This window comes from Osmerus eperlanus, chromosome 3, assembly GCF_963692335.1.
Source record: "Osmerus eperlanus chromosome 3, fOsmEpe2.1, whole genome shotgun sequence".
In the NCBI taxonomy this organism is placed as follows: Eukaryota; Metazoa; Chordata; class Actinopteri; order Osmeriformes; family Osmeridae; genus Osmerus; species Osmerus eperlanus.
In genome coordinates, this window is record NC_085020.1 from 6,903,848 (window position 1) to 6,972,421 (window position 68,574).

General features: G+C 45.8%; 1 protein-coding gene across 4 annotated transcripts; it reads left to right on the forward strand.

Annotated features, from left to right (window-relative positions):
- The first annotated feature begins 11,982 nt into the window (after nt 1-11,982).
- On the forward strand, nt 11,983-47,644 carry satb2 (SATB homeobox 2). Of its 4 annotated transcripts, XM_062456894.1 has the most exons (14): nt 11,983-12,118; nt 13,783-14,266; nt 22,360-22,572; nt 28,529-28,714; nt 34,267-34,393; nt 35,088-35,211; nt 35,741-35,843; nt 36,597-36,647; nt 36,738-37,321; nt 38,103-38,315; nt 38,930-39,016; nt 39,725-39,877; nt 40,465-40,659; nt 45,504-47,644. In XM_062456894.1, the coding sequence occupies exons 3-14, from the start codon at nt 22,404-22,406 to the stop codon at nt 46,170-46,172; spliced, it is 2,661 nt and encodes an 886-aa protein (XP_062312878.1). In that variant the 5' UTR covers nt 11,983-12,118; nt 13,783-14,266; nt 22,360-22,403; the 3' UTR covers nt 46,173-47,644. The 4 variants fall into 4 exon arrangements, with proteins under 4 accessions (XP_062312878.1, XP_062312876.1, XP_062312879.1 ...); XM_062456892.1 differs by lacking the exon at nt 11,983-12,118 and having other exon boundaries at nt 13,572-14,266; XM_062456895.1 differs by lacking the exon at nt 11,983-12,118 and having other exon boundaries at nt 13,572-14,266; nt 45,525-47,644.
- The last annotated feature ends 20,930 nt before the right edge of the window (nt 47,645-68,574 follow it).

The following is a 68,574-nucleotide window of genomic DNA, read 5'->3' on the forward strand; positions in this document are numbered from 1 at the left end:
GTCAACTACAAGGGTTGCATTTACTGTCAGCTGTAAGGGTTGCTGGCTCAGTTCCCACCAACACACACACACACCTTCCGAACTTCGTAGATGATTTTTGTTTGAGGCCAGTGTTTAACACCCACGTAGCAGGGCTGTGGTGCATGGCAGTCCTTTATATCCATCACTAGTCCCTTAGTCGTTATCATTCCTGCTTGATAAATTGTATCCAACCCATTAGCCTTCTGGTTGAATATTACTTTAAGCAGTTCTTTATTTTGGTGATGTTGCACATCCCACTAAGGTGACCTCTGAAAGCCTCTTCATTCCATTGGCATGAGATTCCCACCTAAAACCTGTGCACTTACCACCATAAACCACATGAGGGCAGCATTGTCTCTGATGTTGTTCACAGCACCTCGTCTGCGCTGTAGGTTTCCCACCTTGTCACAGTACCTTTTGGTCTACCTTGATCTCTGGTGACTGGGCGTTCTAAAACATCCAAGTGCTCCTCCTTCATGTGTTCTGCATTGTAGAGCCAGGATCCCACTTGACCTTGAGACTAATGAGTACTTTAGTGCTGCCCAGGGGTTAAGAGGCACAGGCCGAGGGGTCATTGAGCCGGAGGGAGGAGGAGGAAGAGGAGGAGGCGTATGGCGCCTGTGGGTGATGTGTTGTGACCAGCACTGACTTGGCAGTGGGCTTCCTTGATGAAGCCTAACCAGCTACAAGGCCGAGGGTGAGAAGTTGTGGTACAACAGACAGTAGAAAGGAGTGATATTTATGATTTGGAATGTACATTGATACTAAATTGTATTTACATCTATGATAAATAAAGTTATCTTGCAAACATTTACAACGACTAAGTCTGTCACATTTGTAAAAAATAAATAAACAATAACAGTATGTTGGAATGAATCCCAGAGACAGCCATCATCTGTAACCCTGTGTGGTTATCAATGTACACCATCAAGTATAAAAGGGAGAAGAAGAGGGGAAAAAAAATGTTATCCCAAAAAAGAAATGTTGATGGACAAAGCCTACAATTTGTGGGATCAGAGCATAAAGCAAACAAAAGGCAGCTTTTGTAAGGAGTAATGCCTGTCAGCCGTGTCCTCAGCCCACCACAGCTTTGAACACCGCTGGAGATGGACCTTCCTCGCCTGTGTATGTCGCACTGCTAAATAAAAGCCAGTGGCCTCAAAGAGAAAAGCCTCAACTATTCAACAGTGACTTGTGGGGCTCTAATTATGGGAAGTGCGGGCAGGAAAAGTGGCTTTGGGTTTTTCAATCCGGCGACTAAGCCCTTCTGTTATAAAGGACGAGCTGCTGTTTACGCTGAATGCCTTTGGGTACTAAACATAGTCAGTTGTATGTATCTTTGTCTCTCCCACCTCAAACATTTATTTATTTCTGACCCAATTTTGTCGTCTAATGAGGCATTTTGTTGTTTAAAAGGGACTGTTGCCTCGCTGTGCTTCCCACATCCTCAGGAAGGGGTGGCTGGAGGCCAGTGTGAGACAAACAGTGATGCAGACCACCTATCATGAGGAAAAACAGAGTCATGGACAGCATGTCAGGCAATGTCAAGTCAGCGAAGCTATCGTCTCTTACGATGACTTCCAATCCATGTATCCATATATACATAACATGGTTGTTCAGCTCTAATCAGTCATAAAAGATAAATCTGACTTTCACCGTTAATTTGCATATTGGACCTCAGCAAACACACGAACCCCTACCCATTTACTGTAAGTTGCCATCGTTGCCATGGTATTGGCAGCATCCCAGCCGGACACAGAAAATTCTCCAGCTGCCGGACCATATGAATGGGGCCATATTAGTACTGATTCAAAATTGTATGTGAATATGAAATGCTGTAAATATGTATTAGAGGCTCTGGATGTATGTATGTGTGTGTGTGTGTGGGGGGGGGGTACGATGCATATGAGTGGTGAAAGCAGTCTTTGTGTGTGAACGGAGCCCTCTGGCGGGCCCTCCCCTCCTGCCGACGTGGGTGCGGGCCGGGGCCCTGTAGAGGAGGATCACAGTTAATAACTGTGCGGTGGGCTGTCAGGAGCACTTAGACTGACGCTGGGCAGGAGGGGCCCATGAACAGAGCCTCCTCTGGCCACTCGAGCAGCCAGGCATGGAGAGGCACGGCACAGACTGACCTGGGACCTGGCTGGACTTTGGAGGGGCAGAGGGTAAAAGAACAAAGGTCAAAATGAGTTGATAGCTTTTTATAGATCTTTTTATAAATGTTATCTCCGGTATTGTGCCATTGTCGTTCATTAATTGACATCATTTCCGAATGCATTGAATATTTTATTGTCAGCTCAACTGTTGCCCTCTCCGCTCACCTGGATATGAATCAATGAATGTTCATACAAAGTATCCTTTAAACTTCCTCCACGGAATCACATCTGATGTGAGTGCAACAGGGAACTTCCCCACCATAACCGTCTCAGACCATCAGTTCCAGACCCTAATTGACCTTTTCCAAAGCACCCACAGGGCCTATAATTAACCCTTATCTGTACCTTCTCATAAAGCCTGGCCCTCAAGATGGAGGATTGTCAGTGGATCCAACCAATGAAGAAGTCTCATCTTGAGTGGAGTTTTATTTCCAGTTAAACAAGGCTGCATGTCCCATGGCATCAAGCTGATCTCCTGTGTCTCAAAGTCCATCTCGGCCCTGTTGACTAGATTAGATAACCCTGTTTAAAAGCAGGGATCAGTGTGTTGACTCAGGCCATGAGCTCCACCCTAATAGCATCTGATCTAATGGGAGATTGCAGGGTGGTGATCTCTGGGCCTTGTTGACACGAGTTGACCAATATAAAGTGCCATGGCAATGGCAGTGCTTTCAACAACAGTAGTAAACAAAGCCCAGGTCTACCGAGAGAGAGAAAGGAAGAGAGAATGAGTGTGTGTGTGTGTCGATGAGGGAGAGAGAGAGAGAAAGAGAGAGAGAGAGTGACAATGATTAATTGTTAACTGTGAGTGAATCTCTTTTTGTGTTGCACAAAATTGACAGACGGATGTCAGTCAAGCACTAATAGCAGAAAATTAGACACTAAGTGGATGGGAGACGCCTAAGTGGGATGACGCAAAGCTTACCTCTTCCCTTAAACCCACACAGCGCTTTATTGATGTTACGGTTTCAACCGTGAACGAGAGACCCCAGCTTGGCCAGTTCTGTTGCAGGCGTCTCTGGTGCTCTGTTTAAATCATCACTTCCTGCTCTCAATCCCCAAGTCTGCTTATCCCTCATTTCCACACTAGTGCACACATGCACACACACTCACCCCAACACACATACAGATACACACAAACTCCCTTGCCTGCCCCTGGCCAGGCTATGGAACTTCATCCAGAGAAGGGGTCTGTCTGCCGAGCGGGTGGGCGCCGTTCTGAGGGGGCCCCAAGCTCCTATTCCAGCCTCCCATGGGAAGTGGGTGGGTGAAAGGGGCTTCTCCCTTAAGACCCATGTCAAATTAGGCCTAATCAGTTAGCCCAAGAGCAGGGGCTTGCAGGCAGACCCCCAGGCCAGCAGCCACAAGCCACCTTTGCCTGGCTGCACCCCATCCCCCCTCCCCACCCCAGCCGCCCGGTCTGTAGCTGGGGCGGCTACAGACCGGGCGCACAAAGCAAACCTAGCTTGGCCTTGTCCTTGACAAGACCCCCGCTCCCCACCGCCAACCCAGTACACACACTCTCACAGACACACTGAAATAAACCAGGTGCAACTTTACTTAGAAAAAGTGTTGGCTGCTCTTATTCTTGCCTTCAGGGTCTCACGTTCCCACTACTCTGCCTCTCCATCCTCACTCTCTCTCTCTCTCTTTCTCTTCCTCCCCCTTTCCCTTCTTTTACTCAGCGTGGTTTCACCCAAAGCCACCCTCAGACTTCCCTGAGTGTTTGAGTTGCTAGGTTGGTTAGCCTCTCTGAGGAGTGAGGCTGTGGGATCAGACAGGCCAGCAGAGGAAGAGAAGTTGTGGTTTGGAGGATGATGTTCCCTGGGGCTTGTTCTCCACAGAGGTTCATTTTTTTACAAGTCTCAAATCAGACAGAAGAAGAAGAGAGGGTTTTTTGTTCTATAAAGTCTCACTTCCCTCTCAAACATATAATTTTGCAGAAATCATTGCTATCAAATTACATTTTATTTGGTTTCATCAATACTTTTGTAAGCTTGATCGCTCACCAATTTGTTGAGCTCATCAAACAGGTTGAAGGTCAGAAATACACACAGAATATCAATGGAAATCGTTGGCAGTCTTGCATACAAAAATGTCCAATTCACAAAAAGCCCTTACAATTTAAGCTGCCTGTCAGGAATATGAACATTTGTGCCTGGATCTCAAACCCTCCATGTGATGATCTGTCACCTCAATCATTGCATTGCAACCTAGTTACCCATGAGCACATGTAGATTTCTAGAACACCTATTCCCTCACCAGTTCTCTCCCATAATTTACCTTGTGCTTCCCTCCTCCCCTCCATTTCTCAATTTCTCCAGACCAGACCTTGCACGATCATACTAATGCTTCTGTTCCTCTCTAAGTAGCTTCATCGATCATGTAATTTTACTCAGTCAGGATTGCCATTTGTTTTCATTTTACAAACTTCTTTCGACTCCCTGCTCCTGTTTCTCTATCCATCCATATACATACATACATCTCTCTCATTCTCTCTCTCATTCTCTCTCTCCCTCTCTCTCATTCTCCCTCCTGCTCACTCACTAGTCATATACAGTCTGTTTCTCTGTTCTCTCTCTTTCTTCATTCATTATTTCTATCATTTTTGTCTCCATTCCACTTTCCCCATCACTGCTTCCTCAGGTGAGAACTATTGTTGATGTTTCATCATGTATTCCAAGTCAAGTCAAGTGAAATCAAATGGTTTTATTTGTCATTTCAATCATATTTTGTTGTGCACAATAATGTGTTGTTTGTTTTTGGTGTCTGGTGATGCTGAGAGGGACTAGGGGAAGCAAGGATGGAGACAGGAGAACAGAGGACCTGAGTAGTGAAGTGGGGAGGGTGGACAGAGGAAGACAAGATTGGGAGGGGTGAGAGCTCTGATGAATATATCTGTATGTGATTATTTTGACAGCAGTTATAAACCCATAAGGCCTGGCTCCAGTTCCTGCTCATGTTGATTTAAACCTTCCAGTCCCATAAATAATGGCTGATTAAGTGGCTGTGCTTGGCCTCTCAGCCCGATCTGATGCCTGCCTGGCTGGTCTGGGCACTGGACGCCAATGTGTTCCATATTAGCAGGACCATGGAGGGCTTTGAAGAATGAAAGGTCGGGTGGTGGTGGGGGTTAGACTATCAGCAGACTCAAAAGAGTCCCCATGGCTGGAAGGAACCTTTACGCCTGACGCACACATACTGATCCTCTGACACTTTTTGCATACCTCTGCTGGCATGCTACGCTGTCATTCATCTGACAGCTGCTCTAGATATCACAAGTATGCTTGGTGAGATGCAAGAGGTCCTCATATTTACTGAATTGTATATTTTAGAGGATATGTCAGTGGGTTGGCTGATCTGGAGTGCAGATCCACGTCATGATGTTCCTGTTCTGCATAAAATGGTCACTGATCCATAACAATGGCTTTCATATGTCTGGCAAGAAGGTATGGCACAGATACACACAACCTTATTGGCTGCTGGTATCAGCAAAGACGATGATGGAAATGTATCTGAATCTGTTGAACTCTGGTAAATCATTCTTTATTTGTAAGAAAACTCAATAGATTTACATCTGCTGTCCCAGTTATGTTACTGCTAGGATGGTTTCCTTTGCATAATACAAAGTCTTGAGAACAGTCGGAGGATCAGGTCAATGTGTGGCAGGGTGTTTTCCTCCCTGTACTGGGATAACATTTCATCAGTTTGGATAAACTGCCCTAGGTCCTATCAACAAAAATCTACTCCCCACTGTGTGTGAGAGAGTGTGTGTGTGTGTGTGTGTGTGTGTATGTGCTCTGTGAGCCACCAGGCAATGCTGTGTTAACCTGTCCAAGGGCAGCATAGCAATAACAAATACAAGATCACAGCGCTGCGGCCACCTCTGACCCTGGCTTCTCCACACAGCCAGATAGATTACTATCACAGTCGCACAGGGATCAGTCACAACACACACACACACTCTCTCTCTATCTCTGTCTCACACAGTTACGTCTACACATTCTCACATGTCAGAATGTGTGTTCAGGCTGTTTGTAACTACACTACGCTCTACTAATGACATAGTCTTGGCTGAAACTTGCAAGCTGAAATATTTTGATCAAAGGGGTTGTCTCTTTGTCAAGGTATTTATTGATACAACATTTCACAAAATAGGTTTCCTTCAGTATGCATTTAATGATTTACCCCTTTTAAACCAAATATAAGGGACAACAGCTTCTTCCATGGTATCTATTAGTCAATGATTGACGTGCTTCAAGTCGGCTCCACCCACTCACGGGGGATCCACAAAGTGAAACTTCTTCCTGTCGCCATTGTTTACTTTGAATCTCCCATTTGTCTTTTGAGAAGCGGGGCTACGAGACCCGAAGTTAAAGGACATGGGTACTGGAAACTTGGAGGACCACGCAATCACAGAAGCCTCCAGGGAGTGAGGTTGCTGATGGTAAGAAGACAAGTCAACTGAGTGTGTGAGTGTGGACCTTGACCCCTATCTGTCTCCCTCTGTTTAAATGCCAACAGCATCAGTAGCTACAGTAAAACCACATGCACTACTTTTCAAGCCCCCACCTCCATTCTCTGCTTCTCTTCTCTATCCACTGCACAGACATAGGGCTAACTTTGTAATGCAATTGAAACCTTGTTAAATTATTTTTTATTAGAAGATGAAGGGGAGTGGGGGTTACTTGCAGCACTGATGGAACTTAACATCCACCTCTGGTTTGTCTTCCAGGCATAATAAGCTATTATTTTAGATGCTTCAGAAACCAGTTGGTCTCATTTTGTCAGTGATTTGTTGCAAACCTGTATAAATGTAGGCTATTATTGGCAAGATTACTTGTCTTCTTAATTATTCAATTTAAAAACAATTCTATAGTTCAATCAATCAAAATATGTCCAAGGTTGCCAGCAAACTGTATTGAAACTGTAGTAGTAATAGTAGTTCACACTCTAGCCTCCCGCTTATATTTTCTAATTGTTGGAAGACGTTAGTGAGAATGTAGATGACTGAGCTCTAACTGATGAGGAGGACACGGAGCTGCTTTAGTAGGACAATCAGTGTGGCGGGTCAAGTAGGTTAGATTCTGGCCTTAACATTGGACATGCGCTCCAACCTCATTATGCTTTTAGTTGTTAAGTAGACCGATCAAATTCTTCAAGAAACCCCCGCCCTTTCAAACTCGAATTGAATTTCTTTTCCGTCTGTTTATGTTATCATTTGTAAATCTTACCAGAAGTGGACCATGAGGCACAAGGGGTAACTCATACACAGTTTAATGAAGTATTTACAGATAATTCCAACTGTCAAATACTTCTACCCTATGACATAGTGCAGAGTGCTGACGCTAACAACTCTTTTTCTCCCTCCAACTTTTCTCCCTCCACGTCTTAGGTCAGACGGATTTGATTTCAGGTAAATACTTATACTCGGGGAAAAGAGGCGGTGGGACTGCCAGGGGTGTGCCATTCACCCAATGGAAAACAATACTTTTTGTTTCATATCATATCTCTTAAAGAACTGCACTTCAAAACAAGCGTAAGAAGATTAGTGTTGGTTCTGATAACCTTAAAAGTGCAGGAAGTTGCCTAAATATCGAAATTGCTTGGCTACAAATCTTACCTATTCCATAGAGGTATAGATTTACAAAATGCGCTGTAAAGACAGTTTGCGGGATTTAAGAATTCAATTCAGCCTAGCCTACAGGGCTCAACAAAATCCTTGCTTTACGCCTTTTACTGAGTTTGATTTTTTTAATTAGAATGACTGATAGTATATTATTTGAACGAACTGTTAATACTACAATTACCAATACAATAATTTTCTAGTAATAACAGCAACGTTAATAATAACAGTATTGTACTATTAGAGATATTCTAGCATTTATTATAGTAGGCCTTACAATATAACAACAAATATGTAATAATGACAGGAAATAATACGTTTAGACCTAAATAGCCTAATAAAAACAACAACAACAACAATTCTAGCCTATATTATTATTGGTAGAAAAGTATTATTATTATTGTTATTGTATTCTAATTGTTTTATTAACATAATTTTTGTAATGCATATACAGCCTATATGTTTTGATTTTCACCAATGCGTTCCATGCATTTCAAGTGTGGAAATGCCATCCTGACAGGAACGCTAGCCTAAAGTAAAGCGATTAGTGAAAAATGGTGCAACGGAGCAATAATGAAGTCGTGACCTCTGTATGGAAGCAATTTAGAAATGGTTGAAGGTGCGCTCAAACTGCCACTGGCCTATTAGAATATCGTTTAAAAGACAAATTAATCATTACCCGCAACGAGATACATCTTTTAAAAACACATCATCTGACCGCACTCTTGGCAATGTTATTTTGAGTTTTCTTCGCGCTGTTTATTTCATGTAGCCTCCTACGTCAGACCACTGTCCTTTTTTACTAATTGTGTGCATGGTAGCCCATAGGCCGACTTATGACAGATAAATGAGTACTATTGTATGTTTCTATGATAGTGTTCATTTATCAATACATTTAAGGAACTGTGCCATTAATCCGAACCATTTTATTTATAGGCTAGCGAGAGTAAAGATGTCGTGGGTGCATACAACTTAAGCCATACAGCTAACAAACTAACAAACATGAATGTAGCCTATACCATTGACGTAAGTAAAAAATGTGGTGTAGGGAGTTTCTTCTTTTTGAAGAAAAAACAACAACAACATAGGCCTATTTCGTTTTATTTCATTTTATTGTCTGTTTTTTATTGTAAACGTCAAGCATTTGCTATGTGTTAGTCTCAATCCGATTCAATTAAATGTGATTATAGACATGCCTCATCGACCACAAGGTTTGTTGATCGACAATTAACAAATTACTTTTTCTTATTTCTGCATTTAAAATAGGCTATAGGCTACGATAGAATACATTATTATGAAGTTAATTATAATGGAAGTCTAAGAAGTAGGCTATAGATTAGTTAAATAAGGTTACAAACACAAATACCAACAACAATATTAATACAGAAATATTAACAGAGATCATAGTAATAACAGTAGCCAATAGCCTGTCTCTGTAAATGATTCCGTCTTCTTAAAGCAGTGCAATGCTTCTGATCGAAACTATAGCCCATTTGTGGCAATTTTTTTAGGGAATCGGTCTTTGTAAATGTGTCATTGGTTTATTTCTATACCCACTATTCTCAATTTATCCGCGAACCTTCCCTTTAGTTTGGTCAATAATTACTTTTGTTTTGTATTTATTTTTGGGAGGGTGGGGGATGATTGGGGAGGTTGTTTGTTTGCAATCGCAACAAACACATTGAATGGTAATATGCCAATACTCCCTAACGTCTAAACCGAGACAGCCAGGAACTCCTATCGTTAATGTATAGTGCATATATATAAAGTATTAAGATACATTTTTATTAAGCCACCTTCTATTTCTAAAAAGTTAAACCGTAAGTTGCGCACTTATTTCTAAACCATACAGGCACGCATTAAGGGCGCGTGCTGTCCCACCAAACGCCACATAGTTGTGCTATTTCCACATGAAGTGATCTCACCTGCCGAAGTGACAGCATCTGAATAAAACAACACCGTATTTCGGCCAGCCCCGTTGAGCGAGTAACACCCCACACTGCCAACTATTGAATTCACATCATAAAGTTAGTCTAATGTAGGACTACGTATGATCAGCAGTGTATTTGCAGTCTACGTTATTGTCCAAAGATATGTTGGTGCATGACTAAACAGTCATCACATGTAGGCCTATTAATTGGGCATTTAGTTGATGCATTATCTACTTGCTTCTTGAATTTAAACGAGTTAGTGACAAAAGTCTGCGTAAAATCACCGGTTGAAGTCTTATAAATTCTCAAGGTCCTGGATATAAATAAAAGCATGTTATTCTAATTTGACCGAGTGAGGCAGGAGCCTCAGAGGGACTAGCCATGACATGCGGCGACTATTTAGCCTCTTAAAGGTCTCCAACAGCCCTGTCCTTTTTATGTAGGATACGCAGGCCTCCCAGATTTCTCTCCTCTTATCACATTGCTTTGGCAACCCCCCAAAACGGCACAGACATGTTCCAACTTACCTGAGGATGTTGTGGGCTCAATATTCTTAACTTCTTCATAATTACTATCATGCTTTACAGGCTTTAGAGATATTCGTCATTTCAATTATTTACACGAGTCTTTCAATCTGTTTTCTATTGGGGCTATATTGTAAGGATAAATGTTTTATTGTTTCACGGCATTCTGAAGTTTCACGCTTGTACGAGCTCATGCGCAAGGTTCCTGCTACTTCCCTTCTTGCATTTAAGCAGTCCCATAATTTAGATTCCCAGATTCCCAAGAAATGGAAAATAAATACGGGACTGAGAGCGACAGAGATGCGAAGGCAAAAGAGTCCCTGGCCAGCCGTGAATTATTAAAACGTACCCGAATAGCTGAGGAATGCTTCCGCACGCTGAGGTGCAAAGCACATCAGTTAGCACATTGCCTTGAATAAATACACTGTTCTGATGTTCAAAATCCACAAGACGCATAGTTTGTTTAGGACTTTAGCATATTTATTTATTATTATAATAAAACGAAATGGCAAAATCATTAAAATCTGAATTACCTGCATGCATGATATAGGCTACCTATTTATTGTCCAACATGTGATACAATTATATTGTTTAGACCTATGGACATTTACATTTCTGAAATATCGGCCAATTATAAACTCCATTATTGGATTTCATAATAGGCCTATTGAAAAAGAGTAGGCCATTTGGTGAATTGCAATTTGAATAATAACGTCAAAAAGAATGCTCTCTCTCTCAACCGCACATTTGCTCAAATCATTATATTTGATGACATGAAAACCAGTAGCCTATATCAAGAAAGTATTTTCTTGAAAAGAGTCCAAAAAATCGAAGCAGTTATCTTCGCCTTCTGAGTCGGATGAAATATTTGTCCAATTGTTCTGATTCGTTGTGTTCTATGGCAATCAGTGTGGATAGATGGAAGCATGTCAGGCCAAACTTCTGTTTAGTTTGGTGCGAAAAATTACGCATTAGGCTACATTCAAGGTTGATTTATAAATATGCGTCAAAACAACCAAGTATCTTCTATACTTAATACTTACATACACATTTTGATATTGTTAATGTTAACCCCAAGAAATATGGAAATATGGCCCCAAGAAATCCGGTTTTGATTGCAATGTCTAGGCTACATAAAAAGGCATTTCGATTGCATTTGGCAAATTTAAAATGTCATATTGTTCAAATCTGTCATTTCTTTATAAATTCAAGAGTGGTTGCCGCGATAGCAGGTCTAAATATTTGACATAAGAAATATAGGCCTATTGATGCGACTTGGCACTATGATATGCTTCTTGTTCCCAAAAATCCATATGCCTGCACTACATCTAATAGATTCTGGATTTAACTTTTTCACACTGCTCACACAGCACACGATTTGTATTTCAACGCTGTCTTTATTGAAAAGGCAAGCACACTCTTTAGTGAGAATCGTGTTCTTACCGCTTACACTCAAAACGCACACATCCAAACACATGTGCACACAAGCAGGAGAGCACCCCCCCCCCCCATTAAGCGCGCGCACACACACACACACACACACACACACACACACGCATTCACACTCACGCTCACACACAATAATACATTTAAAACATCCCAGAATTGGACCATGCATAATGGCCATCATAGGGACCGTAATTGTCATAGCAGTCTGGTCGCCGACGTAGCCAACTGTAGCTGCACACCGTCATCATTATCATATCTAATATTATTGACGAATGAGGTGCCCGGAGCAGACAGCGCTCCGCCACTGTCTCCTTTAGCACGCACATCAGAGCGCTTCTCATGCAGTAATTCTGAACACTGAGAACCGTCAATCGCCGAGCGTCAATCCGTTATAAAAGAGCCTTGAACAGGGTAAGTGGCCTGAAGGCGAATACCCGCACTGTTGCTTCTGAATAGCGAAATATGTTCTCTAGAACGTCCTCGGTTTAACAAATGTTCTTAGTGAGAAGTCAAAATGTGTCATCTAAAGTCGTCTGATCTCCGGCATATATACAGCCTACAATCTGTCATAGTTCATTCATATTTCTTTCAATGTTGAAAAATGTATTCATGAGAACATTTAAGAACAGATTGCTTTTCAAAAGTAATCTAAAAAGAAGCTAATTAATTTTTACCGAACATACGCGTGTTCTATTCAAGAATAAGTTTGCTTCTTGCTGCGTGCGCCACAAAACGCATAGGCTACACATAGGCTAACCAGCACGCATCCTGACAATTTGCGCTAACACAGGCACATGGACCGAATTAGGGTTTTTCACAAATAATATTCCCTCCGTTATTTGGTCCGTAACAACATTACGACAGAAGCGTCTGTACTGGGAACTCGTAGTACATGCTTTACTTACTCCACTAGTGAGCACTGTGGCATTCGTGGTGTTTTGGGGGTGTTTTTCAAAACATATAACCCTTTCCACAGTCCCTTTCCAAATGTTACAAAACGTTGCATGACATAATTCTGTTTACTTCAACTATCATTTGACCCATGTTGCGCATGCTCAGGTCAGAAAAGGTGCATTTCAAAATGTCTTCGTTAGTTGTACTTTTTGAAAAGTTTTGGGTTTGAAGTACAGAGGCAGGCACATCTCGACATCTGGTATCCTCTATCAACTGAAAAGAAAGACGAACCAATAGATTTTGTTCAGTAAGTAAGACATCAAGAAATTGAAGAAGCTATCCTTGACAACTTTTTCAGATATTTACTTAGTGCTTTGTGTCCTTATTAGTCACATCAATGTAACACCATTTGACCTGTTAATTCAGACTTGGCTCTATTATTTATTAAAGGTCTGTGACATCTGTCTATCAAGAATGTAGTTTATCATTAACAGAATTCACCTGACAGTGCACTCCTGTTGTATTGACATAAGACATCTAGGCTAATAACAGGCAGAGTTGCCAGCTCAGAGACAGCAACCGTTTATTAGGCTACTGATAAACGAATCGCTCTACCGCCACTGTCGTTTTTGAGTTTAGAATCAACACTTGGTGCTCTTATGTATAACGGATACGTTTACCCAGCCATATCAATTCTTTGTCAATTATCGGGACATGCTTCTTAATAATCCCAATAGAGATTTGAGAAGACAATCATTTACTCCAAGCTTGGCATAATCAAGTTACTATCAGATCCAATCCATTGATTAGGAAATGCTACCCACCCATTCAAAATCGATCTGACCAGAAGCGGTCAATTACTTTTGAAGCCCCCACTCACCCCCCTCTTTTGCTTTCTTCTCTCTCCACCCCTATTTGCCTCTCGCCTCCCTCTCTTGTGAACTCACTGTCAGTCAACGCGCCCGTTGGCACGGGAGAGATTGAAAGTGACACACTCAGATTGTTCCCCGTGAGAATCTTACCGAAATATCATGATCACTCATGTTAGCATTGTCTAGTTGTCCAAGTCAGGCGTCGCCAATTCGGTCCACTCTTGTTTGAGGAACTAGATTTTTGTTCTTGGACATTTTCTTGGTAATGATGTGTAGGCTAATGCATTTTCTTTCTTTTCGCCGATGAAGCCCGGAGGACAGCGGAGGACAGATTTTCATGCCAGTATTTGAGCGAGACTACGGACCGAACGTACGACCAAAAGACTCCATCAGCTGGTCCGCTGTCAAGTTTTTATTTTGCGTTGGAGACGCTGCGTCTAGTGTTCCGGCAGGATCCCCAAGCAAGCAAGCCCCGGCTAACCAGTTCAGTGAAGACTCGATCTTTTCTTCTTCTCTCTCCATCTTACTTGCACAACTCACTCTCACAAAATCACCCTCTCCCTCACCTCAGCCTCCAACAAGAAGCAGGCGCACGTATTATCTTTTCTACCATCTCTGTCTTTCTCTGACTCTGCCTCATCAACGCTTTGGGCAACGAACTCCTGTCAAGAACCGACTCCAGACGATTTCAGACAGTCCCGGAGCAGACGCAGCCTAGCCCTGGATTCAATACTTTTGATCAATGGACAGAGCCTCCTCAACGGTCAGCAGAGGTACAGACACACCATAAGCAGTGAGTACAACAAGCCAGATATGTCACCCATTTAACCTCAAACTTTCAATGGAATTTCCAATGTCTACAGAATGAGGCATTGAAGCAGTTTTATAATTTCCACAAGTAGGCTACAACAGCAGCAAAGCAGTTAAGGTGTACAGAAATGACAATCCATACATCACGTGTAGCCCATAAAAGTGAATATGGTCAAAAGGCCCATATTGCTTAATTACTGTAAGTATGTAAGTCACTTAGTTGACGAAAACGCTGCGATTGTGGATCGTGAAACAACAATAGATTAATAAGGCAAACTAAACTGTGCTCAAGTTTGAGGTAAAGAAATATAAAACTTAACTAATTGAATGGACAATATATCTAATAAAGCATATTAATATCGATATTATTATTTTTGTTGTAGGCTAATGCTTGAGTATTTGTACATAATTATTAATTACGTAATTATTATTACTGTTATTTACATTAGTAGGCTACTATAAAATTAAAGGCTTATTCATCCTGTTAGCCTTCTTTTTGCCTGACTACTCAATCACATCTTAGTTATTTTAGCCTACTAATTATAGGATACTAATTATAGCCTAGTATTATTCTTGATAATTGAGTTGACCTTAACATGAATATACCTGTTATTTAAGAAATACATCCCAATGAGTAACCCTTGAGTTTAAAGGACAAATTATGTTTTATATTGGTTACTTTCTCCATCTTATTATGGCAAAACTAACGACGTTTTTTTTCTTCTAAATTAAGACTATTTAGCCCATACGTCGATGTTAATTTCAAGACTGACAAGTTTCATATAAGATAACTAATAAGAACAATTCCTGAAACATCAACACTCTAAACCTTTATTAGTTGTGAATATGATGTCTAAGAATTGAGTGGGCTCAAGTGGCCTTCTTTGGCGTCACGTCTTCTAGTTGCCTGTGGGCTATAGTCTACATTGTAACTTGTAAGTGTATGAAGACATTCAAATTTGCAAATATTATTTACAGATTGCTAGAGTCTGCTTGATTTTTAGATTATTGTTATTATGTATTATTAGAGTAGGCTTAGATCTCATGTCTGGATAGCTTGAACATTAGCAACAGTTAAACTTGCTGGTGCAGTCAATCGACTTTTAGATTGACAACTATAGTTCTAGTCCTTAGGAGATCGACCAAAAGCTTGTTTTCTTACATGACCTGAGCAGGTTAAGGTCATGTTGGGGTTTTTTTTTTTTTTATGAACAATTTGTTTTACAGGGGGAACATCCCATTCCCGCGTGCGTCCTTTTTCACGATCCCACTTCTTAGTCAATATGTGTATTTTTTATTGAATAATCTGGTTATGTTTAAATAACACAAGTAGTAATATAATTATATAATACTTTATTTTTGATTGGTTTAAAATTAGTCTGAAAAAAAATACTGTTTCAGCTGTTTACATTTACAATGAAAGTAACAGCCAGCCCTTGCCACAATTAATTATGCGAATGTACATTCAGTTATATTCATATTGTAGGCTACGTTTTTTGTTACAATACAACTTTCAAACGGTTTAATATAATATGGTGACATGACGTAACTTTTGGATTGAATTATTTTAAAGACTTAGGCCTACATTAATTACCAATAAAAACATATTGACACAATTGAAAACAACTTATGTAGGCTGCGCTTTCATGTTGACGTATTTGCATGAGGATTAGTTTTAATGCACACATTTGTTCATTATTTAGATCTTACATGCAGCCATGGAGGGTAATAGTGGGGGTTAGAGAAGTTTACAATAGGTTACTAAACTGAGTAATGATAATTTCAGACCTCGTTTTTCATGAACAAAGATTATAGGCTTATTCAAAGCATCTAGACGTCCTTTTGTATTACTTGACGGTTTAAGGTAGGACGAGAACTTAATTAGAGGTTTTGGTGGTGTGTATTAGATCAGTAGCGCATATAAATTGCAGAGTAAAAACTATATAGACTTCATGGAACTAAAGTTTTGAAGTAGGCCTATACATTACAATGATGACTTGGTCTATACTATAGGCACTCACATCTAGGCAGGTATCGGAGACATCGTTCTCAGTGTTCCGCTTTCTTCATAAAATATCAGGAGCGAATCTGGCAAAATTCGAGGCCTGTATGTAACCTATTGTAGGCTAAGTAATAGCTGTCTGCAACCATTATTTTATCGAAAATGCCATCAGCAACGTTACATAAACGCCTCTCTCTCTTTCTGTGTGTGTTTAAATAAACAGTGCCCCCCAAAGAATTCCGAGCAAGTTGTGGAAGTTGGGCTATGCCAAGCCTCGGAAAAATGAATTCGTTTCAGGTCGTGTGATGGAGCCTCGTTTATACCAGATCTTGTTATGATAAAATATTACCATGGTGCTGAGAGTTAGCACTTAGTGCTGTAGGGATTCACCTAACGGTTACATAAAAATAGTTATTTTTCAGGGTGATTATCTTTATTTGCCCAGTTGACTTACATTTTGCCCTCTGCAGTAGGCCTATTTGTAATCAGTATTCCCCTATAAAGAGTATGTTAGCTCCACATGACCATGTCTCTTCACAATCTCTGGATATTTTAAAGCAATGATAGATATTAGTTTTTTCTTTTTGGATTAATTTAAGTATAGCACTCACAGCAATCTCAGCACACACTATGCTCAGGGTAATTATTCAATAGGCTACTTTAAAATCGTGGGTATAACAGGCTTTCCAGTTTACACTGGTAAGTTCATTACAATTTTAATTGGTGCCACAGAGAGCCTGTGATGACACAATGAGTCACATGTGTCATAAGAAATGTTTAGCCTACAGGATTCTTGTGAAATTCATGAATCTGAGACATCTGGTAGTCAGTCGATTCTCTACTTCTGCTGAATATTTTCTGAGAGTTTTATTCCCCTTTTTCCCTTCACTCAAATGTTTTCTGTTGCTCTATCCTTATCACATTTGAATCAGAGATCAACATCATTTGTGAATGAGCTCTCCAGTTAATCTTTCCTCTCAGAACCCAAACATGCATCAATTTTCCCTCTCTTCGCTTTTCTCTGTATGTCTGTGTAGTCCCTTCACCTATCCTTTTTACTTGTGTGAAGCAACCTATCTGTGTACACACATCAAGGGTGTGGCTGCCTTATTAAACAGCAGATCAGCGGGGGGTTCTTGCTCCGGTCCAGCTGGTGCTCATGGTTGGTCTATCAGTACCACAGGTTCACAGTCTGGTAAGGCTGGTGTGAGCTGTTGCAGACTGACTTGGCTAAAGATTTGGCATTGGTATGTGCCAGCCGGGGTTGATGTGGCAAACTTGTAACAGTATCGTTTATCTAGTGGCTGTTCCCATGTCTGAACTGCCAGGACGCGTTTGTGTGTTTTTTGTAAGACTTGAACGCATGGCTCAGAGTGCTTGCCTCTCATGTGTGTGACCAGGCTGTGAGTCAGTGTGTGGTCCCTGCCAGTGTCAGAGAAGCTAGTCTGAGAAGTTAGCTGGCTGTGGCTTTTGTGGTTGTGTGTGTGTGTGTGTGTATGCCTGTTTGCATGCATGTGTGCCCAAGCTTCAGGGGTGGGGTTACAAAGCACTGTTGTTAACTCTTTATCTTTTATTATCAAATGAGATGTTTATGAGAGAGCTAAACATGTTCCCCAGAAGGTTCCTCGCCCCCTCTCCTCAACTTCACCCATTTGTACTACTCCACATCACTCCACAACTCTCGGTCTAACACATCATAAATACCTTGTGCAAGAAAATGTGATTCTATGGTCCTCCAGGGTATAATTCATATACTTATATATTGAACTAATTTGAATAATCGTTTTTGGTGGGGATTTCTGTTTGTTTGTGAAGGCTGTATTTGCGTGCATCAGTTTCTAGCTGTGTAGTACTGTATTGATGTGGTGTAGTCCAGTATAGAGAGGACAAGCAGGAAGGGTTGTTAGGGAAAGCTATCATTTAATGTTCACTGATAAGCAGCTATCAGCCCATCCCTTCTCCACAGCACACCTCTATCTGTGTTCGTGAGTGTATGTTTCTGAGTGTGTATGTCTGTGTGCATGTCTGTTGCATGCACAGTATGTGTGTTTGTAAGGTAAGAGAGAGTGTGTGTGTGCGTGTGTGTGTGGACGCGTGTGTATGAGCAATATCAATTACTTTTAATGTCTCTCTCCCTGTCCATCTTTTATCTGTGCTACGAGGTCAATATTAGCCAATATAGCAGAGATAATCCTGCAGTAAAAGTAAATCCTCAACAGGAAACATTTCCCAGGCCTGTGTTGTCTCCTTTAGGCAACCCTCATGTCATGGCCAATACTGTCCTCACAGACACTACTGTGCATCTGTGGCATGTACAGTGCACAGTTATTGTACCAGACAGGTACAGGACAGGTACAGGACAGGTACATGGCAGTTACAGGACAGGTACAAAACAGTTAAAGAGCAGTTACAGGACAGGCACAGGGTTGTTACAAGACAGGGACAGGGCCATTACAGGGCTGTTACAGGGCAGTGAAATTGGCCCTTGAGATTTCCTACCATATTCTAAATATACAGCACATAATTATACTGAATGAGTGACGGGGGTGAAACAGAGTGATTTGTGAAATACAGAGCACTTTGGAGTAGTGTAAATGTACGTGTGTTTACGTCTGTGTTTGATGGTGTTCAGCAGTACTTTCTCTCAGGGTGTGTCTGTACTTTTCCTCAGTGGTGCTCTGCCTCTGTCTGAGCTTGTGTTGTGTCTTTATTATAGTGTGTAATTCAGATTGTACCTTGGCATTCAATATATATCAAAAGCAGTGAATGTCTATCATTGTGGCCTTTTCAGCATTAAGTGCAGCAACCTATTGAGAAATACTTACCCCTGATGCATATAGTTAGTTCTCTGGGCTATTAACAGACACTTCTATCTCTGTGCTTATCACTCAACACTATGAGAAACTACATGATGTCTTGTGAACTTGATAAGGCTCAGAGATTTACGTAGAACGGGTATCTGCTTTGTTAGATATATCACTTTATTGGCCATTACATTTGTTGATATGCCATTGTGTCGTAAGATTAGCAATTAACTTTTGCTCACACATAAGTCTACACTCAATGTATGTGTCCTTGATAGCAAAAATTACAAATATATTATCAGCACAACAAGTAAGACAATCAGTGTACTGCTGGAGAACCAGATGAGAAAAAAGGTCTCATTCCAAATTTATATTTTTATGATACAGTAAATCAAGTACTGGGTCTAGGCACCTGCACTGTGATATAATTTGGGCAAAACTAAAGAATACATTGACACATAGCAAAAAAAATAATTGTCCAGACCTCTTCAGTTGGCTTGCCAGTCTAGTTAAAATGCTTTGGAGCCTTAGCAAATGACTAGCTAACACTTCTGCTCTTCTTGACAGGTAGCCATAGCTAGCGAATGCAACCCTGACTCCCAGTGACAGCCAAGCCCAGGTTGTCCTGCGAGGAAGGAAGACATGAGACTATAGAACAGGCCTCTGCACAGCTCTGCTCCACAGGCGGCTGGGACACAGCATCTTGCTCAGAGGTTAATATTTCATGTGGCCGCCACATTCTTACAATGTATCCATTATTCAGAGGGATAATGTTAAGATGCTTCACCTGATCTCTCGAGTTTGACTGAAAAGAGAATGCGGTAGTGTGAAGGAACAGAGAAAGGATTGTTGTACAGTGAACTGTCTCCTGGAACCCACATTCTGTGCTGTGTGAATGTGTGTGCATGTATATCTGTGCATCTACGTTTATCTGTGTGTGTGCATGCGCGTGTGTGAGTGAGTGCATGTTGGTCTCTGTGTGGGTATTATGTCTGTGTGTGTGCACGTGTGTGTGTGTGCCTGCGTGTGTGCTACCTGTTAGCAGAGATGTGTGGTGAGATGTTGGTCTTGATTGGCATCGGCTGCAGTGGTAAGCCATCCTGGGGTCCGTGCCTGAGCATGTTGGAGGAAGAGATGGAAGGAGCCAGAGGCAAGGAGCAGAGGAGGAGAGGACATTGAGACTGAGCGCAGACAAGCATGGTTCTGGGTAAATGTTGTAAAGTGACTCCCTTCCTCAAATATACACTGTTATCTGAGGCCAAGGTGGGGCCAATGAGGTTCAGGACTCACTTGGCTGCATTTAGGCTCTTTGGTAAACTAGCTGGCTTTTTGCCATTATTTAAATGAAGTCAAACTGATCATCACCAAAAAGGGTGAGAGACCATCTGACACAATACAGTTCACATTTATAACATGCTGTGCAATGCTTCTTGCATATGTGTCTATTGTAATAGAATATACAGTTGGTTGGTTAGCACTTGCATTCTGCCTTGGTGAGCTGCACAGTGTTTTGAATTATGAGCCTTACTACCGTACTAGCTGTAACACGTCTCTTTCCACTTAAAGCTCGTTAACGTTTTTAGTTTTTAGTTTATTTTTAAGCTAGGCATATTAAACTTGTAGAATCCAGCCACTTGCTTTTGGCTCATGCTAGGCTCTTAATCACGCCAAGGCTAATGTTTTTAATTTATTATTCATTTCGAAATGTCACCCATCCTCGTAATTCCTCTCAGATCCACATCAGCTGGATGTGTTTTGTGTCTGTGGTGTTTTTCTTTTTAGAAGTATAGAAATGAGAGGCAATATCCCGTGTGAGAGGAAGAGATGGGAGAGAAGAGGGAGAAACGGAGGGAGGGGAAGAGAGAGACAGAAGTGTGGATTTGTGACAATCATAGCAGTGACCAGGGAGGTCAAAACGATGAACTGAGGGCTTCAGTAGAGAGGATACGGGCCTTGATTGCCTTTCTCAAACATGAATTACGCCCTAGCTCTCTTTGTGTCTGTTTATTTGTTTACGTGTCTGTTCGTTCGAGAAAGGTTTGTCTATCTTTTGATCTTTTGGTCAATAAAACGTCTTCCATGCTTTGAACATAGAAGAGGAAACTCTCCACACCTAGACAGTACTCAGTCAAACCCTCCTCATTCTCTCTTTCCTCCTCTCTCCATTCTTTTCTCCCCCTCTTTGTGTCTCTCAGACCCAGGTCACACACGTTAGCTGAGGGTGCCAAGGGAGCAGCAATGCTGCCAGTTCATTTGGCTTTTGTGGGAGAGCTCTGTGCTCTTTGATATTTGGCAGTGCTTCCTGGCAGGGTAGCTTCTCTGATGGGCATTACCAATATTACAGCACCGTCTGGCAGGCGGTGAACAGAAGCAGTGCATCCCTGACGCACGCACGTTCACGTGCTTCAACACACACAGACACACAAACGCAAACGTCTGTCCGGACGGAGTTGGTTCCGGAGTTGACATCGCAGACACTATGGTGGCCGCCACCCACCACCTACCACCCCATTCTCCTAACCACACAGCCCAAGTTTACATACCCCACACTCTGGAGCAGAGAAAGCTCATTTCTCCCCCCCCACCCCTCTCTTTCTCCCAGTCTCTCTCTCTCTCTCTCTCTCTCTCTCTCTCTCTCTCTCTCTCTCTCTCTCTCTCTCTCTCTCTCTCTCTCTCTCTCTCTCTCTCTCTCTCTCTCTCTCTCTCTCTCTCTCTTTCTCTTTCTCTCTGTCTCACTCTCTCTCTCTGTCTATTTTTTTCTCTGTCTTACTCTCTCTTTCTCTTTCTCTCTGTCTTACTCTCACTTACTCTCTTCTCTTATTCTCTTTTTCTCTCATTTTCTCTCTGTTTCTCTTTCTATCTTTTTCAGTTTTTCAAATTTTCTCTAAAGTTTTCTCACTCTCTTTTTCTCTAATTTTTTCTCTCTCGCTCCCTGCACTAAACTTCCTGTTTGTTGATTATGCAGATAAGTTGCCAGGCTTGTCAAAAACAAGATGGCGGAATCTGGAATGGAAGAGTGTCCGTTGCACACACACTGGTCTATCCGTGTGTGGGTCCGGTGTGGGTCCGTCAGAGCTATGTGAAAGAGTGCTGTGTGAAAGAGGGCATGCTGACTGTGTGCCTATCTGAATACAGGTGTTATATTCTCTTTCTTGGCCATTGCTTTTTTGGCTATTTGGGTATCAATGTGGAAGGATACATTTCGTGACCAGTTTCACAGTTTTCTACACTCCCCCCACCTCTCTCTCTCTCTCTCTTCCTTTCTGTCAGACCCTTATCCTCTGACTGGAGTCATCCCAGGTGGTTGGAGGGGGATGGAGAGAGGCGGGGAGAGCCCCCGCATGCAGGACAGTCCTGAGAGGAGGGGGGCCAGTCCGGACCTCTGCGGACCCCCGCCTGGCAAGATGGGACGTTTGGAGCTCAATGGAAGTCCCACCGGACCACGCCTCCGACTCAACGGCGCCCCCCAAAGGCCCCTGGCAGGTAGTGCACCTTAAAACCAGTGTACCCCCCCCCCCCCCCCCCCTTAGATCAGAGTATATACTGTATGTATAGCATGTCATATGTTTTATGGTCCAGAACTCTGGACAACTTCTCCCCCTCATTACACCCCCTCAGGAATCTCATGTACAGATGTATGTGTAAATCAACTGAGTCATTCAACAGCATCATTGCAACACTAGTAAACCCTGCAATGAGTGTGGTTAGGTTCACTTCGAGATTGTGGAACCATTGGCGTTTTAGTATATACACTAATATCTCAACATTCTTTTTGTGTATTGTGGAACTCTGACTGTTGTAGTCAATTCTTATTGTATGTGTTTTATCTTGTATTTGTCTGTCTTTTGCTATGTTTTGTATTGTGCTATGGACAGTTTTTTGTGTGTCCGGAATAAAAATAAATAAATAATAATAATACAGAGCGATACATAAATTCAACTATTAAATACACTCAGTACAGCATCTATATGCTGTTTTCTACAGCACCTTGTTGTGGCATACATTCTCAGTTCTTATAGTAGGGCCCAGTGCAGTGTTTTACAGCACTGTATAATGAGCCTAATCCAGGCCGTTGAGTGTAGATCAATCTAATCCTATACTGGGCCAAGCTTCTGAGATACAGCATAGCCAGAGGGGTGCCGTGGGAACAATATAACACTGAGTTTACCAAAGAAAGTTCACTTGATTTATAATCTACAGCTACAGGTTATCGATTGTTGCATTCATAATGTTTTGAATGGGCCAGTTGGTGTGTGTGTAGGTGACTGAGTGTGTTTGCGTGTATCAGTGGGTGTGTGTGTGTGTTTCAGGGGGAAGGGGACAAGGAAAGGAAGGAGAGGGAAGAAGGAGAGGGAAGAAGGAGAGGGTAGAAGGAGAGGGTAGAAGGAGAGGGAAGAAGGAGAGGGAAGAAGGAGAGGGTAGAATGAGAGGGAAGAAGGAGAGGGTAGAAGGAGAGGGAAGAAGGAGAGGGAAGAAGGAGAGGGTAGAAGGAGAGGGAAGAATGAGAGGGAAGAAGGAGAGGGAAGAAGGAGAGGGTAGAAGGAGAGGGAAGAAGTAGAGGGAAGAAGGAGAGGGTAGAATGAGAGGGAAGAAGGAGAGGGAAGAAGGAGAGGGAAGAAGGAGAGGGAAGAAGGAGAGGGAAGAAGGAGAGGGAAGAAGGAGAGGGTAGAAGGAGAGGGAAGAAGGAGAGGGAAGAAGGAGAGGGAAGAAGGAGAGGGTAGAAGGAGAGGGAAGAAGGAGAGGGAAGAAGGAGAGGGAAGAAGGAGAGGGAAGAAGGAGAGGGAAGGAGAGGGAAGAAGGAGAGGGAAGAAGGAGAGGGAAGGAGAAGGAAGGAGAGGGAAGAAGGAGAGGGAAGAAGGAGAGGGAAGAAGGAGAGGGAAGAAGGAGAGGGTAGAAGGAGAGGGAAGAAGGATAGGGTAGAAGGAGAGGGAAGAAGGAGAGGGAAGGAGAGGGAAGAAGGAGAGGGTAGAAGGAGAGGGAAGAAGGAGAGGGAAGAAGGAGAGGGAAGAAGGAGAGGGTAGAAGGAGAGGGAAGAAGGAGAGGGAAGAAGGAGAGGGAAGAAGGAGAGGGAAGAAGGAGAGGGAAGAAGGAGAGGGAAGGAGAGGGAAGAAGGAGAGGGAAGAAGGAGAGGGAAGAAGGAGAGGGAAGTAGAGGGAAGGAGAGGGAAGAAGGAGAGGGAAGAAGGAGAGGGAAGAAGGAGAGGGAAGAAGGAGAGGGAAGGAGAGGGAAGGAGAGGGAAGAAGGAGAGGGAAGAAGGAGAGGGTAGAATGAGAGGGAAGAAGGAGAGGGTAGAAGGAGAGGGAAGAAGGAGAGGGAAGAAGGAGAGGGTAGAAGGAGAGGGAAGAAGGAGAGGGAAGAAGGAGAGGGAAGAAGGAGAGGGTAGAAGGAGAGGGAAGAAGGAGAGGGAAGAAGGAGAGGGTAGAATGAGAGGGAAGAAGGAGAGGGAAGAAGGAGAGGGAAGAAGGAGAGGGAAGAAGGAGAGGGAAGAAGGAGAGGGTAGAAGGAGAGGGAAGAAGGAGAGGGAAGAAGGAGAGGGAAGAAGGAGAGGGTAGAAGGAGAGGGAAGAAGGAGAGGGAAGAAGGAGAGGGAAGAAGGAGAGGGTAGAAGGAGAGGGAAGAAGGAGAGGGAAGAAGGAGAGGGAAGAAGGAGAGGGAAGAAGGAGAGGGAAGGAGAGGGAAGGAGAGGGAAGAAGGAGAGGGAAGAAGGAGAGGGAAGAAGGAGAGGGAAGAAGGAGAGGGTAGAAGGAGAGGGAAGAAGGAGAGGGTAGAAGGAGAGGGAAGAAGGAGAGGGAAGAAGGAGAGGGAAGAAGGAGAGGGTAGAAGGAGAGGGAAGAAGGAGAGGGAAGAAGGAGAGGGAAGAAGGAGAGGGTAGAAGGAGAGGGTAGAAGGAGAGGGAAGAAGGAGAGGGAAGAAGGAGAGGGAAGAAGGAGAGGGAAGAAGGAGAGGGAAGGAGAGGGAAGAAGGAGAGGGAAGAAGGAGAGGGAAGGAGAAGGAAGGAGAGGGAAGAAGGAGAGGGAAGAAGGAGAGGGAAGAAGGAGAGGGAAGAAGGAGAGGGTAGAAGGAGAGGGAAGAAGGAGAGGGTAGAAGGAGAGGGAAGAAGGAGAGGGAAGGAGAGGGAAGAAGGAGAGGGAAGAAGGAGAGGGAAGAAGGAGAGGGAAGAAGGAGAGGGAAGAAGGAGAGGGTAGAAGGAGAGGGAAGAAGGAGAGGGAAGAAGGAGAGGGAAGAAGGAGAGGGAAGAAGGAGAGGGAAGGAGAGGGAAGAAGGAGAGGGAAGAAGGAGAGGGAAGAAGGAGAGGGAAGGAGAGGGAAGGAGAGGGAAGAAGGAGAGGGAAGAAGGAGAGGGAAGAAGGAGAGGGAAGAAGGAGAGGGAAGGAGAGGGAAGGAGAGGGAAGAAGGAGAGGGAAGAAGGAGAGGGTAGAATGAGAGGGAAGAAGGAGAGGGTAGAAGGAGAGGGAAGAAGGAGAGGGAAGAAGGAGAGGGTAGAAGGAGAGGGAAGAAGGAGAGGGAAGAAGGAGAGGGAAGAAGGAGAGGGTAGAAGGAGAGGGAAGAAGGAGAGGGAAGAAGGAGAGGGTAGAATGAGAGTGAAGAAGGAGAGGGAAGAAGGAGAGGGAAGAAGGAGAGGGAAGAAGGAGAGGGAAGAAGGAGAGGGTAGAAGGAGAGGGAAGAAGGAGAGGGAAGAAGGAGAGGGAAGAAGGAGAGGGTAGAAGGAGAGGGAAGAAGGAGAGGGAAGAAGGAGAGGGAAGAAGGAGAGGGTAGAAGGAGAGGGAAGAAGGAGAGGGAAGAAGGAGAGGGAAGAAGGAGAGGGAAGAAGGAGAGGGAAGGAGAGGGAAGGAGAGGGAAGAAGGAGAGGGAAGAAGGAGAGGGAAGAAGGAGAGGGAAGAAGGAGAGGGTAGAAGGAGAGGGAAGAAGGAGAGGGAAGAAGGAGAGGGAAGAAGGAGAGGGAAGAAGGAGAGGGAAGAAGGAGAGGGTAGAAGGAGAGGGAAGAAGGAGAGGGAAGAAGGAGAGGGAAGAAGGAGAGGGTAGAAGGAGAGGGAAGAAGGAGAGGGAAGAAGGAGAGGGAAGAAGGAGAGGGAAGAAGGAGAGGGAAGAAGGAGAGGGTAGAAGGAGAGGGAAGAAGGAGAGGGAAGAAGGAGAGGGAAGAAGGAGAGGGAAGAAGGAGAGGGCAGAAGGAGAGGGTAGAAGGAGAGGGAAGAAGGAGAGGGAAGAAGGAGAGGGTAGAAGGAGAGGGAAGAAGGAGAGGGAAGAAGGAGAGGGAAGAAGGAGAGGGAAGGAGAGGGAAGGAGAGGGAAGAAGGAGAGGGAAGAAGGAGAGGGAAGGAGAGGGAAGAAGGAGAGGGAAGAAGGAGAGGGAAGAAGGAGAGGGAAGAAGGAGAGGGTAGAAGGAGAGGGAAGAAGGAGAGGGAAGAAGGAGAGGGAAGGGCTTCTCTCCTCTTCCTTTTCCGTGGGGTTTGTCTGTAATGACGGGTCGTCTTTGATGAGAGGAAACTCATCAGCAGTAGCACACACATACTAATAAATACACTGCCACCCTTACACCTCACTTACTCTGCATACATACAAACATACATATTGTTAAAATGTATCAAAGCAGAGAATTCGAAAGGCTCTCATAACATGTGGATGCTGATGTTGTTCCAAATCTCTTGTCGGCTTCAGATAATAGCAACACAGCAACATACTAGTATATACTAGTATATATTATGCTATTCCATAATGCTAACCCTATACACAGCAAATAGAATTTGTGGAAACATCAAAGTAAAGAACATGTAAGAGAGATAGAGAAAAAGAGAGAAGAGGAGAGGAGAGAGAGAAAGCGAGGGGGAAGAGAAAGAGAGAGAGAGAGATGGAGCGAGCGAGAGGGAAGGAGAGAAAGTGAAAGTGAGAGAACTGCTTGGAGCTGCTCTGTGTTGACAGTTATATTTCCCTGTTGGGGGAAATTCACTTACTTGAATTGGCTCAGAGCTCCAGTGTGTAATTCACTCCATAAGAGCCCAGAGAACTGGAAGCTACGTGATTAATGGGAAGGAAATAGAAATATAGGAATTGACTGATTAAAACAAGGAGAGGGAGAAGCAGGTCTAATGCTGATGCACATCATGTGTATGCATGGAGAGTGTGCATGTGTATATGGGTAGGGGGCATGGCCGTGTGTGGTTATACAGTATGACTGGAATGTGTGTGTGTGCAAGTGTGTGCGTGTGTGTGACTTTGCATTCTGCCATGCTCTTATTATTAGTGCTGGGACGTTGCCTAATGCTCTCAGTTCATCATTTCTTTTCAGGGCCTTAATTAATTGCCAGGCGACAGGTGGCCCAAACCAAAAACCTTTTAGGAAAAAGCCTGATATTGGTGAATGGGGAATGCTGCTGGCAGCGTGAGCCAGAAGCACAGCATATATGATTGTGGGGTAGAAGTCTGGAAAAGTGATGATTATGGAAATAAGCACTGGAGTGGGTTGGGACGTCTTTGACTCCTTTTTTCCGTCACCTGTCTACACACAATACCCCCAGGCTGAAGCTCCAACATGTTTTTGTTATTTTTAGACAGCTTCTCCTTTCTACAAATATGTGCGAGTCTGAGAGGATCGACCATGAAGCAGTTAGGCGTGATACTTTGTGTACTTACATTGCACGCGTTGAGCTCTTAACGCTTGTGAAACATAAGCACCAATCATCTTGGTACTCGGTGCTGTCACTCTTTCAAGCTTTTACTGAAAACAATGTGTCTCTATGGCTTTGTAATTTGGAAGCTGAAAAGTGTTCTGGCTCTAGCCTTTCAAATGCTCCCCCCTCTGTCTTCACAGGACGCTAGGCTACCCTCTAGCAACCTCTCTGACAGTTACAGAGAACTTACTGTTCAGTACCACAACTGTGTAATAAATTTGCATGTCCAATGTGTGATAAGTAACGGCAAGTTTAATCTTTTATGACCTTGTTTGAATCCCAATCAACCAACCCCTGTAGTTTGAATTTACTGTGACTGTCAGCATGGCCAGATTGAATGAATAGTACAAAATTATAAAATTGTTTTAGGAATTGTTAAATAAAGTTTAGACAATTGGTAATGATACCAGATATCATTGGTGCCAGGTTTATTTCAGTATTGACAATGTTTCAATATTGTCAATAAAACCTTTGAATACTGTCTTTGCATGTCCGTTGTGATAACAATTGTTCCCCCTTATCTCACTTTACTTAGAAGGAACCTAGCACACTAATGAACACAATTGCAATATCTTACTGACAAAACAATTTATCTAAAAAAACAGTTAATAAGATAAAATTCACTGTAGCAGGCCTTCATAGAAAGGTTATTGTACAGGAAAGTTATCGTGCAGGAAAGTTATCATACGGATGGTAGGTCATTTTTCCCTAAATAAACCGAATCTCAGTCCAACTGTCATGTCTTAACATTCTCATCCCCCCACCCCCGTGCCCAGGTCTGATGATCCCAGTCTTCTGCGTGGTGGAGCAGAGCGGGGAGAGTGGCGTGCAGGTGGAGGCGGAGGGTCGTGAGGAGCATGCCGAGTTTGTCCTGGTGAGGAAGGACATCCTGTTCTCCCAGCTGGTGGAGACGGCTCTGTTGGCGTTGGGGTACTCACACAGCTCTGCAGCCCAGGCCCACGGTGAGTCACACGCTGCTCTGGGACCAGTGTTCTGGGACCAGTTCGTACAGCAGCAGAGTTAACAGCTGATCTAGAGCCAGCTCTAGACAGTATGACTCAGTGGATTCATATCACCAGCCATAAAGGCTTCAGCTTCTGCTCAGTTACCATCTGATCTAGGACTAGCTTGCATAATGGAACCTAATGATTGTAGCCATTGCTCAGTTGGACACTGTTCCAGTATGTTCTTAAGTTGCCATGGAAGGCCTGGAGACTAAAGCATTTTTTTTAAACAGTCTGAAAAAGTCATTAAAGTCAGAACAAAGAGTTGAGGAATGAGTCTCGTCCCTTCAACAGCTAAAAATACTATTTGTGTGTGCCAGTGCCTGTGTTCATGTGTGTATGGAAATGTGTTAGCGAGCATTAGTGTATGAGTGAGAATGTTTATGGCGCTGAGTGCTATGCGAGCAGCCTAATAACACAGTGATTCACGGTATCACACATGGTTGTCATCTTCAAAAGGACAGTGGAGTTTACTTCTGTAAAGTATGCAGACAATTCCAACTGGAGAACAACTGCACGTTCGTCAATGGCGACTCGAGAAACAAGTGAAGCTAGCAGCATACACTTGCATAAACCCATCCACTTTTAGCCACCCTTAAATTTATATGTGAGTGTATAGTCTTCTGAAAACTCTGTTTTGGATATATAGATAGGCCCTTTCATTAGGGGCAAAGGCCTATTGTGATACATGAAGACACGTTTGTAATGGTGCTTCCATGCTGTGATAATGTGTGTCTGCGTGTGTCTGCTTATTCGTGCACAGGTAATCCCACTTTACTGCTTCAAGGTCAACAACTCTTATCTCTCCTCTCTCCTCAGTCACACTCCTCCTTTCCCCCTCTGCTCTGCCAGGCTACCCCAAACCTACCATGTACCCTGTGACCCCCAATTCCATTCATCTACATGACTCTTTCAGGGACTCCAATTAACCTGCACACAACTGGCTGATTGATTGATAAGGATAGGATAAGGATCTCAAGGAAATAAATCTTTATCATCAGGATGAACTATATTCACACCCTGAAAGAAACTCTAACATTAGGCACCTGGTCTATGTTTCAGTTAGCCTGTGGGCTATTTTCCATTTAATTCTAATTTACTTTTACTGCTTTCCAATGATACCATGCAAATAAGAATAATTTGAATATCGAGTGTTGAGTGTTCTTGGTCTAGCAGAGATAATCACATTTCTGTCTCTCTCTCTCTCTCTCTCTCTCTCTCTCTCTCTCTCTCTCTCTCTCTCTCTCTCTCTCTCTCTCTCTCTCTCTCTCATAGCAGTTCACTATGATCACCTGTCCACACCAATCCAATTGTCCTTATCAAAGCCAGACTAAATGATCAGAATCTGGGCAAACAGTTGGTAACCAACAGATACAGCTACTCACCTTGATCCCTGTCAAATAGTCACAAACAAATGCACACACACACATACATACATACATACATACAAACACGTTTGAATACTGTACAGCAGCACACACACACTGGTGAAATCCCCTTGCCCCCCTCAGCTTCATGAAAATGAATGCTTTTTGTTTTTTAAAACAAGCGTTTATGTTAAATGAATAATTTCTGGCTTAAATTATACATTTTTTCCTCTGCGGTCCACAACCAAAATTACACAGTCCTTCTATTTTCTCCCTGTTTGAATTGTGCCCTGCATACTTGTGTCCCAGCGGTATATTTAAACTGCCCTGGGAGGACCACGGCCTTTCTTTAATTAGCCCAGTCAGCAATTAACTGGAGATATTGTTTATTTCAATTATAAGGGTCTGAAGGCTTTTATAGAATGGTATGGAGCAGACCTGTACTTTTCGTTTTTTCAGACAGTTAACAGTGGTCATCATCGGACAGAGGAAAACAGAGAGGCTGGATGTGTGTTTCTGCCACGTCCCCCAGGGTCAGACAGACAGCCATACCATGTCAACATGTTAGTGACCATCCAACTGAACATATATAGGCCTACTGTGAACAGCATTCTTGGCTCTCACGCAGTACCATTCATATTGTGACGGGCCACTGACTTCTCCTCGTTCTCTCTCCCCATGAAGATGGGGTATGGCCCGTCACACAGCAGTGGACAACTGCAACCGGGTCGTGAAATGTGGGTCTCAGTGTCCTATAATGGGAGTCAGGTGGCTGAGCGGTTAGGGAAGCGGGCTAGTAATCTGAAGGTTGCCAGTTCAATTCCCCGGCTGTGCCAAATGACGTTGTGTCCTTGGGCAAGGCACTTCACCCTACTTGCCTCGGGGAGAATGTCCCTGTACTTAATGTAAGTCGCTCTGGATAAGAGCGTCTGCTAAATGACTAAATGTAAATGTATAATGGATGGTTCCACCTCTGCAATGGATGGTGAAAGGCCAAAACTGGAGATGGCAAAATAAATATCTATTAGAGTGGCGTTTTATGATGCAGTGGTGACCAGTTGTGTGACTCGAAGATGTCGGGTTTCCCTTGGACAGTGCCAGGGAAGAACCTGGAACCAGTTTGGAACCGACCCTGCGTGTGTGTGCAGGCTGGGGTATCCATTATGACTTCCATCGAACAAATGTGTGTGAGAAAGAGAGAAATAGAGAAATAGAGAGAGAGCAATAAAGAGAGAGAAGGGGGGGGGAAGAGAGCGGTGTGTGTTTTTGTATGGTTTTGCGTTTGTGTGGATGGGCACACAGAGACACAGGCCAAACCACTAGTTAGCCACATGAAAGAACATCTCAGGGAGAGAGAATTTTAATGTGGAAATGGGAACAATGATTTCTACTTTTAAATATGGACAAGAGGCAGGCTCCTCATAACAAAGAAGTAGAAATGATGGATCCATTAATAATGCATTCACCACTGCTGTGTGTGTGCGTGTCTGCGGGTGGGTATCTGATCGCTGGCATGTGTTTGTCTTCATCTTTTTAGTGCACGTCTGCCGTCTACCCAATCTATGCGTTTCATCCTGACCTGTACAATGTCTTTGAGGGCAGGACTTCTTCTGTCCTCATCGTTTTCATTGCTTCCTATTCCATTCCTTCCTTTTGGGTTACATGGTTCAGTCAGGATTTGTCTATGGTTCCTCTGCTCCCCCAGGGCCCAGTTAGTCTGCGGTAGCCTGGATTCTGTGCTGCACAAGCAGACAACAAGGAGAACCGCCTGGCCTGTCTGAAATCAAAGCCAACCAAGCTCTATAAACACTCACAGACAGGAGAGAGAGAATAGTATCTGAGAGGCCAGAGAGGAGGCGGGGGGGGGGGGGGGGGGGACTGATACACTTAAATTGTCTTCATCTGTGTCCTTAACTTTTTTTCCTCAACAATTTTGTATCTGGTAAGTAAGACACGAGTTCTCTTGAATTTGTAGTGCAAACGTCACATTTCCTTCGAATAGTTTGATTAGAAGCGATGTATTAGTCGATAGCCTGTATTGTGTGAGGGAGCCAGAGATCTCACAGGGAAGGAAAGCTGAAGGGTGAGAGAACGATGGAGGGAGGAGGTTGTCCAGACCCCGTCTGGCTCTCATTTAGAGGATAGTAATGAGATTAGCATTGTTTACGTTTCACAGCTCAAGCCTGAGTCCAGTGTGTATGTGTGTATGAGTGTACGTGTGTATGTGTGTGTGTGTGTGTGTATTTGTGTGTGCTCATTGCTCATAAATGTACTGTATACTATACAACTTTATGAGGTTCTTAGTGTTTACATGGCTGCTTTGCCCCCAAAAAAGAGTCCCTTAGTCTTCTTTCTCTATTCTGCTCATATTGGTTCTATTTGAAGGATCTGTTTGACAGTTATAAGCAACATGAAAGAACAGCCATAAACTACAAAGAAACTCTTTTTAACAAACAGCAAGGAAGCATTCATAAGAAACATTTTTAGTCTTGCAGAAAATGGGTGAAGCTAGCTGCTGGCATGGCTCTTGGGTGGCGTGTCATTTCATCAGCTGACGTCACTTACACAATCACTGCAGGTGTTTTAATTGAAGGTCTAGGCCCTCCGCTTTAGGGGACTTAAATACTGTATGCATCTGCGTGTGACTTTACTATTTATTTGTGAAATGCTCTTTAATGTATTGGGAAAAGGCTCTAGTTATAATCTTTCTGCATCACCAACTGTCTCTGGAGGGGATTCCTCAATCAATGACTCCTCCTGAGGTTGCTTCCATCTCTCTTTCTTCAGTTTCAGGGAGTCTTCTCTTCTTCTGAGGTTTTAGGTTGCTTATTGATACAGATCTGTTGGTCTCTGTAGAAACTTTGACTTTGCTTGTTAAAAGGGCTGTGGTGCACACTAAGCTTGATATTATTTCCTGTTCTCCAGGGGATTCATTTACAATGCTCTCTGCCTTGTTATTGTATGTAGGTGAGCTATGCTAGCTGCTCCAAGGCAGGCTTTTTTTTTTGCTCCTTAGAGAGAACCACCACCTAAGACAAACCTATTTCAATTGCAATAAATGTTTAAATGGATATGTGAGTGTCTTGACAGAACTGTCATGACGGGGCAGTGAGATTCCTTAAGACACTATCTGGTGCGCTCAATGTTTTTGGCAGTGTTGGTACAAGGACATTAGTGGCAGCAGTGGACCTGTCTAACAGCCCACCTCCTCCACAGCAAGGCATTTCTGAAACCACACTGGCCTGCTTTACTGCATCCTATTAGGATTGATCACATAATGATTAACCCGTTTTATGGAGGGTGTATTAGCAGATGAGTGGTTGTGTGGACGACCCAGACCCTCTGCAGCGTTGTGTGTGTCTCAGATGTGTGTATCTGTGTGTGTGTGTGTGAAGGAGACCTACTGGGTGGGAGCCTCGTCCGAGACAGATAGCTCTCTAATAGATAAGGTGTGGCTCCCTCTTGTCTGTTTTATGGCCCAGGATGAAACCGTTCCGCTGGGAGAGAGAAGAAGAGAGAGAGACCTTCAGACACATATCTACGGACAAATCAACACAAACAGACAGCGAACACACACGCACACACTCAGTCACATGCCAACTTGCACGTTAGCACCATGAAGTTCAACACCCTAGACAACAAACACACATGCACACACTCATGCACACACACACACACACACACACACACACACACACACACACAAACACACAGTAATCCCTGTGTTTCCCCCCTGTTTGTGCTGGGTGTGTAGTGTAAGGAGATTCAGGCTGTTCAAGCAGTGGGTGGGGCATGGTGCCGTTGGGCTGGGCGCCTGGGCTCCATCAGCATCTCTATTTCATGGAGGATTTATTCTGGGCAGCATGGCAGGCATCAGCATGACCAGGGGTTAAGCACTGTGGTGATGTCATGGAACAAGACTGTGGTTGTGTTCTGAGGGGGGGGATCAACAGCGGTTAATGAAGTTTACCTTTCTCTGTTACCTCCAGACCATCTTGTTTTCACTCAGCCTCACAGTGCGTGTGGGTGTGTGTGTGTGTGTGTGTGTGTGTGTGTGTGTGTTGATAAAGATGATACGTTTCTCACAAATAGGAACCATTTCTCACCATCCCTCTTTCTCCCTGTCTCTCCCCCCTTTCTCAGGCATCATCAAGGTGGGCCGCTGGAATCCTCTTCCCATTCACTTCCTGACAGACGCTCCAGAGGCCACAGTAGCCGACATGCTGATGGAGGTCTACCATATGGTCACCCTGCGCATCCAGCTGCAGAGGTTAGAGTCAGGGGTCAGGGGTCAGGGCTCAAGGGTCAAGGGCATGGTCAGACTTTTCTCGTGATTCCGCGAGTAGAAGTGAGGGGAAAAGAGAGGAAAGGTGGATAGTATGCGTGCAGTACACACACCACTGTAGAGACTTATTTGGGTTAGGCTACAATACAGATTTACCATCTAGCTACATCCTTCTACTCCAGAGTGTCCACTGCTTTATCTATAGAATGTGCAGAGACACATTCCAACCCTGGAAACATTTGAGTTTGATTACATTAAACGACTGTCTCTAATTGGGTAACTACACTGGCTCAGTGTAGACCCTCAGTGCCATATTTATAAAATATGGAACTGCAATATCTAGACTGTGAGTGGAAAGTTAGCCAGAGATAGACAGGCCAACAAGCTTAGATTTATCTCTTATCTGCTCCTACAACATTAAGTCACAGTCAGCACGGGTCCTGGTAGACAGATAAAGTCAGATCAACGCCAGATGGTTGGAATGTGGTCTTCATTGTGTTGCTGCATTCCGTTCAGGTTTGTTTACAGCGGTATCCCTGGTGATTGCGTATGTGTGGCACATAATCTCAGTTTTGTCTGATTTAATGTGGAACAACTAGAGAATGGGTCAGTGGGGCTGGGGCTCTGGTTAGAATATGAATGTCGAGTGTAACAAAGTGTGTTTTCTTGGTTCTGGCAGCTTCGCCAGGCTGGAGGACATCCCGTGTGAGCAGTGGAACCACGCCACGGTGAGGAACGCCCTCAAGGAGCTGCTGAAGGAGATGAACCAGAGCACCCTGGCCAAGGAGTGTCCCCTGTCACAGGTAACTAACACACTTTTTTTAAACTGCTTTTATCCCTATACCTGGCTTTGCCTGTCCTCTAGCCTGGCCAAAGATGTCAACCATGCCCTTGTACCTTCAATGCAAACCGCGTCATTCCCCACGGAGGCGTGTGGCAGGTCTGAGGGATTGATGTGTCTGTGCCTGTGTATGGAGCTCCCTGTGCGGGTGTTGATCTCAGCATCAATTGCAAGCATATGTGTCTGTGTGACTTGGGTCTGTAGAATCCAAGTGTGCCCTGGCTGGAGTTTCCCTGGGTGGCTTCCCATGATGATAAATGTGTTGTCTTTTTCAATGTGTGTGTGTGTGGGGGGGGGGGGGGGGGGGGAGGGGGGGGGGGGACTCTGTGTTTGTGTGTGTGCGAGGTTGAGTGTGACTTCTTACATTTCTCCCTCTCTCTCATACTCTCTCTCTCCCTCTGTCCCTCTCTCCCTCTCTATCCCTCTCTCCCTCTCTCCCTCTCTCCCTCTCTCTCTTTCTCCTTCTCGCTCTCATTATCTCCCCTCTCCAGAGCATGATCTCGTCAATAGTGAACAGCTCCTACTACGCCAATGTTTCCACGGCCAAATGCCAGGAGTTTGGACGCTGGTATAAGAAATATAAGAAGATCAAGGGTGAGCGCTCTGACATCCAATATATTGAAACCTACAACGACCATTACTGCACTTCTCAGACACATAATCAATCAGAAAAGCCCCATTGATTGCCAGTGGTTAGTTAGTTAGGCCCTGGGTTAACCTCAAGAGAGGGTAAAGGCAGAAGAAGAGCTTATGGTTACAGCTCGTTGCGTCTGTATTCATGCTGCATTGAAAGCTTAGCACAGTTCTTATTAGAACCAACTGGTGTCCTTGGTTGTCACCACAGGGAGTTTTACAGACCACCACCCCCTTCCCCTGCCTCCTCGTGTCCTTATGACCCAAAATGGCTGTGACAACCTCTCTCCTCTGTGGTTTAGACACACACCGACAAACACACACACACACACACACCACCTTACCACAGCCGCCCACAACCCTTTCCATATTACCCAAAAGCTAAAGATTACACAGCACAAATGCGGATCAAAACCCAAACACACAAGACAGAAAGAGAAGAGAGACAGTGAGAGAGACAGTGAGAGATAAAAACAGAGAGAAAGAGGAGAATAAATGCAAGCCAAGGAGTGTCAGGTTCCATACAACGTCTCTAATATTAGTTCTGCTCTCTGCTTGACAGAACACCAGATGTAGACATTTAGAGTTCTGCCATTGGCTGTTTGACTTACCACTTACCAGTATCTCCGAAGTCCCTTTCTCTAACGGAGAGCTTTGATATGGGTTTCATATATTCTGGGATCCCTTACTCACTGAACTTGTTTGGTTTATCAGGTGACTACCTGGAGAAGATCTGGTGTGGAAGAGACAATTCGGAAATCAAAGGTGAGGAACCAGGTTTTATCAGTTTTTTTATGCCTTTGATTTGATCAAAGCCACACTCACCACCCTTTGCCTTTTCCCTTGTGCCCCCAGTGGAGAGAGACAGCCTGGCCGACTTCTGTGTCCTTGGTCAGAGACCCCCCCCTCACCTGGCCGGCCTGGCCCAGCTCAGCCACCTCGGGGGTGGGACTAGTGGCCCCCTTCTTAAGGGAGGTTCTGGAGACTCCCAGGCCCCCTCTCAACCCTCCCAGCAGCAGCCCCAACAGCAGCCCTCTCCCCACAGCCAGCTCCACCACAGCCCCCCTCTCCGTGGCCAGGTGCCCCAACCACCCCCTCCCCCTGCCGGACTCCAGCCCCTGCTGGGACCAGGAGGGCTCCTCTCCCCCCAGCTCTCCCCACAGTTAGTCAGGCAGCAGCTAGCCATGGCCCACCTCATCAACCAACAGCTAGCCGTTAGCCGCCTGCTAGCCCACCAGCACCCCCAGGCCCTCAACCAGCAGTTTCTCAACCACCCTCCCATCCCGCGGCCCTGTAAGGGCGGGGCTCCAGGCGACCTGGGGAACAACCCGTCGGCAGCAGAGGTCTCCACTGACATCTACCAGCAGGTCAGAGATGAGCTGAAGAGGGCCAGTGTCTCCCAGGCAGTGTTCGCTCGTGTGGCCTTCAACCGCACACAGGTACTTATAATGTAATGCTGGCTGGAGGGGTCTGGGGCATGGGAGGACATGGGGTATAGTGGGCAAGTGGTACAGTAGGGGCGTATAGGGTATGGAACTGGAGGTGTGCTTTGATGAGTGTGTGGGGTGGGATCAAAAAGGGTGCGGAGCTGGATGTGTGTTGTCTGTGTGTTTGGGGTGGGGGGGGGGGGTCGTCTAGAGTAGGAAACTGGAGGTGTGGTGGGCGGTGGGCGGCGGCGAGGGACGATAGAGAGAGTATAAAGGAAGTGAACATAAGTGGCATAAACGAGCGTGGCTGCAGGGCCTGAAGACGGCCACACAGCACCTGAACGCGGCCGTGCTGAATCAGTGCATCCGCAGGGCTATTCCTGTGGTCCCTCCCACGGGCTCCAGGGTCTGTCCGGGCCACCTCTCCGTGTGGTGGGGGAGATAAGCAAGCAGAGCTGGCTGGCGGCGGCAGCTTGCTGTGTCTGCTCGCCGCGGCTCCCTCTCCTCCCCCACCCTCCCAGCAGCACACGCACCTGGTGCATTGAGGCTCCGGCAGGCGCAGTCACGGCGCAGTCACGCCCCATTAGAGCTTACACGGAGCCCACATCAGAGCCCACAGGGGTGGGCGGTCACCTACCTATCTACTGCCGGGAGGGCAGGTGGTGTGGCGCGTGTGCGTGTCTGCGTTTTGCTTGTGTGCGATGGGAGCGGTTGGCTGCTCTCATTCTAAATGTGTGCGTCTGCGGTGTGTGTGTGTGTGTGTGGCTGCCGGCCGCGTGTGTGTGTACACCAGGGCCTGCTGTCGGAGATCCTGCGGAAGGAGGAGGATCCTCGCTCGGCTTCTCAGTCTCTGCTGGTCAACCTGAAGGCCATGCAGAACTTCCTGAACCTCCCTGAGGGCGAGCGCGACCGTATTTACCAGGAGGAGCGCGAGCGCAGCATGAACCCCCCTGTGGGCCTGCCTGCTACCCCTACCTCCAGCCCCGGAGGCCCCCGCCTCTCACAGGTAGCAACTACCCTACACCCCCCCCCCCCCAAAATGAAGCCACTCTCCCCTGAAACTCACCTGCAGCAGGGCCTGCGTGTGGTGTGTGTTTGGGTGCATGCGTGGGTGCATGTGTTTGTCTCTGTGTGTGTAGATGTTAGTGTGTGTGTGTGTGTGTGTGTGCGGACGTTTATGTGAGTGTGTGTAGGTTTGGTGTGGATGCAAGTGTGCATGACTGTTCATGGCAGTAAACCTGCCTGGTGTGTTGTTAGCTTTGTGTTTTGATTCCAGTCTTGACCAGCATGATGAAGAATGACCGAATTTGTTTTGTGTTCTGTAGATAATTTAGATTTTGTGAAACCATAAGGCCATGATATTCCACCTACTGCATGTACAGTACACATATTTACTTCGTACCAATGTAAGGACAAATATAATTCAAACAATATCTAAAAAAAATCAAAAATTGGGAGTGCTTACCCATGCAGAGAATGCAGTACATGGAAGAATGTTTTACAAGCCTGTGCTTGTTAGCTTACAGACAGAGATGTGATATTACAGAACTCTGTTCAGACACAATGAGACAAAGATTAATTGATTATAGTCTGACCTGGTTTCCGTTTGGTTCTGTACAGAAGGTCTGGGAGAGAACCCTGGATGAGCAGCTAACTCCAGATGCCTGGGCCTCTATTTGGAAGAATAAAACCAAAATCTCTAACTCGGTATGCATTATTTAACAATCAAATTTCTCTCTCTCTCTCTCTCTCTCTCTCTCTCTCTCTCTCTCTCTCTCTCTCTCTCTCTCTCTCTCTCTCTCTCTCTCTCTCTCTCTCTCTCTCTCTCTCTCTCTCTCTCTGTCCCTCTCTTGCTCTTTCTCTCTCTCTCTAACACACATGCACACACATACACTCGTATTCTCTGATGCAAGACCAACCTGAACTCTGATCTAAATCAGAGATGCATTGTGTGTTATCATTATTATGTCTGTATACATTATCGTAGCATCGTTTATTCTGGGGGAATGTGAGATGGCTTGTCCCTGCATGCAACTTCAAACATTGTGTACAAAAGCTAAGTGAAATTCAGGACACACTAATTCAAACAGAAACTACAAAGCAGATGTAAGAGAAGGACATACTGACTTTCATCTATAAACATGGTCCATGTTGGAACATGGAAGGAAGTATAGATGTACATGCACTAACATTTTTCAAAACATTGACTCATCAACTGATTGCCTGTCATGCTTACTTGGTGGTGGACAACTGACTTTTATATTTGATTCCTCGTCCATCCCTACCACCTCTCCTTCCTCCTGCCTCCTTGTTTCCTACCACCTCTCCTTCCTCCTGTCTCCTTGATCCCTACCACCTCTCCTTCCTCCTCTCTCCTTGACCCCACCACCTCCACTCCCACCCTCCTCTCTCTAGCCAAAGCCACCAGGCCCGGCCCCAGACCTGCCCTTGAAGCTGGAGTCCCTGGTGAACATCACCTCAGGCATCTACGACGAGATCCAGCAGGAGATGAAGAGAGCCAAGGTGTCCCAGGCACTGTTTGCAAAAGTGGCCGCCAACAAGAGCCAGGTGAGAACCCAGTCTGACCCCTGACCCCTTGACTTGGTTCTGGTTATAGACGGGTATGACTTGATAGGTCTGTTTGACTATTTGCTGTCGGTGTGTGCTTCAGCGTGTGTGTGACTACGTGCGTTCATCAGTGCACGTGTGTTCATGTGTGGATGTGTTTGTGTGTATGCAGACCTTCAGGTGTGTGTGTGCTTGTTCATGCATATATGTGTGTGGCAGCTTGTGGTTAGCGAGGTCTCCCAGGTTGGAGGGTTCGGGGGTGGCTGGGGGTCATGGCTGACTGCACCCATCTGCTGCAGCTGGCCTGACGGAGCGAGGGATGCGGAGGGGCTCAGGGAGAGGGGGATGGAGAGAGACAGAGAGACAGAGAGAGAGAGCTGATCAGGTTATTCACACTGCATGCAAGGGGAGGATGGATGCACACAACAGCTGGTGTCAAAGACTGGACTAGTCTAGCAGAGATAATCAAATTTCTGTCTCTCTCTCTCTTCTCTCTCTCTCTCTCTCTCTCTCTCTCTCTCTCTCTCTCTCTCTCTCTCTCTCTCTCTCTCTCTCTCTCTCTCTCTCTCTCTCTCTCACTCCCTCAGGGCTGGCTGTGTGAGCTGCTGCGCTGGAAGGAGAACCCGAGCCCGGAGAACCGGACCTTGTGGGAGAACCTGTGCACCATCCGGCGGTTCCTGGCCCTGCCTCAGACCGACAGAGACCTGGTCTATGAGGAGGAGTCCCGGCACCACCACAGCGAGCGGCTGCACACTGTCCTGCACCTGCCTGCTGACCCACAGGTGAGAACACACTCACTCACTCAACCACTCACTCACTCACTGACTTACTCACTGACTTACTCCCTAACTCATTCGCTGTCTCATTCATTCATTTAGTCACTTGCTCAGTCACTCACATACTTATTCACTCCCTCACTCACTCATACTCTCACTAAGTTATTCACCCCCTCCCTCACTCCCTCACTCACTCACTCACTCACTCACTCACACTCTCACACTCTCACTAAGTTATTCACTCCCTCCCTCCCTCCCTCACTCACTCACTCACTCACTCACTCACTCATACTCTCACTAAGTTATTCACTCCCTCCCTCCCTCACTCCCTCACTCACTCTCCCAGACTTGTTTGTTCATTTATTTATTTATTGGAATAATGGAGTACACGTACACATCTGCACACACTAACAGGCACACACTCGCACACATGTACATTTGATTAAATGGACTTTTCTTATTGCCAGCCAGGGTTGTTACTGAATTACTGTAAATGCACAGAGGACTCGCATGCATTTATGCATTATAAAAACTAAACACACACACGCACGCACACACACACACTTTCACATATGCACACACTTCCCTACAGTCCTAGTAGCATTTCAGAGCCAACATACTTCGCAGTAGCTGCAGAGGTTTGTGTCGTCACTGTTTACCTCTGACTCTGGGAAAGACGGCATCATGGCGGCTTGTCGTTCACTTGATCTCCTCAACACAACGGCCTCAGATCTGTGAGCGACATGCTGACGTTTGGGAACATGGGACGGGACTTCTGGATCAGAGATGAGGGGTGGTGCGGGTGAGGAAATGCCTTATTAGACGAGGGAGGGTGACGGAGGGCTGAGGAAGAGGAGGAGTGGGGACATGTGGGGAGGGGGCTGCGAGGAGTTGAGGAGAGGAGGGGCCGAAGACACACGGGGGCGTGCGCACCACCACACACTCTCCAACACACATCCTCTTGTGTCATCCCCCTGCGTTTAATCCCAGAGCAATGTGCTTCAGGCCAGGAAGGAAGCTGTGGTGACTCCATTAACACATTCCACCTCTGCTCTGACACAGAACCCAGACCAGGCCAGAGCAGACTAAATATACTAGCCAGCCCCGTCTGGCCCTACCCGCTACTTCCATGTCTAATCACCCCTCCACGGAGGGATTTTGGGCAGCCACACCTACCGTAGATGAGAGTAGGAGGGGACAGAGAGAGTGATGGAGGGAATGTGTGGCGGAAGGATGATCATAGAGAAGATGAGGCGATTTATGGATGTTTTAATGGAATGTAAGGGTGTATACGGTCTATGGGAATGTCCCACTGTGTGTGCATGTTCTGGTGTGGTGTGTGTGTGTGTGTGTGTGTGTGTGTGTGTGTGTGTGTGCGTGTGTGAGTGTGTGTAGCAGCTGGGACACATGTGTGGTCTGTGGTGGCAGGCTGGCTGGAGCCTGGGGGTGCCGGGACTTGATCTGGGGAGAGGCAGTCCTTACTGTGTCAGGACCACAGCAGCCACACACACAGTTCCTTATTATGATGCTATATTCTGTGCATATGACACGGGTACATACTGACTGAATACGATTTATCAATAATAAACCTTCTCACGCCGCTTGTGTATCAATGTGTGGGTGATGGTTAGGCGGCATGTGTGTTCATGTGCGTGTGTGTAGTATGTCTAGGTCAGCCTTTCTGCATGGGACACCATGCTGTTAGCGTGTGGCGTGTGCTGTGTCTGCGTGTTGGGGACTGTGGGAGTCAACAAAGTCAGCGGCAGTGCATGCCCATTAGCTCCACAGGTGGTGTGTGTGTCCGTGTGGGTGTGTTTGTATGCCTGTGTGTGTGTGTATGGGTGTGTGTGTGTGCCTGTGTGTGTGTGTATGGGTGTGGGTGTGTGTGTATGCCTGTGTGTGTGTGTATGGGTGTGTGTGTGTGCCTGTGTGTGTGTGTATGGGTGTGTGTGTGTGTGTGTGTGTGTGTGGCCCAGCTCTGCCTTGCTCTAGTCCCTGTGGGACCAGCATCACATTTCTCCATGAGTGACCCTGTCCTGACACTGGCTGGTTCATTCCCCTGGTCTATCAACAGCACATATTTATATGAGTTTAGCAGTAAGTGCATCCCTGTGCTAATTTGGCGGACGCTGCCCTTATGAATAATTTCTCTATTGTTTTTGCTAAATTGGATTCTGCTGCGTGCTGGTGGTGGTAGATGTTCTTGAGACCCCAGTGTGGGCTTGGAGACCCCCAGAGTGCTACACTAGAAAGGCCCCTGCCAAAAGCCCCCTTTTTCTTAACTCCATTGCCCCCCTTTTCTTTTTTTTTCTTTCTTTCTTTCTCCCTCTCTCTCTCTTTTTCTCTCTCTCTATCACTCTCTCTCTCGTTATTTCTGGGTTTTATTTTTCTGACTTTTACTGAAGCTCAGCAAGCCCAATTAACTTAATGCTTTAATTACAAATAAGTGGAATAAATACAAAACACACGATTCACCAATAAACGTACTCTAACACTCACACACACGCACTCTCTCTCTCACACACACACACACACACACACACACACACACACACACACAGAAGAAGGCTCACTCACGAATAGTGAACGGGCACACTTCCTATCCATACTGTCTCAGTAACTTGACATTCATACAACCCTTTATGATACATCAGTGTACAACTAGTATGTGTACACACACATACACACAACAGAAAAAACAAACACATCTAAACTCATCTCTTCCCTGGGCACACACACACACAGAAAGAGAGATGAAAGAACACTCTGATTAACAGGAAAGGTGAAGTCATGCAGAACATTGAGAGAAAAGTGAATTTTCCATCATTACGTATTTATCTACGTGTTAATGGTGTCTCTGGTGGTAACTACCTACACACACACATACCCACAAAAACACGCACACAAACACCCACACATGCATTCAACACACTGGCCCCTGGAGGACCAGCCCTCATTAAGGAGAGGATTCATATTTCATGTTATATAATTCTTTCATAGTTCCATGCTGTAATTTGCCTTGATTTGCATTTAAAATGAAACGTTTTTACTCCAAAGCAACAAACTCACAATCTTGCTTGGTTTGAATCGAGAAAAGAAAGTCAAATTATTCCATGAGAAGAACTGCCTCTTTTCAAAGATCCCAGTGATTTGTGGTTGTGGGCAAGGATCACTTTTGTGCAGCCATGAAAGTGACTGACATGGTGAACAAAATGGGGATTTACCATGGCTACAAAGGGATGAGGAGGGTTAGTGGAGGGTAACGGTGTAGAATCAGGGTCTCAAGGAGGCAGAGGGATGAAAGAAATGGGGAAAGGTGTGTTAGGGCAGACTGGAAGGGAAAGAAGGAGGGAGGGAAGACGGCTATATTAGAGTTGTGGTTGAGTCTGAGCTTGAGCAATGTTGGCTTGGCAGAAGCTCACTTCATTAGTGTCCCTCAGCATTAGACAGGGGAAAGGATGGAGTGAGGAGGAGAGAAGACAGGAGGGAAGAAGTGACAGACAAAGAGACGAGAGAAATGAGAAAGAAGGCTGAGCAGATAGAGATGTAGGAAAGAGGGAAGAGGAGAAAGAGGAGAGGAGGAGAAACACAACAGAAGAAAAGGGAAACAGCTGGGAGGACAAAGACAAAGGAGAAACAGAGAGGAGAAAGAACGGGGGAGAAAAAGAGAGCTATGAGGGTTTGGCTCTAATCTCTCTCCCTACCACGGACATCATCATTAGTGCATGAAGGAGAACAGGCCTGTGTGTGTGTATTTGTGTCTGTGTGTGTGTGTGTGTGTGTGTGTGTGTGCATGTGACCGATCATTACAAAGGGTGGGGCTGTAAGCTCACTATGCCTTACCCTCAATTTATCTATTAAGAGTTGTATTGTTTTACTGGATATGGATGTGCACATGTGTGTGTTTGTGTATACAGTACGCATGTGTGTGGTCCTTGTTAGGCCAGCAAACAGACAGCTATCAAACTCCTCTGTCTCCGTCTCTCCACCGCTGTCATCATTATTTTTCAATCCTCTCTGTGTGGTTGCTGTTAGTTTCACACGGTCGTGGACAAGCCCATAACTGACAGATAGAATTAGAGAGGGTGTGAGGGTAAAAAAAACTGCAACCCTACACTTTCTGTAAATCATTCGGACCCAAAAGCCCCCACAAGCGAAATCAGAGCAATTTCATGGTCTGGTCTGGCCCTCGATATTATTTAAGTAATACCCTGTCATTATTGAAGAGGCAGAGAAAGGCGACTGACTATTATCTTTATGTGGGTCCTTTAATTTTAATGCACCACAGATTTATAGCTCTGTATTCCTGACTGGAGGAGCTGGGAGGGTGGTGGTGGAGGCCGGGAGGGTGGGGGTGGAGGGGCAGGGAGGGTGGGGGTGGAGGGGCAGGGAGGGTGGGGGTGGAGGGGCAGGGAGGGTGGTGCCGGGAGAAGGTGTAGTCGCAGAGTCGCAGAGACCAGTGAGGAGAATCAGAGTACCAATACCAAGACTGCACCTATAAACAAACATTGTGGCACTGCATTTAAATTGTGAGCAAGGAACTGGCTGGAGCTGGGGTGGTTTGGGGGACACATCTTACTGTAAAGGGAGTTGGTTCAGGGTTTGTTGGTCTAGATAAACAGTGAGTTTTACTATTAAAACTCGACTATTAAAACTCCAACCGAGGCCTCAGGTCAGAGCAGAGAGACATGAATGTGTTCAGGCTGGGCATGTGAGCTATGACTATAGCTTTTGTTTCCTATGCATACATACACCTACAAACACACACACACACACACACTCAGACACACACACACACACAATGTGGTATCGAATTAGTTGATGAGGGGTCACCACACCCCACTAACCAGTTCTACTGTCTTTCTCGCCAGGCGTTGCACAGACCACCCCCACAGCCCCTGAAGGACCACCACCACTCCCCCATGAGAGAGGACCCTCTGCCTGCCTCCGCCAACGACGACGGCCCGCAGACCGCCGGGTCAGGAGGCGGCGGCGGCCTCACAGGAAGCAGTGGCAACACGTGCGCCAAGAAGCCTCGGTCACGCACCAAGATCTCCTTAGAGGCGCTGGGGATCCTGCAGAGCTTCATCCAGGACGTGGGGCTGTACCCGGACCAGGAGGCCATCCACACCCTCTCCGCCCAGCTGGACCTGCCCAAACACACCATCATCAAGTTCTTCCAGAACCAGCGCTACCACGTCAAGCACCACGGCCGGCTGAAGGAGCTGGGGGAGGGATTGGCCGTCGCTGGGGGCGTGGATGTCAGCGAGTACCGGGAAGAGGAGCTTCTCTCCGGTTCCGAGGACCCAGAGTCCAGCGAGGACGGCCATGAGGAGATGTACCCTTCCTCGGATGGAGGAGGAGCAGGCGGAGGGACGACCGCGGTCCCCACGAATCTAGCCCCGCCCTCTGGGAACAGCCAAACCCAGGACGAGGCCAAGGACCAGGGACACACTCACCCTCGAGGCCCCAGTAGCTCCTCCTCCAGCCCCCGAGAGCAGGCCGACTACCAGAGATAAAGACCCCAGAGACAAACACGGAGAGAGAGAGAGAGAGAGACTGAGGGGAGGGAAGGAGAGAGGGATAGAGGAGTGAGAGAGGTCAACGACTGAGAATTGGTGGGAGGACTGAGTAGGAAGTGACAGGGATTCAAATGAGCAGACTCACACTGACAGACAGATAGACAAACAGGCGTGAGTTCTAATCAACCTCTCTGACAAAGCCTTGTGGGCTATCAGAATGATAGCATGAACATACACAGTTACCTCAGCAGCAAGGAGCAGGGATATTCTGTGAGAGGGCATTGGTTAGATATAGTTTTACACAGAGGAAGTATCAAACACACACACAAACACACCAGTCTGTGGACTTCTGTCTACAACAAAGTAGGAACATATTATCATGGTCACGTATCATCTTCACCACTCTTTATATTAGTCGATCCCAAACATGCAGCTAGACCCAGTTGGAGTCTAACCTTCTCTTTCCAGTGACTGCTCTCCTTGTTGTCTCTACAACACCCACACACCAAACATGGGGTCACACCCACTAACCGACCTGAGACCAAATGCAGAGGAGCTCCAATTTCTCACGATGCAGACTGCAGACGCTATCCTGCTACTCCACAGAAAGACTAACCATCCCTACAGGAGGTGGAGTCCCTCCCTTCACCCACACACATCGACTTTCCTCCCCCAAACTCCCATCTCCCCTCTTCCCCGTTCTGCACTCAACCCACACTAAAGGGGCGTGTACTCTCTCCTTTTCCCTCAACTCTCAACCAATCACACCCTAGTTCCTCTTGCCGTCCTCCAGGCCCGTGGGATTTAGGGACTCACCTAAGAGACAGAGGTTTGGCTGGAGGTGCAGAAGGTCCAGGAGGACATGGTGTGCAAGCACAGTGGATGCTGAGGCCAGTCCAGCCATGTCGTGTCTGTATGGAGACAAAGGGAGGGACAAAAAGGGAGACCCAACCAAACAGTCACTTTATGTGCAGTAACCCACCCATTCACTTCCTCTCCCTCCCTCTCTATCTAACCCTAACCCTTCTTCACCACCACCCTCCCCCCCCTCGCCCCCATTGGTGCCCACAGTGTCCTGTTTAAACCACACCTACCCGCACTTAACTCCACCAACCCTATTTATTGCTACCTTTATCCATGATTATTATTATCATTATTGTTATTATCGTTGGTATTATGGTTGTTCTTGCTGTCATCGCTGTTATTTTGAGTTCTGTTTTGACGGTTTTAATATTGGCTTTCGTACACAAAGCGGTTGGGGACAAGATTTTTTTATTTTTATGAGAGCACACTGCCAAAAGAAAACAAAGTGGAAAAAGAAGAGGAGAAAAGAAGCAGTTACTGAACGTCCTTGAGTAAAATATATAGTTTTTGTCGTTTTCCAAAAAGACACAGACTCAGCCAATCAGTGGGTTCATCCAGTCGTGTGACGCAGGAAACAAGGGGAATAAAGTCCGCTTTTGCCTGCATATGTTGACAATCTACTTTTTGAGCCATTCAAAACATGGTTGTAAATGTGCCAACACACATCCCATACTCGAGTGGCTCGTTGTGTCCACATGAGATCCGTGTCTCCAGTCAGCTGCTGCACATCCAGTGAGGGCTGACCTGCCTTGTCGTCCTAATCGCAGCCATCGTACACTGTGTTGCAACGAGCGAGAGGAATCAGAGGTGACGAACAACAGCTTGTCTCACAGCTTCCACTTCAAGGTTCCCAGTGCAGGCTACACACACACACACACACACACACACACACACAGACAGAGAGAGACTGTGAGGCGAACCCTGCATCACTCCAAGCCAATCAATTAGAGGGCTGTGTAAAGCCGGCGGGGCCGAGGTCCCTAATAAGAGGCAGCGCTTGGGGAGGGACAGTAATTCACGTTGAAATGCTTCCCACCCTGGCAGGCCTGCGCTCTGCTCTGGGGCTCGGCCCGCAGGGAGCAGCACAGCACTCTCCCAGCTCAGAGGTTCTGGGCGGTAGAACACAGAGCCGTTTTTCCTCGGAAGCCGAACGGTTCTGGCTACAGGGAGAGTCCAAAGTTCCCAATGGCAAAACCAAACCGAACCAACACACCATGGTCTATGCCTGTGGAAGGATTCTGTCGCAGAGCCTCTGGTGTTGAACACGCTTCTCTTCTCAGCCCTCCTGAAACGCACACAGATACAGCAGTAGCCAGCCCATCTCGTCCATCCAGCCCAGAGATACCATTAGGATCTGTGATCAGTGATTGGTGCATCAATCAAGCTCCATTAGCTATCTGCGACCCATGAGGTCTTTGTGTAAATGAGTCGAGTGGAGTAGCTCACCAGCAGGGGTATTGTTATCGCTCAGTGGGCCTCACGCCATGCCACACTCACACCTGTCAATCAGGAGTCCTGCTCTGCCCCTGTCATTATAGCTGCCGCACACATACATACACACGTGCATGTGCACATCTACATGCACACATACCATTACCTCTCTCCAGTCCAGTGACGAGTCTTAGCACTGATGAGAGGTGGAGGTCAACTTGAGATCGGTGTTTAACCTGCCACAGGGGGGGTTCACACAGTGTGTGTGTGTGTGTGCGTGTGTGTGTGTGTGAGAGAGAGAGAGAGAGAGAGAGAGAGAGAGAGAGAGAGAGAGAGAGAGAGAGAGAGAGAGAGAGAGAGAAGGGCACAGCATGTGGGTTTCTTTCATTTTTGCTACAGTAGTGTTACCGGAGAAAGAAATTCTGCTAAACAATTGAGCCCAAATGTTCCTGATGAGTTGGAGATCTGGGGTCAGGCTCGTCTCCCCTCTCCTCCTCCCTGCTGGGAGATAATCACCTGCCCACGCTGGGACAGACAGGGGATGAAGAGCCCAGCCGGGCCCCAATGAGGCTCATTCAATCGAGCCAGGCAGGGGGGAAACTAGCTTTGTCTGTCCGTGTGTCAGTATGTATCTAGCTTCGACATAGTCATAACTGCAAAAAGTGTCATGCAGATAGGTACGCTACCATGAATTCTGACTGCTTTAAGATATGGTTGTTGTTGTTCATTTGTGGTATAAGGGGAGGGGGCGCGTACTGCTGTGCCTCCTGACTAAGCACAATCCTCTACTGAACGGTCCGGAAGACCTCTTCAGATGGCTCACTGTATCTATGTTCAGCCTGCCAGTTCCTTCCTAGCGGACTTCTCGTCATCATCACCATCCTCGCCGACAATGTGAATCAGCGCTTCTGTCTGATCCTCTGTATCCATTCTCCAGTAATCCTGTTTGTTATCACTAAGTGATAACAAACATCTTTTAACTTATGTGCATTGTTAGGCTCCTGCGTTTGTTATGTTTTCTTGGTTCGTCGCTATTTTTATTTTTTCAAATTGTTGTTGTTGTTTAAATAAAGTGCATCCAATGAATATGAGATCTGTGGTCCTCCTCTTTGTACTGTGTGGGGTCCTTCCTATGCCAGACAGTGTGACTCTCCTCTGAGAAACTTGTTATTTCTACAGTATTCTTCAAAGACGTCTCTAGCATTTCAAAGATCCCCGCTTTAGAACAATGCTGTGTTGTGTATAAATGACGGGCCAAGCGGGGAGGAGGGGAGAATGGGCTGGAGCGAGGTAGGGCGAGCCAGTGGTGTGGCCACAGGAACCAAATACTGTTTCATTTGTCCAGAAAGACAATCAAAGCAAACCAGGACTGGGAAGAATTATTACTCAAGAGACCTTTCTGGGAGGACCTTACTGGAAACAGTTTGATGACAATGTAATGTTCCTTGTTTATCCAGTAAAATAATACTTTTGTTAAAAAACATTTAATGTCGCTTTGGGTGTTCCACGGAATTACAAACAAACTGTCGCCAGCCGACTCAAGATTGGCAAACACATTCCAGTTTACTTTACAATAAGCCACAAGCATCAAACCAAACCCACTGGAAAAGCTAACTGATGGAAAATGATGAACAGAAGGTTTTTAAGTGGCCACCAACACACTCCAAATGTAAATACTATTCTCACCTGCATTAGGTGTGGATATGAACAGTTCAAATCAAGCCCTTATTGTATCTGACTGACAGTAATAACTCCAACAGTGGTGCTGGGCCTCACTCCCCAAGCCCCCTCCAGATCTCTGGCTTCCCTCCTCAGGCCCCAAAAAAGATTATGAATGAATTCATCAGCAATAGGAATATACATTATGTCTCATGAAGTGAATTGTTGACGAGGAGGAAAGAAGGAGTTGCTCTCCTCGAAACACTTTAAAAGTGTGAGGCCATTCGTCTCTCTCCCTCTTGGTGATCCTCTCCCCAGCTCTGTGGTGAGAGGCTGTCCTCTGGTTTCCATTCACCTTCCCCGCTACACTCCTCCTTTCTTCTCCCCCCATCTCCTAATTGAACTCATTATTCGCTCAATTGGCGGCTTTAACCCTTTGTGCCCCGGGTTGTGTAGGCTGGTTGTCATTAGTCGGAGGATTTGTGTCGGAGCCGAGCGGAGTGTGGTGCAGAGCCGGAGGGGGGGGGTGTCGGAGTGAAAACCTCACAGCCTCTAAAAATTTGTCAGCCAGTTCGGATCCTGCAGCTCTTGGACGCGAGTCTGAGCTGTTTGGGGGAGACAGCAGCGACGTGGCCAGACCACCCACAGATCTGTGGTTCCGTTCCCCTCTCCCCTGTTCTCCTCTCTTGTCCCTTCCTCCCTTCTCCCCCCGTCTCCACCCCTCCCCTCTCCCCTCCACTCCTCTTCTCTTCTCTCCTATCCGCTCCTCTCCTCTCCTCACCTCTACTTTGCACTATTCACGCGTGCACAAAACAGACTTTCCAACGCTCCAAAACTCATACACACACTCACACACGCAGACAAACACACACTCTCTGACGCAGGCATCGTCTTTCTGTTCCTAATGAGCAGACCGCAGAAGCCTGTGTGTTGGGAACTATTGAGGGATCATGTGACCACTCCATCAGCAGCTTCCTCGTTCCAGTTGACAGGGCTTAGTGGGGGGGGGGGGGGGGGGGAGTGAGTGTGAGCCATACATGGATGAGAGGCAGTCTTATCACAATTTTGGACCAGAGTAAAACATAGGGTATGAGAGGTACGTGTGTGTGTGTGACGGCAGGGCAAGGCTGTGTGTGGGCAGTGAGATTGACAGGCATGGTGGTGCCCAGGGCCCCTCAGGCAGCTGGGAGGGCTCTGCTGCTGGGTATTAGGGCTGATGGGAGAGTGATTAGAGGCCATTAGAGGTGACGGAGGAGGGGAGGAGGGGAGGAGGGGAGGAGGGGAGGGGAGGGCACAGGTGCCATGCTAACTATTATTACCCACAATGCAGCAGCAGAGAGGCAGATCTCTGTGGAGTGATCGCACACCTGTGGCCTCCCACTGACACACACTTATAGCACACACACACACACACACACAAATACAGATACCAACATCCTACCTGTTACTATTGATACCTGGAAATGTTTTTCTTCCAATGTATGAGACTGTATAAAGACTAAGCTGTCGCCCTATTTTTTCCATGGCTGTTGCTTCCCTTTTCCCAATGTGATTTAGGCCATTGTTTTCTATAAATGTACATTATTCTCTGTTATGCTCAAAAACAATACAAAGATTTCAATGACATACTCTCACATCTACATCTATACAACAAGCAGCAAATAATCCGATTGATCAAAATCTTTTCTTTTACTGTCAGGTATCAGATTATGTTGAAGCTCACATTCATTTAAGTCAATACTTTTAGGACATTTATGGATGATGTTAATATATTAGCCTGGTTTGGTTCGAGTTGGAATGTGTTTAACCCTGTCCTGTCTGCAGAGACCAGCTCTTTCAAGGACCAGAGGAAGCAAGAACAGGGCTGGGCACAGAGGGGTGTCCCAGGACAATTGGCCCACAGGAGGGCAGCTGATTGGTGCATTCCAATACCATGTCAGAATACACTGGCCACCTGCACAGAAAAAGGTGATGGACACAGACACAAACATCCAAAACAACAACAACAAAAGAGCTGTAGCAATAAAACAATGACATGTAGGTCAATGTTTCTATTAGAATGCATCTGGTTAACTCAGATGTGATTCAGGGAGAGGACAGGTAAAGAGAAGTATGTCTTGGATATGAGTATATGTTTTAAGGTGAATTAATCTGATATGACTTGCATCAAGTCTGTGGCAACAAAGTCATGTTTTTCTTCAATCACTGAGTTCAAATCTGTTCAAATTGACTGAATAAAAAATTTGTTGGGTTACTCTGGTTTTGATTTGTCTAAACTAATCATAATCTTTGTCAAGTGCAATCTCCAATATAAGAAGGCAAACAGCTGCTGTGATTAAAAATATATCACACTCCGCATTCCTCTAAATCCTGGAATAACTAATCTGCCCTCGGCCATCAAATATACATGAGAGGAAATGTAATGATTTCATCCATCACAAGCCTTTCAACCAACAGTTCAACTTGATCCGTAGTACACAGAGAGCATTGTCTGCTCTACGTATCCACAATGACCTAAAAATGAAGGGTTCATCATAATTGAGGACATGAAGTGTATTACTGTAAGTTCATTAGGACACACACACACACAGGCTGACCTACCTCATCACCAGACTGTGGTTTCAAAGTACCTCTGCTACAAGCCCAACATGAACAACGTGCTCTCCACAAAGCAGTGGAGAAGAGATTGTTCATTAGTGTGAGGGGGATCGAAGGATACCGTACCTGTCCCTGAATCAGATTTAGAGGGGTGTGGAAGGCGGTCAGAGGAGGAGGAGGGGGTGGAGGAGGAGGAGGAGGAGGAAGGGATGGAGGGAGAAATGCCATCACTGCCTCCCCAGGGTGCACCGCACCCCTCAGGCAGCAGGGCTGCAGGGGTGAGGATGGCGAGGCAGGTGTGTGTGGGCGGGGGTGCCTGGGGCATTCCCAGCGTACCCACCTCTTCCGTGCCCACTCCTGATGATTCCAGACAGGGTGGAACAACTTTAGGACTGAGGCCGGCTTCATCAGGACACTGCAGGCCATTTCTTCCATTTTTGCACATTTTTCCTTGCCTTCTTAGGTTGGTTTAGGAGCAGTTCCATGGGAACCTAACACTCTGAGACATTACTTGTGAAAAGGGTTATACATACAATTTTATTTTAATAGATGTGCAGGCCAAGCTTTAGTGGCAGTTGGCTCGCACACATCAGTGCTTGAGGTGGAGTTGACCTGAGAAGACTGGATCATTCCAGTAGATCTGTATCCCCTACAGTCTGAGAAAGGCAAATCCGCCATGTGAAACATCATCAGCCATGTTTTTGCATACTTGTATTGACATATTTTGGCCCAGCTTCACATACTGTGATGAGCTATGATTGATTCATTCATTCACATAATTAACTACATGAGACCATGTACAGGTATCAACTATCTAGTTATTGTTGAATGGATGCCAGCCACTGATTCTCTCTCTGTCTATGTATCATAATACCTGTTTGGGATGAAAGCACTGCCTTGCAGAAGCTACAAGGTGCACATGAAGATTTACTACATCAAAAATAAGTAATGATTGTTAGTGTGCCATCACATCGAGCATCTGTTCACATACCAGCACCTATCCTCTTTCCCTTTCTTTCTCTCTCACACACACACACACACAGGCACACATGTTAAGATGGGCATGCACACACTGTATTCAATATTCATTAGCACAAGCTGTCACATAATGGGCTGCTTCCGATGAAACAGTTTAACAGCTGACAGAGCAGTAGTTACACGCACACACACACACACACACACACGCACACACTTACACCTATACTTTCTCTCGTAGAAGGGGGGGATGGAAAGTAGGGAAATTGTAAAAGGCAGACAATCCGTGGGGTGAAACAGAAAGACAAAAGTGCGAGAGGGGAAGATGCAAGCAGGACAGGAGGAAGGATGAGGTTGGGGGAGGAAGGTGCCCGGATTTATGAGTGTCACCTCAAGGTCAGATTCCAGAGACCACTGGTGGTGTGATAGCTCTTGGCCTCTGACCTGTCTCATCTGAGGGTCTCAGTGTCAGTTACTGTGAGAATCAGAGTCTATGTACTCTCTTGATTCAAGCCAAGGTGAACATGGGTGTGCTCTCCAAGATTGAGTCGGGGGAAGGAGGGAGGGAGGGGGGGTGGTCTTTATGGTATATTAGCTCACCTGTGCAGCAACAATACCTTTCATCACGCTCAATTTTTCTTTACTGGGCGCACGTCACCCCCCCCTCCCCCACTCGACTTTCAGACAAGCCCTGCGATTGGGTGATTTCAGCCGTGGTATCAGACAGCCTCTGTCTCCTCCTCTAAAATCATTTTGGAATCTAGGATCACGGCCCTTTGTATTGTATGAGTCATTCATCGCATGTCACATCCAGCAGTGTTTAAGTGCTCTGCCAAGCTCCAAGATCCCTGCTACGGAAGGCCTGGAAAACCTGCCTGAGGGGCCAGATGACATCATGGGCTTGAGTGAGGTGTTGTGATTAGAGACTAAAGGGTATAGTATTAGGAGTGACAAGAGAGAACTATCGAAAGGTGAGAGAGAATAATCCGGTGGTAGATTTTCACTGCTTTCCCAGTCTGACTGAATCACCAACTCCCCTCAACCCCTTCTCACCCATCTCACCTGAAGTGTGACGCCCTCCCTATCATCCCTATACCTAGCATCCCATTCATCCACCCACACAGGCAAGCCCCTCTACCCCCTAGAACAGCACACGCCCCATCACACTTCTCCTGGTCTTCCTTGCCCCATAAACATCTCTCCCACCCTCTGTTCTGTCCAGCCCAGCCCTTTCCAGATCTGTAATTTGCCTCTGTAATGGCTGTGTGTTTGAAGACTATCTAGTGGGTAAACAGGGGGAGGAAGTCTTTAGGCCCGTAATCACCCGCCCTCCTTAACCCCCACTCGCTATACCCCCTCCGCCAGCTACCCCCCTCCACTTGTTACCCCCTCCACCCCCTGCCCCCTCCCCCCCCCTGCTACCCCCTCCCCTCCCAGGGCCCGGCCTGAGCAGGCCCTGGCCTCCCAGACAACTGCAAACAATTAGGCAAATTAGTGGCTCCACCATCACCATCAAGAGGCTTGCTTGTTTATAATTTAATCGCAGCGCATGTCAAAACAGTCAGGACTTGAGAGAAACAAGATGCGTCGGCGAGATGAAATTCAAACTGCCAGCTAGCTCAAAATATTAGGAGTGTTTGTTTAATAGCGTGCGACCAACTGGGTAAGAGCTTGGGGTGGAGGGAGGGTGAGGGAGGGAAACAGAAAAAGAAAACCAGAAGGAAAAGACACATGTTGAGGACGTTTTTTTCTTCTTCTTCTTCTCTTCTTCTCTACATATCCACATTAGTTTTATTGCATTTTATTTATTTAGTCTGTCTCGCTCATGTTTGCTCTCCCTCCATTTCTGAGCAGTGCTCGGGGAATTTCAGTGCCTGGAACGGTGCCGCCTTTCAAATTCATTATAGAAGCTTTTTGCTAACTAAATAGAGAGAGAAAAGCCCCTGCCCTGTCACATTCATCTCTCTGTGCCTCTGCCCCCCTGCCTTCCCCTGACAATATATAAATAAACTGGAGTGACCTGATTGAGATGTAAAAGGCTGGGACTTAGCGTGGGGACCCATACGTTATAGTTGTACATTAACAGTAGTCTGCTCAGCCAGCATCTGGCAGGATCTCGACCCTGGGGGTCTGATGGGGGTTAGAACTAATGCCCTTCTGGGCGCCTCGTAAGTTAAGAGCTGGTGCCCGAGGTGTTCATTCTGCCCCTCAAACCCTTCTGTAAAAAGCCTGCTCAACTGAAAGTGACCCACTCGGTCTGGGTCCCTGGAGACACATGCTGGCTGTTTTGGGTGAGCAGGCTACCTATGACACTTTGCCTTAACCAATAATAATATGTTATGGTTAATTATCTAGATTACGTTACTTTTGACAGACCATGGAAATTCCTCACTGGGGAACAATCTTATAAATGTAAGAATTTCCATCACACGTACAGTAGAACAACAACAAAGCAAAAAAGAGATTTGCATTAAGGTGCCGTTCACTTCCCAGTAACGACATAATAATTCCCATAGTACCCCTAAGTACACTTGATTATGGTTTAATTGTACAAGTTGCTGCATCAGTGAAACTTGGTATGGGGAAGGTTAGCTTTTCTTGAGGTGGATGGATGATGATGATAATTGGTATCTTTTTTGGTATATGTACTAAGTACCGACAACTTTTTACTACCATGTTACGTAGTTAATGTCACCTTAATGTGAAGTTTCCTCGGCACTGTAAATCGTTTTTAGTTTTTAACAGTGAGACTAAACGATTAAGCAAGATATGATCCCAAACATGCAGGTGTTTACGAGTAGAGTAGAGTAGACAGTATTTGACTGCAGTTGTGGATATGGCACTGGAATCTCAGGACTGTAATCCACCTCGGCCTGATGGATGTGGGGCACTGCAGGTGAGCTAACCTGCTAACTGCTCCTGCTAACCCTGGCTAACCATCCCAGGCAGGCAGACAGACAGGCTCCGCCTATCAGTCGCCAGCCGGCCCAATCTGCCGCCCGCTATCAAGCCTCTAATTGGATCAGCAGCACGAATGTGATTACGGCAGGCGTATTTATTTACATAATAATTATTACTGCCATCCCAGAGGAGCCAAGGGAGAGGTCTGGAGAGAGGGAAAGAGATGGGTGGAGGGAGGGGGTGGTGGTGTTGTGTTGGGTCTGGAGAAGAGGAAGAAGGGAGGAAGGAGTCAGTGAGGGGTAGAAAGCTGGGGGATGGAAGAGTAGAGGAGGAAATATTGCATAGTCTTTCCCATCCAGTGTTCAGACACAGAGCTACTCTGACGCCCTGAGAAATGTTATTATATTAGTGGTTCAGTGTGAAGTTCGTAATGAGCCTAACCAGATTAGCTAGCGGGCTAGCAGGACTGAATATGGTGGAACTAGGTTAGCGATTAGCATCGCAGCAGCTAGGCCATTATTATTAGACATTGTCCGTCTGGGGACAGAGTTTGGGGTTGCGCCAACACACTTTACCTCTTCACACAATGTCTGGTATACAAACACACAAATCCACTTTTAAAGAAAGACAGTGTGTGATAAATTGGGGCTGATTTGATTCACTTTACTCTCTCCATTCAGTCACTAGTGCAAAAAGAATCTCACTGTTTGTACAATGGAAGTGAAATGCCAATTTTGTCCCAGTCAGCATGTTAAACTGTCTCCAGTCAATGCTAATGTCTTCCTCTCACACCCTGTCTATCTCTCCACTCTTGAATTCAGAAACCCCATCTTTTTCAGTTTCTCCCCCTATCTATCACTCTCTCCATCCCTCCATCGTCTACTCAGGGAGCCAGAGAGAGAGAGTCAGAGAGAGAGAGAGAGAGAGAGAGAGAGAGAGAGAGAGAGAGAGAGAGAGAGAGAGAGAGAGAGAGAGAAAGGAGGCAGGCTAGCAGGGAGACTGGCTGTAAGAGAGAGAGAGAATAAAAGACAGAAAGAGGGATTCGGGGGCCTCTGGGGACACGTTGCGTTTACGTTTAGCCCCATTGAAGTTGTCCATGGCCTGGGTTTGGTTCCTGCTAAATGGTGCTTAATCACAGAGCTCCTAAAACAGCCCATTATATCACCATTCAACTCTAGTGTTACATGCAGCCGCAGGGGCAGAACAAACCCACTATTGTTAATAATCCCCCATTAATCAGATCCATTACGGAAGCCACTGGACCAAAGGGCTGTATGCCGTTGATAAATACTTCCCTGAATGAAAAACTATTTACTCACCTAGTCTAAACCACCAGGCTAGAGTGTGTAACAATTGTAACATCTATAGTACAAGAGTGTAGACACGGCATGTGTGTGTGTGTCAGAATGTGTGTGTGTGTGTGTCTGTTATTAGCCAGGGGCTGGGCGGAACAGGAACCACGCGCCCTGACTAAAGAGGCCCAGAGGACTGGAAGCTGGGAGCTGGTGGTGGAGCCCCTGTAGACTGCACAGCAGAGCAGGCTGGGACCTCAAATCCTCCCTCAGTGATGGACGGCCGTGGGCTGCTCCCTGTCATCACAAAGGCTCCTCTGGGGCTAAACACCGTCCTCCCTAATGGAGGATAATCAAATATCTGGCAACCCTGCTGTCCTGAATGGCCTAAACATATCTGGCAACCCTGCTGGTGAGAGTGATTCTCAGACTTGCTGTATAAGTACTTTAACCACCACCACTGTTATTGATATTTCAGATAAATTAACTGAACATGGAATTTAATCAAACATGTTTGAAATGATATTAATAGTTATGAATTGTTCCTTGGCTTGACGTCCATCTTTGTTTAGCATTCCTCTCCGGAGAACGATGTTTCATAGTCTTCCCCCTTCTTCACTCCCAGACAGTCATTTATACTGTCACATCCACTACCTCTCAACTCCTTGCTCTAATTACCGAAATATTCCTTTTAATCACCTCTGGCTCACGTCAATCTCTTTCTTCTGTTATCTCTGTCTGTCTTTCTCTCTGACTCTCTCTCTCTTTGTTGGTCTCTTCCCTCTCCCTCCCCATTCTATCTGTCTCTCTCCAGTCTGCCAGAGACAGAGATGAGGGGGGGGGGGGCTCTTCATAACAGATAAAGCAGCTAATTTCATTAATTATAAACCAATATGTTGGTGTGGGTCCTCTGGAGGCTGCTGGCCCTACACTGGCATCTGGTCCACTTTACCAGGCTGGGGGCCCGGGGACAGGGGAGAGAGGGAATAAGGGAGGGAGGGAGTTGGAAAGATGCAGAGAAGTGAACGTGTATCTGTGGTCACCAGGGAATGAGAGGGCCGGCGGAGCACAATGAGCGGAAGAGTGGAACCGAAATGCTGTGATAGAGAGGTGGAGATAAAAGGAGAGAGTTGGGGATGGGGATGGAGGGAGTGTTGAGTGAGGGAGGGCTCAGAGATGGATGTTGTCATGTGATTTGTTGACAGGTGCTGGCTGATTGGGGTGAGGAATGATCTGATGCTGTTTTACTGGGAAGGTGCCAGGATTGATTACAATCCTCTAGCCTCCAGCTCAAGAAACAACAATATGTAGATCATTCAAATTAACCCTCACGCTCAGAAAACATAACAATTCCAAAACATAATTTGTGCTTGTAAAATCATTGCAGACTAGTCTCCTGATTCTAATAATTGTTTACTCGACAACCCTTGACAAGTGTGCAAAAGACCATACTCAACCTCATACTTACAACTGGAAGGAAGAACATGTTCTTTCCCCTTTGCAAATTCATCGAAATGAGTATGTGTGCCTGCATGTGAGCATGTTCATGTGTGTGTGTCTCTGCGTGCTGGCATGCTTGCATGTGTGTGCTTGCATGTGTGTGTGTACGTGTGGGCGGGGGGCAAACAGGTGTGTCCCTCACGCTACACTGCCTTCCACCTCACACAACGGCAGCCAATCAGTTGCGCTTCATGTCCACACAGTGGCATTGTGGGAGATAAATAAGGGAGGCACATGTGTCTGTGGCATTAATAGTAATTGTGTGTGTAAACTGTTTCACACCAGACCCACTTCCTCTCACAGCTGCCCTGGAAATCCAAATGAGCAAGGCCTCTGATGAGCTCTGTGTGTGTATGTGTATGTGTGTGTGTGTGTGTGTGTGTGTGTGTGTGTGTGTGTGCGTGTGTGTTTTCGTGCGTGTGTGTTTGTGTGTGTATGTGTGTGTGTGTGTAAGTGTGTGTAAGTGTGTGTGTAAGTGTGTGTCCAGAGAAACCTTAGAATAGAGGGCAACATGTTCCAGCTGTTGACCCGGGGATGATAGAAGTGGGGACCAGTTTATCACAAATGGAAGTCATTGGTCAAGTATTCCAGCAAAGCGGGGCTTTCAGTCCATTGAACTGATGTGTGTATCTGCCTGACCAGGGCGGGGTCAGTTTCCAGAGGAGGAGGGGTGTCATGTGAAAGGCTCTATGTGGCTCCTGTGTGCACACTACTGCCAGGCTATGGATGGACGAGTCGGGTCGTTAAGCTGTGCTCTTAAACTAGTCGTTAAATGTTGGGTTAATGATGCGCAGAAAGACACAGCATGGCTAACCTTTGGACTCCGCACAGCGTCCTGACAATAATCCCTCGTCATAAATATCACCCTTTTTACCTTGCACATAAATATACACGCACAAATACATGTGATAGAAGAAACCTACACACAAACACACAAACAAACCTCATGTTCCTCAATGCTGTTTTGTCCTGGGCTGTTCTGCCACATGTACAACCAGGATCAGGTCTGTAGTGGCTGTCACAGAGCCGGCATCCCCTGACCACACACACACACACAGAGACACCACTCTGCCCACAGACGCCCAGCCACCCCTCATGATTAGTGTTGCCTCTTCCCTTCTTTGTTTTCAGCCTTTGTTTGTTTGACTCTGAGCAGAAATATTTCTGTGGAATCTGGTGTGATTGCACTGTGGGGCAGCAACACCCATGTATTACCCCTACAAGAGCCTTCTATTTAGGCAGACTCCATGACAGCTATATTTATCAAGGCATGCCTAGCCGCTGCCAGAGCTCCTAACTGGGCTTTATGGCTGTCCTATGCCTTACATACATTATATCACAACCACAATTCTCTGCTTGGCCTGTCCAACGCTTATACCTAGTCTTCACAATTAGAAAGACAGAGAGAACAAATACAAACGAGTAAATGCTGTAATGTTAATCTTTTTGTGTAATTGGTGCATTGTTGAAAAGGAGTTGAGACTGGGCCAAATATTGCCTGACACAACCTTATAGCCTCTTGTTTACTTGTGTTAGCAGGCGCTGATTCTTTAAATTATGCAGAGGCACCTTGATAAGACAGGCCATGAGGGAGAGGTGAGAGGACAGAATGAGCGAATGCACACGAAAAAGAGGAAGTGAGCAGAGAGGTGAGTCAAGCAATTTATAATTTGGCCTTGAAACGCACTCCTTCTCAGGTCATGAATAATTTGGCACCACAACACTAATTTTGCATTAGACTAACAATCCTCAACTTACGAATATTCATACACTCGTGGGGCTATCCCGGTGTGTTTTCCCATTTACTAATGCTTTTCTGGCGAAAGAGGGACGGGAAATATAGGTCATAGCGTTGCGCGTTGTGGCGCTGATGAGGATGGCGCTGGCGTGGTCTCCAGGCGACAGTATGCGGAGTCCCAGTTGTATTCGTTGGCTCGCAGAAAGCATGGCTTCGCGGCGCACTGCTATTAATACAGCCAGTGCTGCTTTAATATTTAATTGCGCTGATGGACTGCATCTGCGCTGCTCCGTGATGCAAACATTATTATAGCCTATATTCTAAGTGGCTTAATTGTAATTAGAGCTGAAAATGTAATTAAACCTAACAATAAAGGAGAACTCTTTTCTTCTTTTTTTCCACCATCCCTGCTTTCAACCCTTTATGCTCTGCATTGATGTCCATGTTTATGGGTAAGCCTCCTGTAGGCCTATGCTTTGTTAGTGTAGTCTAATATTTTGTGCTGGTTAAATCTGATATGATGCTCTGGTCTATAAGTAGTATATTCAGATGTTTTCAAAATACTCTTTGAGGCTCAGATGATGTGAGCCTACTACCAGGTGTGCCTGTATTGGTCTGAAGTTCTTGAGTGAAAGGTGTGCTGTAAAAGCACAGACAAGTCTCCAGTCTATAGACCTTTCGCCCACAGGGCACAGAAGATCTTCCTCATAGGATGAGACACACTTTGATCCTTGCCAGTTACTGGACCAATATACACATCCTGATGCCCAGATCTGCATAGACCTCAGAAAGGACACACACTCACACACGCATACACAAACCCGCCACAACTAACCAGTATGTCTGGGCACACACACACACAGCCCTGGCCGTCTGTTTGGATCTATATTATTTATCAGGAGTGAGACATGTTGTTAGGCGTGCTGTTTGAGGTCTGGGCTGTAAACAGCTCTGTGTTGTGTGACATGCTTTTGCACTTCCGCCGTGAGGCCGGCAAGGCAGGTCTGCCCATAGCTGAGCCGACAGGCTGTCTCATGCACACACACACACACACTGAATGAACCCTGTCCTGACAGAGTTACATTGACAGCCCAGCACCCACCCTTAGTGACAAATCACCCCAGCACGCTTTAATGAATAAATAAGCAAAAAAACGCCCAATCTGTCTCTCTTTGTCCTCTCTCCTCTGTGTTTCTGTACATCTCGCCACTTTCCTCTTTTCGTCCCCCTTCAGTGCCCTAATAATTTGAGTCGAGCTGGATGGCAGTAATTGTCACTGTGAGGTGGTGCCTTACTCATCCTCCTCTCTCTATATATAGAACAGGTTGGTGGTGGTGGCGACTTAACTGGCGCCAAACAGGGCCCCAAGTGAGGGTTACAGCTCACTATAGGATAGTGACGGTGCTGAGTGTGGAGGGGGAGCCATGGGGTGCCTGTCGGCATCGACAGCATCCTGCATCGCATTCAACAAGACCGGCGGCGGCTTGTGACGGGGACTTAACGACATGGATGCCGTCCTCTCTCCCCCATGTGCTGTCATTGTCTCTCCCTCGCTGCTCCGTGCACCTCTCTCACACGTGAAGCAAACTCAGGCGCACCCCCTCATGTTCAGATGAGCAGACAGATGTGAAGGGTTCTGGCAGACAGGCAGACAGACAGACAGACAGACAGACAGACAGACAGACTGTGCATGTTGAGTGTGTGTGTCTGTGTGTGGGACAGAGATAGAGGAAGGATGTGTATGTATGTGTGTGTGTGTGTGTGTGTGTGTGTGTGTGTTGGGGATGTGGTTGACTGTCACCAGGTTGTCATTAGGCCAGCATCTGCTCTCATCACACATTCCATTATGTGGCTGAGCAGCTCCCACCCGCCTGGAAGGGGCTCTTTCTGACTCCGACAGTCATTAAACTAAACAGGCAATCACTGTGGACGCCCACCAACCACGAGGACCCCCGCACAGCCCATCTCACACAAGGTACTGGAGTCCCTTTGTGCATCTGTCTGTCGGTACACGCTCAGGTCACGCTCTCCACGCCACAAAGAATCTCCGAGGTCTTTCTCTGATTTACTGTGGGAAGGTCCTCGGAGGAGCGTGGATCGCTCTCATGCTCGTCAGCAGGATCATAAACTGTTCCTCCTGAACTTACTGTAAAACGGTGGAGAGAGGGAGACCGGATGAAAGAGAGGAGGTTAGGAGAGAGCATGAGGATGAAGAGAGGGAGACTGGATGAAAGAGAGGAGGTTAGTAAGAGAGGATGAGGATGAAGAGAGGGAGACTGGATGAAAGAGAGGAGGTTAGTAAGAGAGGATGAGGATGAAGCGAGGGAGACTGGATGAAAGAGAGGATCGGAAGAGAGGATGAGGATGAAGCAGCAGAATGATGGAGAATGTGAACTGGAGGGAAAGGGGAGTACAAGGAGAGGGTAAATGGAGGGAGAAGGATGGAGAGAGGCCACAATCAATGCAGGGACAAACGTATTCAATGCCCTCTCTGTTTACTGAGCGAAGCAGCACCCTGATAGTATCCAGACGTTTGGCTGCGATCGAATGAAAACTCCCCCCTCCACTCCCTCTCCTAATGGTCATGCATGAGGCCCTCCAGTCCTTCTGCCTGCCTCCCTGACTGCCTGACCTTCTAGAGGAAAAAGGTCTTCAAGTAGGGGAGAAAGTGTCTAATAAAGATTATAAACCTGTGTCTTGTGGACTCTAATACATTTCAAGCCATTGGTGGTAACCACTCGATGTTTGTCAGGCTCACTTCAATAACACAAGGTGTGTCCAGAACAAGATCCATGTCATCAGAATGGATTCAGGAAGTAGCTACTTTTCTGGCATCATTAGTAAATTGGATCTGATATTGATTATCTATCAGTAATCAGTGATATACTGTATGTTTGTCATATTAGTTATATTAGGTTAACCAGCCAGGAGAGGTCATGTGGGACTTGGCCTTGCATGCAGTCATAAATTGAACTGTTATGTTTTTATTGAATTGGTCTTGTACAGTAAGTGTGTCCTGTGGAGGAAGGTGGTTTGGTGAGGACAAACCTTAGCTCAGAACTGAAAACCTGCACTAGATCGCCAAGCTGAAGCCTAATTATTGTAGCTGTTCTGTGGCATTTATAAGTGGTTTGTATCCCTAATTTGGTGCTGATACCAGCTCAAGCCTGCTCAGCTTGTGACCTGACTTTAATCCAACAAGTTGACTAGACCTGTACGCAAACACTGGGTACAGGGTTTACTGAGCACTTTTGTGGAAACTGATTTCATCAAACGGATGAAGAAATCCAACCTCTTAAATACATTTTGACAAATATATTAGTTGAATCAATCAATAAATTGTCTAAATGATTGTTCACTCAGATTGCTTAGATTACTTAAATAGTTTGATGTCATCAGTTACCACAAAAGTTACCTTGTATCCTGAACATATAGAGTTTATAGTGTAGATATAACCTTGTGTAAGGTCAGGGTTTGTGCCAACCCAGTCATATGCCGTAAATGTCCTGGCTGGAGGATTTAGAGGTGTATTATGTGTATTTAGAGGTTTAGTATACTGTATTGAATATTGTATATTATTTGTATATGAGGAGGTTTACTATATTTGAGCTTATCAGAGATGTAATCTATGTTCTGTGTACTTATATGTTATGTTATGCCAGGTTGCTTTGCGTTGTCTTGTCCTAAGAATTTCAGTGCCCAGTCTGACCCTGTGTTGTTCTGTGCATCTGACAATAAAATACTTGAACTTGAACACCACTAAACAAGGACACGGGATAGCTTGTCCATTTTATTAGAGAAGGTTTTAAAAAAAACTCGTAAAATATCGACGCTGATACCGATCTCGTAATTTCCTCCCTTTTTATTGGACAGTTCAAGGTTGTAACCTGCGTAATAGCTGCGTAGTCAGTGTTTTATTTTTATGATAACATGGTGAGATGGATGGGCTCAGGACACTGCTCTGTGCTTAATGACAAGCCTACTTTATGAGGGGTGCAACTTGTCATGTCACACCATGTAACTACATTTACACTTTGACCCCCATATCACCTCTGGCGATGGCAAGAATCAGCTAATATTCAATACTCAGCTTCATCAACATCACTCAGTGTGGGTTACTATGTTACTGTTCCCAATTAGTCGACAGAGTCGGAGCTTTGAATGAATACAAATGTGGACCTGGTCAAAAGGACTTAATAAACGTTAGCCATGTTATGTTGATGTATCACATCGAGCTAATGCCATGATTACATTTTCAGTGGCCAGACCCCTTCCTGGCTTGTAATTACAGCAGGTTGAGGAGCGGCCAGGCCATGGGAATCTATTAGGTCATTTTCCACACAGAGGTCTGCTCGCATGCTAGAACCTTTCTGTCGACTGCTTAGGCTAGGACCCCATTAATCCTCAATGAGGTATGTGCCAGTGTCTGTGTGTGCGTGCGTGCGTGTGTGAGTGTGTGTGTGTCACCATGTGAACTCTCACCATATGAACTCTCCCCCTGTCTTATTGCTGACTTTCATACGCCTCATGTCTATAAAACAACATCTCCATCTCAAATACATAATAACTAACACGTGCATTTTATAAGTGTTTTACTGCATCATTGTTTTGAGGCTGAGGTGGGGCAGAGGTAATAGATAATAAAGATGATTTTTTACGAGGGTCTTTCTAAGCATATAACTGTTATAGATTTATAAACTGGCATCTTCTCACGCTATGGTTGGGGGCCAACCTTATTGGTGCAGCCCTGAATGCATTTATCTTTTCAAGAAAGTATCTTTCTTTTGTACATGATTGTCACTCAGTTTATGTGTTACCCATGCACTCTCTTTCACACTCACACTTAGTACTAATTAAATGATCCCCTCATAGTCAAGTTTCAAAACGAGAAACTGTGGCTTCATTGTTACCCCGAGCAGAACTTTCAACTGGTGTAATCAGCCTGTCAGATATTCTGTGCTGCAGCTCTGAGAACGTGCTTGTCAATACAGCCTGTGATTGACCACACTGATTCAAAAGGAATGGGAGAGCAGTTTGAAAGCCAAGAGCTCCATTAGTGACGTTTAGCCCAAAATATATATTTCAGAGAGAAGAGTTTTAACGGAGTAAATGAATACCATTCGATCTGCATGAATTCATAAATGTACGAGCATCAGTGATCAAAAGTAAAATTCTAAAGGAATTAATTAATTGCTATTAACTAATTTAGATTAATTCATAATGTACAAAAACAGATGAAACATCAGGAATGCACATGATTAGTTGATGGTTGATGGTTTTACTAATTGATGGTTGAGTGATAGATTGAGGAGAGAAAAAAAAATCAGATTATCATACAGACGGAGAGAATTGAGTTTGATACCCAATCAGTGACTCTAGTACTGTAGGTCCTCCTGTGGAAAAAGAAGTCTGAGAGAATCAAGGTGGAACAGAAGTGGTTGGGGGATTATGTAACCTAAGACTGCGCTTAGCTTTGTCTTAGAGGGTCAATGTTGCTGGCAACCCAACACATCACATCTATGTCACACCAGGCCAAATAAAACACTGCGGAATCAAATGTCAAGTGTGAAGTTGACACGTCGATAAAGTGATTTTTTAAGTTACTCTTGAAACGCTAGACAAAATCAACATGTAAGTTGACATAGCGGACTAGATGTAGAGAAAGACAGATAAATAGGGGTACAGATGAGTAATGGCGTTTATGGAATGAATAGATGGTTTGTGTGTGGGTGTGTGAACGTGTGTGTGTGTTAGTGTGTGTGTGTGTGTGTGTGTGTGTGTGTGTGTGCGTGTGGCGATGGTTTACTGCAGCCCATTTCCAGCTGCGTGTGAGCAGATGCCAGGCAGCACTGTGGTTTCTCTCTTTCTTTCTCTTTTTCTCAGCATTTCTCTCTTTCTCTTTTTCTCAGCATTTCTCTCTTTCTTACTCCTTCTCTTTCTCCCAACTCTTGTCTTCATCATGTCCAGTCTGGGAGCTGGTGTCCAGTGTTTATTGGTCGTGCAGGAGTAGTGGAGCCCCGCATTGGTCCAGACGAGAGGCGCCTCACTGGGTCAGCTCTAGTTCTGCCCCCCCCCCTGACCACAGCCTCAGCCAGCAGACTGACCAGGCCAGCTAGGCTGCACAGACTAGCAGGGGCCACTAGTCCCTGCAAGGAGTGCAGGAAGGTGACAGTCACTGTTGGAGGAAGGCGACAAGAGATATGGGACAAGCAAGGGAGGCAGGGGAAACATGGGAGAGGCTGGGGAGGCCTGGGGAGAGGCTGGGGAGGCCTGGGGAGAGGCTGGGGAGGCCTGGGGAGAGGCTGGGGAGGCCTGGGGAGAGGCTGGGGAGGCCTGGGGAGAGGCAGGGGAGGCCTGGGGAGAGGCTGGGGAGGCCTGGGGAGATGTGGGGGAGGCAAGACACATAAGGAGAGGCAGAGAAGGTGTGAGATCCTCTCTCCCCCATAATTTTTCTCTGTCTGTAAACTGTAACCACCCTCTTACCACACCTTCTGTATCTGTTGCCGTTGGGCGAAAGTGAAATTTGAAGAAAAACTGCTTAAGAGAAAGACATGTAGAAGTCCAAGAGGCAAACTGTGACAAGTTACACACCAACTTACTCACACACTCACTCTCACAGACACGCTCTCATGCAATCTCCCGCAGGACACATATTTTAACACACTCACAAGATCGTAAAACCAAGCGTGGAGAGGCCCTCCTATACTTAGCAAGGTAATTACTGGTACTCCTTTACATGGACATATATTTTGATTAGACTATAATTTGGCAGGTTGTCTGCTCTCTGTGGCTGAGAGAGGGTCTGTACATATGCAGTACACACACAATGGACACACACACACACACACACTCACACACACAGTTTGTCTGTGTCCATCAATTGCTTGTGTATCGAATCTGGAACTCTGTAAGCAGCACTGTTGAGAGATGCTTCACAGAAGCTTTCTCTGCGCAAGCCTTTTGCTCCAATCACAAACACACATACACCACACACACACACTACCAAACATGCACACACACAGACACACACACACACACTCGCACACGGGATCAGATAAACGTACACATGTAACACTTGCAGTCTGGAGAGTGCTAAGGAGACAGGTTGATTCGCTTCCAGAGCGATTGTGTGCGATGGATCTGGTTTGCCACTCAGAATAGTGGAGCTCTTTATGAGGTCTCTACTGCCCCTTTTTGGCAGAGGGTGGTAAACTTTTGTCGGAGGAGTGGACTATTGCGTCAAAGGTAGACAAAGGACAGTTTGTGTGATTGTTGGTCAAATTTGTAGAACCGTTGCTATTTCTCCTGTCTAGATGGTCTGGACAGAAACACAATAACTTGAACTTCACTGATATGCACAGTGATATCTAACTGCCTTCCATAAGCTGTTAGTCAGGCATTTCTCACGTAAACACTTGGTGTTGTTTCTGTGTTTCACTCT

Bases quoted from the DNA above. Each gene is read 5' to 3' on its own strand.
- satb2 (XM_062456894.1), top strand. From the start codon at position 22,404: ATGGAGAGAGGCGGGGAGAGCCCCCGCATGCAGGACAGTCCTGAGAGG. The intron at 28,715-34,266 runs GTGAGTCACACG...CCCCTTTCTCAG, and splicing joins CTCTGCAGCCCAGGCCCACG to GCATCATCAAGGTGGGCCGC. The intron at 36,648-36,737 runs GTGAGGAACCAG...TTGTGCCCCCAG, and splicing joins AGACAATTCGGAAATCAAAG to TGGAGAGAGACAGCCTGGCC.